This window comes from Apteryx mantelli, chromosome 2, assembly GCF_036417845.1.
Source record: "Apteryx mantelli isolate bAptMan1 chromosome 2, bAptMan1.hap1, whole genome shotgun sequence".
NCBI lineage: Eukaryota > Metazoa > Chordata > Aves > Apterygiformes > Apterygidae > Apteryx > Apteryx mantelli.
Genome location: NC_089979.1, coordinates 155,614,018 through 155,686,106, shown reverse-complemented (window position 1 = coordinate 155,686,106; position 72,089 = coordinate 155,614,018). Strand labels below are relative to the sequence as shown.

General features: G+C 38.5%; 1 long non-coding RNA gene across 1 annotated transcript; it reads left to right on the top strand.

Moving 5' to 3' along the window:
• The first annotated feature begins 12,767 nt into the window (after positions 1 to 12,767).
• LOC106489968 (uncharacterized) lies at positions 12,768 to 40,570 on the top strand. The gene is made up of 3 exons (XR_001293502.1): positions 12,768 to 12,787; positions 38,038 to 38,078; positions 40,536 to 40,570. It is a non-coding gene; the product is annotated as an uncharacterized lncRNA (long non-coding RNA).
• Positions 40,571 to 72,089: the final 31,519 nt, after the last annotated feature.

The following is a 72,089-nucleotide window of genomic DNA, read 5'->3' as shown; positions in this document are numbered from 1 at the left end:
CATTGCAAGATTCTCTCTCATGTCATGAACTAGAACAGCTCCTATTTTCATGAAGTAAGAAATCATGCACAGATGTAAATTATCAGTTTACTTATACTGTTTTCCAACTCTGAAGAAATTCATATCATTCTGTCAAGATTCTATTCAATTTTTTCTTCTCTCTGCTAACTGTAGGAGCCATCCAGTAAGAAGGGCTGTCGATACTACTATAATATCTGAAAAGATAAACACTTGACAACTTGGCAACACTTAAACATTCTTCATCCTTATTCTTTAATGTATCATAAGGATCTGCTTAGAACACCCACAGACATGCACAAACATTGTGTCACTCACACATAATACACTCCTTTTTCCAACCACAATTTTTCCTTTCCCAACAGTTCCAACCATAATTCACTGGCAGAGTGGAGTCTTGGAATGAGCATCTCATTTATCACTGGACAAAGCCAGGCCTTCTCCTCAACTCTAAAGGCCAAGGTGGAACTGGTTGTATCTCATTTGTCATAAACTTTCAGTAGATGAGTTAGTTTATATCTGGGTTAGTTTATATAAGGGAGGCTGGAGCTTACTGCAGCATTTTTTCTTTTTTTTTTTTTGGGGGGGGGCAGAATTTACAGTTCTGAAGCTTCACTTTCACTGCTGAACAAGTCTGATTGTATCCTGTCTGCAAGAACCAGCACAATGATTCAGATGAGTTCCCTAGGGTGCTCAGGCCAGGTAATTAAAGTAACTTGTATAATACCTCTCATCAAGAAACTGCATTTTTGCATCAAGAAGGGGAGTCTTGATCCATTCACAGCAGAGACTTAGAAGACGAAAAATGTAATTTCCTTGTCCCAAACTGCCTGCAATCCATTTTACCTTACCTACAATGAATAAAGGCAGCAAAACAAGAAGATATAACTGAAAAGTCTTATGTACAGCTTACTGGAGGATAAAAAAGACATTATTCTTTTTGTCTCAGTATGGTAGAACCAAGTCTTCAAGAAGAGTTTACACAAAGATTGGTTAATGGCCCCTGAACAGCAGAGCTCTCTTGCAAGCTATCTCACAGTTCTTCACTTGGGCAAATTCACAGGCTACCACCCAAGGAGGGATTGTGCCTGAGGCTTGCTCTTTTGTTCCACAATTGCTTGGTACATGTAGATACCTGCATACATTACAAAAGCTGTTATGTTTGTTCAGGTTGCTTCCCCTCCCTCTACCCCATCTTAATCCTGATCCCCAGTATGGGGACACATCCAAGACACTCTGGACCTAGGGTAGGATTCTTCAAATGGCACTGAACGAGTCACACACAGCCATAAAGTCCACGAAGGATTGTGGCACTGTTGGTGGACTCCAGGGTATCATGCTTCTTGGGACACCTGGCAAGAGTCAAGAAGGAGGACCCAGTGATTAGAGCAGTTATTTATAAAGGTGGGATAATCCTTGGTAAAACAAATGTCGTATCACATGCAGATGGGGACTGCTTTAACAGGGAATGAAAAAAAACCTTTTTTCCCCAAGATATTTCTTGGAAGGTAGAGATGTGGATTCTCTAATGGCAAGGAGAGCCTTGTCCCCCCACTCCTTAAGTGAGTTCGCTAGCCACTGGATTACTGGCAACGAGACAGACTGTATCACCTGCTGATTTTATGAATGGTGTGCAAGTCTGGCACACCATTTCTCTGGCTTTGCTTTTAATGGAAATATCTAAATGTGAAATAAAAATGCTTTGTTTCATAGAAGGAAGAAATTTTTTTTTTTATTTCAGTTTTTTTGTTTGTTTGGCCCAAAAAATGTTATTGCCAATCAATTTCATTTCTTTCCCAGAAACAAAAACTAGAAAACATTCATTTAGATTCCACTCAAGCCAAGTTCATTTTCATGTTTTAAGAGCATTTGTGTTTAAAAGGGTAAAATATAATGTATTTTGAATTACTCCCTATACCATCCATTGTTGTTTTATGCTACAAGGTTTAATAAATCAGCTAACTGGGGAATTTTATTGGATCCATTTCCAGACAATTTATTCATTCTATATATTTGTTTTCTATACTCCTGATACAACACATTTTTATATTTCCAATTGTTTACAAGTTCTTTTTTTTCTCCACAGAAACTAATTAGGTCTATTCCTCTCACATTTTAACCTTTTAAAGCTCAAGTTTGGAGATGCTGAGGTTCTGCTTAGTACATAAAGCATTTGATATTTTGAAAGTATAAAAAAAAATCCTTTTCTTTTCTTGGTGAAACATACATTTAAGGATGAATAGACCATTTTAAAATTTCAACAACACTTAGCCAAGAATGCAGAGATTGATAGTTTCTCAAAAAATTAAGAATATTTTAGGACATATTTGGTTAACAAAATATCTCAGGTTTCCCACCCAGCCTCAACATTTGGCTTTTGCTGTACTAACCACTGCTGTTAAATTATATAGTGCACACTCCACTTATGATGGACGTGGTTATAATGGACAATTGGTTATAGCGGACAAAAACAGATCTCCCAAACCAAACATACTAAGTTCAAGACATTCCTCTCTGGTTATAACAGACAAACCTTTGCCACAATGCCAATTTCTGGGCTTTTTCTGAACCCTTTAAGTGGACTGAATAGAAATGGGAGCTGGTGAGGAAAGTTACAGGAATATTATGTTTTTAAAATAGATTATGCCTTAACCCAGAAACTGGCTGGGATGGTAAAAGAGGTTATGCCAGACTGGCACTTTTTACCAGCCTGATTGACCGCTGCATACCAGATGAGCACAGAATTTTCTGTAATCTGTTCACTTTTGCTCTAAGAAAGAGTGGATGCAGTACTGTGGAGAGTGTAAAAGTCTGTGAGTCACCACTCCTTCACAGGGCTCTTTCTGAGATGACACAGCCTACCCTTCCTATGTGCAAGGCCAGAAACTTCAGGACGCTCCAAATGACATAATCATTTTAAAGGTGGTCTTCTACATCCTGTTTCTATTGATATTTGGCAAAGGCAGAGAGGGAACAGCGGTGGAGTTAAAATGTACCCATTTCAGATAGAAAGATGAGCCTCCAGCTGTCAAGAAATGTGAAATATTTATGATCCACAGCTCATGAAAAAACTGCATGGGGGCTAATTCAAAACTCTTGTGAGATTTTCATGGCACTCAGCTAACTCTGACAGCAATTACAGATAACAAACATTTAAGCGACCATTCAGGTCCACTGCTTACATAACATCTTTCCTGACTGAATTTCAAAACTAAAATATCAGTGGTGGATGTTCATGTGAGAGTTATTTTTCAGGTCTGCTTTCAAAGCAAACCTGTTTTTCACTTGTATTAAAAGTAAACAGTTTGAATTAAACCTTTTGTTCTGAAGAAGAGTAACATAACTAAAGCATGCTTGTCTCAGCTGAGGGCAAAGCCTATTCACCTTAATCCCTCTTTGGGGATCTACACATTAAAAATTGTGGCTCTTTCGGAAAGACTTCGTCACATGTTCTTCCTTCGTAGTCACATACATGTTATTTAGCGCATTGTGGCAGACTTTTTCTGGCCAGCATCTACATCGCTGACAGTTCTGCAGAGTCCCTCCCTGCCTGGAGCTCATGAACAGTTACTACGTTTACCTCTTGAAAAAGATTAGCAAAGTAGGACGTATTTCACGCTTGCAGATCCACAAGCATCCATCCGCACCTTCAAAATAGCTCTAGTATGAACAGAGGCTCTGTACTCATGTGACTAAGGATCTGCAAGAGAGCACCCCATCAGCTGATGTTGATCAAGCAGAAGGAGCTGACCCCAGCTGCAGTCTGCATTTGGACAAGAGGTTACATTTTATTCTATATGCTGTTTGGGGTCCAAAGCCTTCAAGGCCTAATCTTGACTTCCTGATGTCTATAAGTATAAATGAGCACCTACTACATTTGGTAATGCAAACAACTAAAATGCACAGGTGACGTTATGTCCTATGTGACCTTCCTTCAAAATAGAGACACGAGCATCCCAAATCAACACAAAATACCTTGGAAGCTCTTTTACCTAATACCTACAAACAACAAGTGCCCTCACAAATTAAAAGGAAAAAAAAAAAAAAAGGAAAGATGATGAAGTTCTCAGAAATAAGGTGTAAAAAATCTGTGATCCTCAGCAGAGCCTTCCGTGGCACAATCATACCTATAGGTGTGAAAAGACTCAGGAGATCATATACTGTTTTTCCAGGCAGAAGAGGTCTGTTTCCATCCACATGTCTCTTCCCTTCTTATCATACAATAAAGACATCATGTTGCTTTGTGATCTTCTAAAGATTGTTTCCAACAGCAAGATAGATGCTGCCAGTGCATCCATTTTTGGAGAAAGTTTACCAATAAGGTGTGATCATTGTATGATCTGTAGGGCAAGCCCTGAGACTAGAAAGTGGATATGGAATAAAGGCTGGCAAAAGCACCTGTCATTTAGAATTATAACTAGAAGTGTTTGTCAGGCACGTTCAAATGTATTGTTTTTACTAAAACAAATGTAAAAAAATTAGTCAAGCCTTTTTTTTTTTAATTGAATTCCTGTGTTTTTCATGTTTCCAAAGACCTAAACAGTTCATTCATTTGCAGGGTTTGGGATTTTGGTTTCTTCATTTCTTTTTTTATTGAGTTTCAGTATTCTAAGACCAATTTTCCAAATATTTAATTAGATTCTATCTGTACTCAGACAGTGTTAATGCCCAGAACTTGATGAACAATATGAAGTATCAACGATAGATGTAGCTGCCATACAGCTTTTTGTGTATTATTTCTATCATCTTTGCACATGGCTTCATGTAATTACTGGACTTTCTCTTCATTGGCTAAATAATAATACAAAAATTAAATATAGGTTTGTGGAAAACATTATTTCCCTAGGGTGTGTCTTAAGTAATTTGGAGTGCATGTTCATCTCTTTCTCTCATCTATCTTCTTTTCATTTCCATTGTTAAAGATATTATACTCAATAGAAAAAAGGAAAAGTGCGTTAAGATTACATTTGGCTTTTTGAATGCAACAAAAGGTACCTATAGAGCTGCTTTATGTACAGTCAAATAAACTCCAGCTGTCAGCTCTCTGATCAGTTCTTCAATAGGCAAAAAGGACTCAGCTCTAACCTGGCCACATGCTGGTTCCCACCAGTATAATTACTGATATTTTCTTCTTTATGAATTGCATTTACAATTATTCCTTCACTTTCAAGGAAAATCTTCAAAGAAAAATGTGAGTAGACACATTTTGTGTGTGTGTGGGGGGGGGGGTTTGTTTTAGAAAAAAAGCTGCATATCTATTTTGATTAGAGTTGAAGTAAAACCTTTTGCCTGATATGAAAAATCCTGCAGGATGACTTGCAAAATATTCTGCTTCTATTGGCATTCTCCTATTATGCTCACATTAAACAGCCCAAAATATGCTAAATATGACCCTCTTCCTGGAGAGAGGGCAACTACTGCATATACGGAATCAGATAAAATTCATTTTTGAAGCTTTGATCACTTTACTAAACATATCAGTAAGGGGAGAAATCCTGGCCTTGCTGAAGTGAATGGGAGTTTTGTCACTGAGTTCAACTGCACCAAGGTTTCCCTAGCTGTGTCCTGATACGAATTGCTGGATGGATTGTGTACCTGTGTTTGAGATCCACCCTTCACAGGAAGAGCAAGTGTAACTGAGCACTAGAATTGATTTAAAACTTTCGCTGATATTTTCCTGAAGAATCTTCCTTTACAGAATGTTTTCTTTTAAATTTTCTGAAATAGGAAAATTATGAAATGGAAAAACCTCATTTTGAAAATTTGTTTCACCCTTACTTGAAGTTTGCTGTAGTGTGGTGTTTTTCCTTTTCCTTCTTCCTTTTTCTTCATTATTTTCTGCCTTTGCTTTCTTTTCTTTTGGAAATCCAAAGAATGAGAAAAGAAAAAGATAAAGAGAGGAAGGGGGTGGCGTGAGGAAGGAGTGAAAAGTATGTGGGAAGAGAGCAGACTCATCTGATATTCCTTTTCTTGTATTCAAAGTCAAAGGCAAGACAGAGATGTGGGACAGAGCTTCAAAACTACAAAATTTGATTTTTCCCAGAATGTTTTGCCACACTGACTTCAAAAGAAACTGCTGTATTTTGAAAGCTAATTGTTTCTTGTTTCTTTTATGAAATTATCTTTTTCATTTCTAAGACCATTTAATTAAGCAATTTGTCAGAAACTTACAAAAAATGCCATTCTAGAATACCCTGTCATTTTCATTGGTAAAACACTGAAGATGACCATGACAATGGCAGCTCTGTGTGAAGCTAAATAGCACAGGGCTTTTAAATTAACTGAGCAAAAATGGTCCCTAAATAAGTTTAAAAAAAAAAGTTAGCTTCTGTGGAATTATGTATTTAAAAAATTGTATTGCAGCAAACCAAAATATCAGCAACTATTCAGTGAACAATTTCCTCTCAGCAAAATGCTTATCCAGGTGGCTGACTGCTTTGTTGGCAGCACTGACCTCAGTTAGCTAACCAGCCTGCTCTTTCAGCCTCGCCCGAGTTGTAAAGGGTTCATCACCCTTAAGACAGTATAAAATTGATTCAATATGTTTTGCTATAATTTCATTATCAATGGATAGTCTACAAGCCGAGATGAAAATACTTTTTTCAAATGTCTGCAATTTTACCCACATCTCCTGGGTAAATGATTAACTATTTAATTGACAAGCTTAAATCACTGAAAGTGCAGGTGTTCACACATTTTTTAAAAGAATGACTTTTATTATCACATTAATGTGAATCTCTCAAACACCACAATATGATCCTACACTGAACTGCTGGAAAGTACGTGAGTTGAGCTTTTTAAGCTATGCTTTTTTGGCTGCAACAGTAGCATTCTGCTCTCCTTATAATATTGTTGAACCATTTTAATGTAAAAATGAAAGTACCAGTGGTGAACTGAAATATGAGTGGCAGTGTTACACAATTATGATGATTTTCTCTCCAGAATCTTCTATGCAATATAAAAAGATCCAACTGAAACCTATAAAATTGTATATTAAGTATATGAATTTACTTATTTCCCATCCTCAGTGGCTGGTTGCCAAAAGAAAATTGTAAAAAACATATGTGTATGAAAGTTTATTTAAGAGAAAAATTGTTGCAATTTTATCTAAAACTAATTCAATTCTGTTGGTTATATACTCGCTCCCTGTACACATTCAAGGAATGAGCAGAGAATGCTTCAAGTTTTCACACTTCATTATTCATGTCAAACATTATCTGTATGACACAGAATGAGATACTGTTTGATATAGTGGGACAGAAAGTTTACCACGGACCCTATCAGAGTCCTGGTACAAAGTACTTTAATAAGTTAACAAAGTTTCCGACAATGCCATCAATAAGAATGGCACAGGAAAACATGAAGAATAAGAGTTTATAATATCTGCACCCAAGGATATCATGTGTTACTCAAAGGTAAAGGTTTACTTTTGAAAATCCTTTCATCTGGCATATCTGTTAAGCACCTGTAAACATCTGTAAACACCTGCATATTTCCATGGGACGCAATACCTCATGAGTCTTCACCCTTCCTTCCTAAGCTTCACCTATCATGGAACTGCAGCTATATTTGGCTTTCAAGACCACTTACAATTACTAGGTATATCTGTGACAAAACTCCACACGTGACCTCTTTCAGATTGAGTAAAAGAGCCCAAAAGTTCCAGGTAAAACAGAGAGGATTCCTGTGACATAGGTAGTTTGTAAGGTGGTAACTAAAAGCTCTTCAGAAGGGATTACAAACTCCAGTAGATGGTTTATGCCACATTAAGGACAGGCTGAGCTATTTCAAGCCCTGATGCAAATGTTTCCTTCCCTATCATTTCTCACAACAGCATTCCCTCCTGCATTCTTTACCCTTATTGAGAGGTAACTCCCCATGAAAAATATGCATTCTTTTTTAAATTTTCTAGGCCTATCTATCTCTTTTTATTGCCAAGTCCCCCAAAAGTGTTGTTCCAATTACTCACCCACTCATCTTCCTGTTTGTGATATTGAGAACAACACTGCAGCACGTACTGAATGGTGCTTTTACCCATTGGGATTTCTGTTACACCACAGACCCTTAGGACCCTCCAAATTGCTCCAAGGACCACAACAATCTAGTACTTTAAAGCAAATTGGATTCAACACCTATATCCATCCCTCTCCAGAACTGAAATCCTTTCTTTGGGTTTGTATTATAAATACTCATTCAAAAGTCCTTCCAGCAATTTGTAGGCTGAAGTTTGAAACAGTGAGTGAAATGAAAGCCATCATAATCTGTTGTGGTAATTCCAAAAAAAAAAAAAAAAAGAGTTTATAAATTACTGTAAATGAACCATGCTATACTGGTAATGAAGAACATATCAGAATGGAAGAGAGAATGTTACATGTGGGCAGCTGTGCATGCAGATGTATTACACTGTTCCAAAAGGCTGGAAGACATTCCAGAACAATAGCATCCGTAGGGTTTAAAACCACGTCTGCTACACTTAGCAAGCTGAATATTTTGCTTTATGTTTTTCATCATTTCATATCAATTTGAATATTTAACAATAATTACAATACTTGACATGAATTTGAGTAACCGGCTAGAAAGAAGCATACATTTTGCCTAGGCACATTAAAAAAAGTCTCTTCAGGCAATCTAAATCTTTAAGCACCAAAACAGTTATGATAAAATATTATCCTAAATAAAGCCTTTAATATCAATAAGAAGTACTATAGTAAAATTCATTAGACAGATTAGCCAATGAAAGATGACTAGCCAGATACCCTCCCTTACTAAGCTTACCAAGAACAAGAGTGTACTTTGTAGCACTCTGCTAGGCAGAGTTCTGTTATCTTTAATGCAGCAGAAAAGATTTAACAATACAGTTGATCTTTGATAAAGAAAGATCATGTGTTAGATCACTTTTTGGTTGTACTCCGATACAGAAATAAGAACAGCTTGTCTTTCAATAATACACAGGATTTATGACCTTTTTGTGGACAGACAGCAACAAGAGCCAGTCAAAACTGGCAAAACTTAAAAAATATATATATCAAAAATTACCTTTTTCATTTTGGCTCAATACAGACTGTTCAGATATCAGGACTATTCCCCACTCTCGATATATGCTTGCTTCCCTAGAGGTGGAAAGAGAAAGCAATCTTCCTGCAAAAAGAGTACAAAACTTCACGTTTATGTCCCGTGTGTTCCAAGTCAGTGCAGGAAACCAGAATCCATTTAGCAGGGAGCTACCATCTTACCAGCTGGAGTAACATCTACTTCTGGACTTCCGGGAATCACATGCTGATATCTGAACAAAATGGCTTCTGCACAGGTGTACTTTTCAGCAAAAATTAATGTCTCATGAAAGATGCGTTATGTATCAGACATGTCCTGAGGAGCAATATCCAGAGAAGAATTTCTTTCCCTCTACCCTTTGCTTAGACCAATATTTAGAGCAAAGCACTCATTTCAGAAAAGGATTTGTTCAATGCCACCAGTGTTCAGTTATGCTGAGGAGCCTTTATAAACCTAACCTATAAATTTATGAAATTTAATTTTTCTAAAACCATCCAATCACAATACCTGGGGTCTAGGCATAGTAAATTAAACAATAAACTGTCCAATATCCAACTTTCAGAAGCAAACAGTGAGCATTTAGCTTCACAGCCACAACTACGCAATCCATGATGCTGCTTTGGATAATAGAAAGTAGTTAGCGAATAGGGTGGGGGGTTTTGTTTGTTTGGGGTTGGGGGGGTGTTTTGTTTTGTTTTTTTTTTCACTCTTAGCTGTGAAATATGTAGTTACAAAGCAGGAAAACTCAGTCATTCTAGTAGAACAGTCTTGGCTAATATGACTGACCACTTATAGAGCTTGTGTAGTCACTCCATGTGAGGTATGAAACTGGGGGAAACATCTCGAAAATAAGCCACCAAAAAATTGTTTTTGCTTTAAAAATCACTGAAAGACTCATTCAGTTAAGTAGAATCAAACTCTTCTCTTCATTATAATATCTACCAAATAAAACTAAAATATTTTAGCATACTGCTTCTTTCATTGTAACTATTGATGCCTGTTTTAGAGGTTGTTTGGATTGTACTTTATCTTCTGCTGTCTTGTCAATGGTTGATCCACCAGTTCCTCTGCTGTTCTTGCAGCAATGCCCATGCGCTGATATATACCAAGTAATCAAGATTTTTCCATAGATCCAAAACAAATACAAGAAATATAGTGAAGGCTTCTTCATTTCTTTACAGGATTACAGTATCCTGCAATTTTAAAGACAGACACATTATATTTTTAGTGAATAGATATATTATTTTTAATTAAAGGCTTGCAGAACTGATTTATATCATTTCTAATTCCAGAGTAGTTTCACTTCAGCATGATCAGGGCTAGTTTTGAATATGCTCTTGTGTATTGCTGTGTTCAAGTTATTGAGAGGGAAGTGAGAAAGACAAATCATTGAGGATACATCAGAATACTGACTGCTTCATCAGACTGTTTAAGGCAGCTGTAAGAGCCCTATCAGCCCATGAAGGATAGCCAAGGGAAAAACAGAGGATAAAGACTTACTTGCTGGAACACAAATTCAAAAACAAATATATAGACTTACCCATTTCTATCACCTTTCATGTGTTATTCATCTCAAGTTATCTCTCTTTCTCTTCTCAAAAATAGTCTTTTTAGGGCAAAGGAGATAGTTTTTGTTATTTGCATAACTGATCCCTGTCCCCATCAAGAAATCTGAGTGTTACGAATATACGTAATAGTAGGAAAACAGATAATGGAGGTACTTTATGTTATCCAGTGACATCCATTATGTTATCACAGTGAGAGCAGGCTAACCAACCACTGATTCATTTTATACTGTCATCTGGTACTAGTAATGGCATGGAAATGGCTTTCTTTAATTTGTCATTTTGCCCTTGATTATCAGATATGATAATATATGGCAAGCTCTCAGCTGCTATAGTCAGTGACAGCCTTTCCGCTAAGCTCACATCTTTCATGGATTGGAAAAATGAACAAGTGTTTTAAGGGACATTTTAGGAAAACACCATTTCCCTTAGTATGTCATGTATTTTTTCCTCACATCCACACATTTTAATTGAAAAATATACCCATTTTGATTGAAACATATAAATTTATTATATTAAGTGGTACTTATTATCATTATAATATACTCAAATGCCTCCTAAGTTCCTTTCAAACAATTCATAAAACCCTTAATAAGTAAAATTGAGATTATTTTTAATTTGAACCTCAGCCACATCAGAATCAATATTTAGGTTACTACAGTCTGCACAAGTCTGATTATAGAAGAAATCACTTTCACTATTCATTTGAGGTAGAAATGGATATAAGACCTCTTCCACATCTTAATAAATTGAAAGAACTAAGATAATGCTGAAACATTACATGATTTCCTAATTCAAGATGCTGAAGCATTCACAGCTAACAGAATGAAAACTTTGATACATAGTATTCCTCAAACAGTGCACGCTCAGCTTTCAGCAGTACTTACAGCTTTCTACAAAGTCACTATTTCTTTTTACAGAAATGGTCTGAATCAGATTAAGACATTTCTGTGTGCTAAAATCAAAATGTGAAAGCAGATACTTAAGAATAAATATGTAACACTGAATGGAATCACTTCATTTTTCCTACTTTGCTATAATGTGTATTTTGTTGAGTTACATTCAGGAGCAAACAGTATCTTCAGCTATTCATTAAAACATTCCTCACTGAACACATTATGTCATAAAACATCAGTACAAATAAGATCATATTTTTCTAATTGTACAATAACAACTTTGTGAGAAAAATTGTCAAAGAAATGCAAGTGCTAGGTAGTTGTTGAATCATCCGTAATACTTTTGTTACTAAAGATCTTTGAAAGCTTTAACTGATTGGTATTCGCCTAATGTCCACAGTCATTTCTAATAGTTGGCAAATTTTTCAAGATACTTCCAACTTCCGTCAAAAAAAAAATTAAAATTGTGAGAATAGCTATTCCTCAGTATAACTAAAAATTCCAGGCTGAAAAATATAATCTCTTCTGAAATTCTGACACTATTTTACCAAACAAGAAAAAAGTAATTGTAAACTTATGTTACACAATCTGTTAGGGATCAAACCATGATTTACATATATCATATCTTCTCATATACTAACTAGGTACTTAGTCATGATCACTAATGTCAAATATTCATTTTCATTTTCCTTTCATCTCCAGAAACAAAGGTGCTTCTCTTGAGATTAACATTTACATTATCAGTAGTACATTGTGTCATATCAAACGATGTAAAAATTATTTATTTCAAGCATTCTTTACACATTTTTACTGATATCTTGAAAATCCAATACATAATAGCTCACTCCCCTTTTGTCTGTGTAATCAGAAACACAAATCTTCCCATCATTTGAGGCATCAATGGTGACAAAAAAAAAAAAAAAACCTCCTTTGTTAAGTCTTTGATCATTTCCTCAGTTAAAAAAGGAGCCAATACATTGTTGGTAATGCATGAAGCTCTGGTCCCAAAATTATAACTGTAGTTCTTTTGCATTTTAGGGGTGAATGATTTTTTTTTTAAGTTTGCAAAGAAATGTCTTCATTATTTTAAAAATGATCCTTGAGTGTAAGCAATCATTTTCTGGTCTTACTTTGGCCAGTTAAACCGTCTTTAAACTCCGTCTTTAAACATCTGGCTCGTTTCAGGATATGAGTGACTGCCTTCACCATCACCACTTACAGTCTCATCTGAAACCTCCATCCAGTTCTTGCTCTAAGGTAAGAAGAAACTGATTTCTCTTTCTTATGTCACCATAACTCTGAAGTCCTTCTATGACCTCAACACCTTAAGACCACAACAGTAGTGCACAAGACTGAAATCTTGTGCAGACAGGTGTCCTGCTCTATTTATAGGCTTTTGCACCTGGAGAAATATTTGCAGAGAATTCTGGGAAGGCCTTTGTCTAATAACTGACAGGAGGAATTTGCTTGCTAATACATTTCAAAACCTTGCCCAGAACCTTTGCAGTAAAATATACCAGCACTCAGACACAGCCAGCACTTTCAGAATGATGAATGAAGAGTTCCAAATATGTTCATTTTTTCATGGCATTACTCAACCTGGGTTACAGAGTCCTGGGATAATATCTGGTTTGAAAGGAGAAAGCATAAAGCACAGGGACTCACCACTCTGACATTTATACCAGAAGAGCATCACCAAGAAGAGCATCAAAGAAATTTTTTCTTTAACTGAGCTCTGTAATTAATATGTTTTAAAAACTGATTTGTACTCTGAAAACAGATTTAAATAAAACAGACATCACTAAATGTTGCTCTACAAAGCTCTGACTGCTTGGTTCAGTTTTCTGTAACTTAGGCAGGATTTGCACAAACTAAGGAACATCCCTAAGATGAGGGAAGAGAGGCATTAAAAGAGAAAAATCTAAAAATGAAGCACATCACATACTCTCCTCTCAGAAGCCGTATCATTATTGTGGTTTTCCAATTTATTTTCTTATTCTTTTGCCTAAATCTTTTTCTATGTCATTCACTTTAGCAATTTTCTGGATGTTATCTCCATCTCAATAAAAGGCAGAGGAAATAAATTAGACACCCCAGATTCACAGACTCCAGTCTTATTATTCAACCTTCTTTGGCTTTGCCCTGAAAACTATGCACACACATGCACACAACCCTTAAAGAAATACAATTTTCAGTTCACTTCCTAAGTATGGCTCCTTCTCCGTATCAGTAGTTGCTTCCCATCTCCTCCATACTGCCCTTTTGTCCAGCTTCTTGCATCCCTGTTATAGATCTGTGCTTTCCTCTACCCATCAATAGTTACCACAGTTTGGTGCTTTCTGCTTCCGATAGGAAGTTTCCTCACTTTCTTCCTCATTAAACGATGAAGAGAAGTGTGAGAAACCTAGTATAGTAATGATTCCAACATAGAGTTATTCTGTAGCTGTATTCCAGACTGAGGACTAAGGCCCCCAAAAAGATTGAGATCAGCAGGATTTAGGAAATTAAAGTCAAATTTGCAGCCCTCCAAATTTGTAAGCAGCTCTTCATCAATGGTCAATGCTTCGACCTGTCTAAAGCTCCTTTGGCACCTAAGGAAATGTCTAGAAAGGCCTCTGTCTTGACCAGACTGAACAGTATGGCCCCTAGGGCTGTGCTTCGAAGAAAAGGAATGATCACACCACCACTTATTTTTAAATAAGTCAGCTGTCCTCAGGAAAGCATCAGAAGCCAAGAAACTTGCATGAGAGAGACCCCTCATCAGACCTCAGGTGAGACAACTAAATCCCAGAAGGGCAAGGCTAAAACAGTCCTTTGCCTGCAGAATATACCACTGACAGCTGAAGCAGCTCCCAACTCAGTGCATTGATTGTCTTGTACCCCATGGTGACTTTTTTCCATGAATATACACAGTGACTTTAAGCATTCATAGGGAGCTTTGGATATGGAGCAAGGCCAAAGGCTACAGTTTCAGCACTGTGGCACTGCACTGCCTTCATCAGTGGCTCCAGCAGCGATTCTTGTTAGAATCATACAGCTATAAATTAAAGTTACAAATATATGTCTCTGTAAAACATAGCCTGGTTATCTATAAAGTATCCTTTCAGTGCTGTCCTGACTTAGGAAACCAGGAGTTAAATCCTAGGATTTATCCAGACAGTCTGTCCCTGACCTAAAACATCTTTGTAGCTGTTTTCTAAGCTTCTAGAGGAGAAGAGGTTAGAAATGGCATCAGCGGCATTTCTTACAGACTTCATCTGGCACGTAGATCATCAGGCAGCCCAATTCACTGTGTGATGCTTTTGTTTCTCCACTCCCTATCACAAATTATGGTATTATTTTTGTATTTTGATGCTGCCAACACTTCAAGACTGTATTGTATTGTAATCCCAAGGGCTCCAGGCAAAACAAATGGAGTATTTCAAACTTCTCAGGGTTTCTACAACATCAGGCTGCAATAACAGTGTCAGTTTATCCTTATTTTAAAAACTGTCTTCAGTCATCAGGACAGAGATTATGGGGTACAGTTCTGCTGCACAAAATTTATGCAGTGGCAAATTCTCCATAGCTGCAAATTACCTAAGCCCCTGATGAAAACACAATTACTTATTATCATCTGTGTACATCAAAACTTCTGCTTCAAGACATGTGACTTAGTCTGTGTCTTCTAATTGAAGAGATTATTTATCTTGTGAAAGTAACAGCATAAGGGATCTTGGTAGTGGAGGCAGAGCTTCCAGACAAGGTAGACAAGGAATCCACTTGTAAAAGGGAGATAGGGGTATTAGTATTAATACTAGCATTAGCAGTGCTATCAGTGTGAGTGCTAGTATTAACATTAAACAGAACAATCATCTTCAGAAACTTTTAATTATCTCTGTCTTCAGCTTCATCACCTGTTTTCTTTGTTGTATCCTTTTGTAGTCTCCACTGTGTGTCTATCTGTGTCTTCTTAAGCTCCAATTCTTGGGTGCAAGGATTGTTTTTACTCTTGTATTTGGAAAGTGCCCAGGCCATTTTAGACATAGTCACAACATAAATAATCCTTATCCAGACTGCTGGAATGTCCAGTCACTGCGTTAGCTGCATGGCCGCACGTTCAATGACCTCTTGCTCTCTTCCAAGGATTGTCCCATGTTTCCTGCAGTTTGCTGCCAGCAGCAGGGGAACATCTACACAATCAAATGTTCAGTTTCAGAAAAGCAGCTTTCCCCTCCCTTCCCCCGCCCCCAACTCTTCTAGGAAAATTAGATAATGACAGTTTTAATGAACTCACTTAAAGGGGTGATCTACACAGACTCTGCCAACAGTGAGACTGTGTGCATTACTCAGCAAGATATGCTGCAAACACAAGTATAATAAGCACTGCTGGAGAGGGCTGCCTGGTGAACGCTTGGTGCGGCTGCTGAGTGTTGCATTGCTAGCCAAGTGACCCTAATCTGAGAGCAGTCACAGAGTACAGAAAGCTGAGTTCATAACAGTTATGTGTTCAGAATCGAGAGAGAGAGAGTCAGGAAAACAAGTATTTCTTGTTGTTTTAACATGTGGGATCTGAAGTACAAGATCTGTCTTTAAATTAGTGGCCACGTTCTCCAACTCTCCAATGCAACAACTTCTTCATGTTGGCATAACTGTTGTTCTGCTGAGGTCAATGGGAGATCCAGCTGACCTCCACAAAAGATCTATTGGACAAAGTATATCAAAGAATTATATTCCCTGATCAATCTCTTGCTTAAGTTTCCCTGCTGTAAAGGAATGGAGAATGTTACTTACTCAATTGCATAAAGTTCTTACTTTAAACAGTAAGACAAGAAATTCAGTGATGGATTTTTGTATCACTGGAGAATACCTCTAATTAAAACAGAATTACTCCATTTGTACTAAAGTATATACCACTAAGTTATATGTCTTACCACCTAAAAAGTATGGAAGTAGCAAAAGTTAATTCACAATCATAAAAAGATTGTATTTTCAGGGAGAGGTATGTAGAAAATCTCATGGAAAGAGAGACAAACATTTTCCATAATATTAGGTCCCTCACAAAATCTGTGTATTGGTAAATTTTGCACACACAGACTGGAAAAATCATATCAATCCCCTTGTTAAATGAAGTTAATTAAATTCATTTTTGTTACAAATGAAATCTATAACATTATACAATTTTAAAATGTTAATAATGATACTCTGAAAATGTAAGAAATAATTATTAAGTAATTTGCAATTATCTCATTGTCCAGAGGTATAATGATAACCAAGAATCCATTGCCATCTGTAGTGGTAAAGCTGTACTTTTAAAATAATCTCTGCTAATGTGACTACATGAACAGATTGTCCAGTGTTTTACTATGTTAGTGATTTTGGATTTAAAGATAACTTCCTATATATTGTGGAGGTTACACAGTGCCAACATATACAGTATGTAAAGATAATGAGCCATCCAGCCATTCAACAGCCATGCTAAAATTATAATTTTAAAGACACAAAGCAAAAAAATCAACTTTCATTCTTTGTGGGTGCCCTGGTGATGAAGGACGCAGAGAAGGCAGAGTTACTGAATGCCTTCTTTGCTTCAGTCTTTACTGCTCAGGCCAGCCCTCAGGAATCCCAGAGCCTGGAGACAAGAGAGAAAGTCTGGAGAAAGGAAGACTTTCCCTTGGTGGAGGAGGAGTGGGTTAGAGATCATTTAAGCAAACTTGACACCCACAAATCCATGGGCCCCGATGGGATGCACCCACGAGTGCTGAGGGAGCTGGCGGATGTCATTGCTAAGCCACTCTCCATCATCTTTGAAAGGTCATGGAGGACAGGAGAGGTGCCTGAGGACTGGAAGAAAGCCAATGTCACCCCAGTCTTCAAAAAGGGCAAGAAGGAGGACCCAGGGAACTACAGGCCAGTCAGTCTCACCTCCATCCCTGGAAAGGTGATGGAGCAGCTCATCCTGGAGGCCATCTCCAAGCATGTGGAGGAAAAGAAGGTGATCAGGAGTAGTCAGCATGGCTTCACCAAGGGGAAATCATGCCTAACCAGTCTGATAGCCTTCTATGATGGAAAGACTGGCTGGGTAGATGAGGGGAGAGCAGTGGATGTTGTCTACCTAGACTTCAGCAAGGCTTTCGACACTGTCTCCCATAATATCCTCATAGACAAGCTCAGGAAGTGTGGGTTAGATGAGTGGACAGTGAGGTGGATTGAGAACTGGCTGAATGGCAGAGCTCAGAGAGTTGTGATCAGTGGCACAGAGTCTAGTTGGAGGCCTGTAGCTAGCGGTGTCCCCCAGGGGTCAGTCCTGGGTCCAGTCTTGTTCAACTTCTTCATCAATGACCTGGATGAAGGGACAGAGTGCACCCTCAGCAAGTTTGCTGACGATACAAAACTGGGAGGAGTGGCTGATACGCCAGAGGGCTGTGCTGCCATTCAGAGAGACTTGGACAGGCTGGAGAGGTGGGCAGAGAGGAACCTCATGAAGTTCAACAAAGGCAAGTGCAGGGTCCTGCACCTGGGGAAGAATAGCCCCATGCACCAGGACAGGTTGGGGGTTGACCTGCTGGAAAGCAGCTCTGCGGAGAAGGACCTGGGAGTGCTGGTGGACACCAAGTTAAGCATGAGGCAGCAATGTGCCCTTGTGGCCAAGAAGGCCAATGGGATCCTGGGGGGCATCAGGAAGAGTGTTGCCAGCAGGTCGAGGGAGGTGATTCTCCCCCTCTACTCAGCCCTGCTGAGGCCACATCTAGAGTACTGCGTCCAGTTCTGGGCTCCCCAGTACAGGAGGGATGTGGCACTACTGGAGCAAGTGCAGCGAAGGGCTACAAAGATGATTAGGGGACTGGAGCATCTCTCTTATGAGGAAAGGCTGAGAGAGCTGGGCCTGTTTAGCCTGGAGAAGAGAAGGCTGAGAGGGGATCTTATCAACGTGTACAAGTATCTGAAGGGAGGGTGTCGAGAGGATGGGACCAGACTCTTTTCAGTGGTGCCCAGCGACAGGACGCGAGGCAACGGGCACAAACTGAAACACAGATGCTTCCATCTGAACATGAGGAAAAACTTTTTCACTGTGAGGGTGACAGAGCACTGGAACAGGTTGCCCAGAGAGGTGGTGGAGTCTCCTTCTCTGGAGATATTCAAAATGCGCCTGGATGCAATCCTGTGCAATGTGCTCTAGGTGACGCTGCTTGAGCAGGGGGGTTGGACTTGATGATCTCCAGAGGTCCCTTCCAACCTCAGCGATTCTGTGATTCTGTGATTCTGTGATTCTATGAGTTACATTTTTAGGTAACACTGCCCTTTAGGAAGCGTGGTACCATCTTTATATATAATAAAGAGAAACATAAAAATCATACAGTGCATGAACTAGAATTGTAGGTATTGATTTATTATAATTCTAGATTGCATAGACAAATGCCATTTAAAAATCCTTTCTCTGACTATGATATTATTAGGAATTGAGTGCAGGTAGACATATCAAGTAGTAAAGCAAATGAAATTACTGTGTATGTATGTAATGGCCAATAAGAACAATAAATAAACACACACCAATATAAATTTTGTTTTGTTCAGTGTGATTAATGAACATCAGAAACTTTTTTTCTGATAAGTGGAAAAGATGAGGTTCCTACCAAATGTAGAACAGATGCCGCTGAAAAAGCAATAGCCCAGAAGTTTCCTTGCTCACAGTTTGCAAGCCTCTCCTATGCCACAAAGAGCTGCTCTTCTTGTTCCCTCATGACTGCTGCTTTGTATATGACTTTCTGCAGAGTGTCAACCTTTTGCTCGCACACAGTCCTTGCTATAGAGCCTCCCAGGGCTGCATTTACAACCAGCCACAAGGCAAATTCCCAGCCTCTGAAGCCTTGCTTTGCTCAGGCTTTACCTTTGGGAGAACTGGGTTGGGAAACAGATTCTGTTTTTCCTGTTACTGGATTCCATATACGGGTTGAATTATTATTTTCTTTCAGTTAGCCTGAAAAAGGATGGGAAGGACATATCCATTTCAGCCAGGTCTGGAATTAATAGCAGTCACTGATGCCTTTAAACATAACAGTATAACAGGTGGAGCAGAAAAGATCTCCCTGTTATTAAAGTTGCCTGACACATCTCACAATAAGATCCCATTTTCAATTGCTAATAAATTTGTCACACTTCAACTATTTGGACTGAAATTTTACATACTGCCTGCCTGCCTCAGGCTGAATTCTTTAGGAAAATTTGGAAAAAAAAGTCATTTCTCTGAAGAAACTTTCTCTCAACTAGCTGTGCTTGGACTCTTTCCAGCTACAAGAAATAACCCAATCGTCTTCCATTCCTGCAATGAAAGATTCCTTCAATAATATACTTTCCATTGGAAATGTTGGGCAAGCTCCTTACTTGCTGAAAATAAACATAACACTATTGACTGTAAGAGCGAGAGCTTGTTTTACATCACCTGAGACTTTGACCTACTGTGTAGATCTGCAAGTATTTGTAAGAAATTGGTGCCATTAGTTTTTTGGAACTGGAGAGAATAAAATTCTTGATTATTTTTGTTTTATTTTGTTTTCAAAGTGAAGTCATAGGCATTGATATATAGATATGATTGTATTATGCCTGGCCACAAGGAAAAACTGTTTGATTTCAATCTGACATGGACTGATGTACATCTTTGATGTATTTGCTATTGAGATATTTCTAAGAGAAATACATATTTAAAAAATAGTTAATTTTTATTTCTGTGTTAATTGATCTCTGCAACCTGATTAATGAAGATATAAGATCAGTAAATGTGGCTTTGTTCTATTTTATCTAGCACCTCTAATAAAAAATTTAAAATCTCTCTGACATTATCTTGCTAGAAGAAGAAATGAAAGCACAAATCTTCCGAACTACTAAAATGGGTCTTCTTTCATGTACATCTTCTACAAACATTCACAGCTCCTGTGATGGCAGTACCACTTAACCCTATTTTGAAACCTCATTAACCTCTTTCTTGATGTTTCTAAAATGAGATTTGTTAGATACTCAGCTCTTTAAATATTTCTCTTCTGTTAAGCTAAGAGCAAAACAAAATAAAAGCAGAATATAAAGACCCAGGAAACATCTCATCAGTGGTGTGCTATTTGTCCTTCAATGGAGTAAGCATGGAAGACATGTGGACCTCCACATTTTTTTGCTCGTTCGAGATCTAGTGATACATCTTCTGTATGAATTCTTGTACTCGTTTCCTTCAGAGTAACGCAATTTCGTAGACTTCTATGTGTAATGGTAAGCTGCAGCTTACCATCAAAGATAAACATGAAAAGAGGTTACAAGAAATAAGAAAGAACTACTATAATAATCCAATCCACTAATACTAATGGATAATTTGCTCATGTTTCTGACTAGGCAGTTGCCCCCTGAAAGGGGCCATCCCTGACACTTCTCTTATTTGTCAGCCTCCTTACACTTCTCACTGTATGTTTAGAGTCCTACATTGAAGAGTCCATATACAGTACACTTCTTTCCTATGGGTCTCCCATGAATAGGAAATTTGAAATGTTATTCTGGGCAAGTGAATTTTGGAGTATCAGTAGAATTCTAGCCTCTCTTTACAGAAAAGAATTTCCCCCTTCATGATTTTATCTACATAATATAAAGTAGCCCCAGAGATGCATGGCTAGCTGTGGATTCTCCTCATCTATCTATTCAGATATTTTGGCTACCAAGCTCTATCTGTATCATGATGAAGAGAAAAGTCCTATTGCTACGGTGAGCTGAAAATGTTTAAATTCTAAATCAGACTTTCTGAAGATATGTGAGTATTTTTTACAAAAATATGTGAATATTTTAAAATATTTTTGAAATTCCTAGCTAGCTCCTCAATGAGCTCTGTGCATTTCCATGAGCAGCTTGCCCTGGTTAAGTGATTAGGCAGGTCTCCTGCTCTCCTTGTGAGAACAGGCTTTTATGAACTGGTTCCAAAGACAACTGAATGCTAGATATGCAGCTGCTAGATTTATGACAGGTGCTGGATCAGGAATACTAATTTTTCCTAGTGTTAGTATATTTGGATGATATTATACTTCTGCAACATAGCTGAAGTCTGTACACTGTACCTCCTGTACCTCTATGGGAAATGATCATGATGAATGTACAGTCAAATGTGCTTAACGTTTTGCAGATGCTGTGAACACCAATTACAGAACACTGACTGCAGTGAAGGGGTTAATGATTAATTAACTATGATGATATGAATTAAGTGTCAGCAGGGTCTAGGGTAATTGATGTCAGGTGAGTAGGAAACTCCCCAGGATAATGTCAGTGCCAGAGGGAGTGGTGATTAGTGAGGATAAATGTTGGTGTGATATGCATCTGATGAAGGCAAACAGAGTTGAATTTTTTGTGGGACTGGGCCCAGCTGAGAATAATAAAGGCTTTTCTGTTACTAACTGAGAATAAAGGAGATTTTGAATGAAAATATGTAAATATGGGCAGAACTCTTTCCATCTTTAAAGAGTGCAAGAAGACATATGCTTTTAATACACTTGTGTGTGAAGCTTTAGAAAGAGATTCCAAAGTTCATTGTGAACCATCTAAACCCTAATTTTAAATAGTTTTGAGAAAAGGAAGAAAATTGAGGTCCATTAATTTTTTCTGTTCATTACAAAGAGCAATGCAGAATAGTCTTCAAAATCCAGATGAAGATTTCCCTGTGCTTCCATTTACCTCATTTGCAAACTAGATTATAAAGATTTTTTGACATCTTTGGAAATCTCCTTGAGCACTTCAGGCAGAAAACATTGGTAAGTACTGTTGTCATTTAGTTTGATAGCTACAGTTTTAACTCCCTGTTTCTATGGTATGTGTATGTATTAAAGGGGGCTTTTCAGATACCCTAGACAATCCTGATTCTTTTTCAGAAGAAAAATCTGTCCTGTGTGTTGTAAAATGCAGTACAGAATTTGTAGTGCACAATCATTTAAGTAAAGATTGTTTCATAATGCATGTATGCTACTGAGATGAATTAATGCTGTGCAAACAAACTCAGTTACTCCATTACCTGACTTAGATTTTGTTAAAAATGTTTTAAACAAAGATCATTGAATAACCTTACACACTAACCTGCCTGAACCATTGCATGTTTTTGTGTGTGTGTATGTAAATATATGTGTGTGTATGTAAATATATATGTGTGTGTGTGTTTATATATATTTATATATATATATATATATAAAAGAATATAGCACCATTTCACTTTAAAATCTCTTCCACTCCACAAGGCAAACATGGGTCATAATAGTGGTATTTACTTATTTATTGTAGGTGAATCCTATCAACTTTTGAATGCGCACATTTTGAACTCTAATGTGAATCTGGGCCGTATCAGTTTAGCTGACACACCAAACAGGAAAAATGGAGAAATTAAGAGTTTCCTAGGGTATTGAACAATGCTCCCATTTGCAGAAATGAAGTGTGACCGCAGTCTGTGGATAATGGAGCATGAACACACGTCACAGAATCACAGAATGGTTGAGGTCGGAAGGGACCTCAGGAGATTGTCTAGTCCAACCCCCCTTCTCAAGCAGGGTCACTTAGAACATGTTGCACAGGATCGTGTCCAGGCGCGTTTTGAATATCTCCAGAGAAGGAGACTCCACCACCTCTCTGGGCAACCTGTTCCAGTGCTCTGTCACCCTCACAGTGAAGAAGTTTTTTTCTCATATTCAGATGGAACTTCCTGTGTTTCAGTTTGTGCCCGTTGCCTCGTGTCCTGTCGCTGGGCACCACTGAAAAGAGTCTGGTCCCATCCTCTTGACATCCTCCCTTAAGATGTTTGTGCACATTGATAAGATTTCCTTACTCAGCCTTCTCTTCTCCAGGCTAAACAGGCCCAGCTCTCTCAGCCTTTCCTCATAAGAGAGATGCTCCAGTCCCCTAATCATCTTTGTAGCCCTTCGCTGCACTTGCTCCAGTAGTGCCACATCCCTCCTGTACTGGGGAGCCCAGAACTGGACGCAGTACTCTAGATGTGGCCTCAGCAGGGCTGAGTAGAGGGGGAGAATCACCTCCCTCGACCTGCTGGCAACACTCTTCCCGATGCCCCCCAGGATCCCATTGGCCTTCTTGGCCACAAGGGCACATTGCTGCCTCATGCTTAACTTGGTGTCCACCAGCACTCCCAGGTCCTTCTCCGCAGAGCTGCTTTCCAGCAGGTCAACCCCCAACCTGTCCTGGTGCATGGGGTTATTCTTCCCCAGGTGCAGGACCCTGCACTTGCCTTTGTTGAACTTCATGAGGTTCCTCTCTGCCCACCTCTCCAGCCTGTCCAAGTCTCTCTGAATGGCAGCACAGCCCTCTGGCGTATCAGCCACTCCTCCCAGTTTTGTATCGTCAGCAAACTTGCTGAGGGTGCACTCTGTCCCTTCATCCAGGTCATTGATGAAGAAGTTGAACAAGACTGGACCCAGGACTGACCCCTGGGGGACACCGCTAGCTACAGGCCTCCAACTAGACTCTGTGCCACTGATCACAACTCTCTGAGCTCTGCCATTCAGCCAGTTCTCAATCCACCTCACTGTCCACTCATCTAACCCACACTTCCTGAGCTTGTCTATGAGGATATTATGGGAGACAGTGTCGAAAGCCTTGCTGAAGTCTAGGTAGACAACATCCACTGCTCTCCCCTCATCTACCCAGCCAGTCTTTCCATCATAGAAGGCTATCAGACTGGTTAGGCATGATTTCCCCTTGGTGAAGCCATGCTGACTACTCCTGATCACCTTCTTTTCCTCCACATGCTTGGAGATGGCCTCCAGGATGAGCTGCTCCATCACCTTTCCAGGGATGGAGGTGAGACTGACTGGCCTGTAGTTCCCTGGGTCCTCCTTCTTGCCCTTTTTGAAGACTGGGGTGACATTGGCTTTCTTCCAGTCCTCAGGCACCTCTCCTGTCCTCCATGACCTTTCAAAGATGATGGAGAGTGGCTTAGCAATAATGTCCGCCAGCTCCCTCAGCACTCGTGGGTGCATCCCATCAGGGCCCATGGATTTGTGGGTGTCAAGTTTGCTTAAATGATCTCTAACCCACTCCTCCTCCACCAAGGGAAAGTCTTCCTTTCTCCAGACTTTCTCTCTTGCCTCCAGGCTCTGGGGTTCCTGAGGGCTGGCCTGAGCAGTAAAGACTGAAGCAAAGAAGGCATTCAGTAACTCTGCCTTCTCCGCATCCTTCGTCACCAGGGCACCCACCCCATTCAGCAAAGGGCCCACGTTTTCCCTAGTCTTCCTCTTGCTACTGATGGATTTGAAGAAGCCCTTCTTGCTGTCCTTGACATCTCTCGCCAGATTTAATTCCAAACGGGCCTTAGCCTTCCTCGTCACATCCCTGCATACTCTGACAACGTTCCTATATTCCTCCCAAGTGGCCTGTCCCCCTTTCCACTTTCTGTATACTTCCTTCTTCTGGTTGAGTTTTGCCAGGAGCTCCTTGCTCATCCATGCAGGTCTCCTGCCTCCTTTGCTTGACTTCCTACTCATAGGGATGCACCGCTCTTGAGCCTGGAGGAAGTGATGTTTGAATATTAACCAGCTCTCTTGAACGCCCCTTCCTTCTAGGGCCCTCACCCATGGGATTCCTCCAAGTAGGTCCCTGAAGAGGCCAAAGTTTGCTCTCCTGAAGTCCAGGGTTGCGATCCTACTTGGTGCCCTGCTGCCTCCTCGCAGGATACTGAACTCCACCATCTCATGGTCACTGCAGCCAAGGCAGCCCCCGACCTTCACATCTTCCACCAGTCCTTCTTTGTTTGTTAGTACGAGGTCCAGCAGCACACCTCTCCTCCTTGGCTCCTCCACCACCTGTGTCAAGAAGTTGTCACCAATGCTCTGCAGGAACCTCCAGGACTGTTTGTGCCTAGCTGTGTTGTCTTTCCAGCAGATATCGGGGTGGTTGAAGTCCCCCATGAGAACCAGGGCCTGGGATTGTGAGGCTACTTCCAGCTGTCTGTAGAAGGCCTCATCGACTTCCTCATCCTGATCAGGTGGCCTGTAGTAAACACCCACAACAGTGTCACCCATGCTAGCCTGCCCTTTGATCCTTACCCATAAGCTCTCGACTCGCTCTTCATCCACCCCTAGGCACAGCTCAATACATTCCAGTTGCTCTCTCACATAAAGAGCAACTCCGCCACCTCGCTTGCCTGGCCTGTCTTTCCTAAAAAGCACATAGCCATCCATGACAGCACTCCAGTCATGCGAGCTATCCCACCATGTCTCTGTAATGGCAATGAGACCATGGCCCTGCGACCGCACACAGATCTCTAGTTCTTCCTGTTTGTTCCCCATGCTGCGTGCATTGGTGTACAGGCATTTCAGGGAGGTGATCGAGCATGCAGGTTTCCCAGGAGGGATACCAGAGGATCCTCCATAGCCACATCCCATGCACACTTCCCTGGCTGCATTCACCTGCTGGAGGCATCCTGACTTGAGCAGTCTTTTGCCAACTACCCTGGCACTATAACTCTCCCCTTCCCCCATCTTTCCTAGTTTAAAGCCCTCCTTACCAGGTTGGCCAACCTGTTGGCAAAGACCCGCGTGCCCCGTCTCGTGAGGTGGATCCCATCTCTCCCCAACATTTGTCAATCTTCAAACAGGGTCCCATGGTCGTAGAAACCAAAACCCTGTTGCCAACACCAGCGGCGCAGCCAGTCATTAACCTGGAAAGTCCGTCTCCTCCTCCTCTCATCCATCCCCCTCACTGGCAGGATTGAGGAGAAGATGACCTGGGCTCCCAGACCCTTGACCACCATCCCCAGAGCTCTGAAATCCTGCTTGATGGTCTCCAGTTTGCCCTTGGTGTCATTGGCACCCACATGGAAGAGCAGCAGTGGGTAATAGTCCGAAGAATGGATGAGCCTAGGCAGTCTTTGCATGACATCTCTCACACGAGCCCCTGGCAGGCCACAAACCTCTCCAGACAAGAGGTCTGGTCAGCAGATAGATGCCTCCGTCCCCTGCAGCAGGGAGTCCCCCACAACAATCACTCGCCGCTTTTTCCGGGCGTTCCGGCAGGGCACAGGGTCTGTTGTCCCAGGTACTTCCCTGGCAGCCATGCCCATCTCCTCCTCATCCTGGAGGGCACTAAACCTGTTCTTCAGCTTCAGGTCTTCGGGAGGAGTAGGAGCCTTTCTCCTCCCACGAGCAGTGACCAGTTTCCAGTCTTCTTCTACGATGTTATGATGTACCGTTTCACACGGCACAGAGCCCTCCGGCAACTCCACTGCTGCAGGGGGTTGGGACTCCTGAAGCTGCACAGTCTCCGAGAATACCCTGTCTATCTCTTGCTCTGCTTCTCGGATGCTGCGCAGCCTACTGACCTCCTCCCGTAACTCCCTTACCTGACAACACAGCTCGCCAACAGCAGCACACCTCCTGCAGGAGAGCTGACTGCCAGCCCAGGCCTCCCGGAGAGGCCCCAAGCACTCCCTGCAGCCTGAGACCTGTAGAGCCGCATCTACTGTCAGAGAGTCGGTCTGAGTCCCAGCCTCTGACACAGCAACTCCAACAGCCACTGGGGAACGCGCTGTGCGGCGTGTCACGACCATACTTGAGGAAACCTACACCACAGGGAACAGAAACGAAGGGCCCTTCGCGCGTCCCTTCGCGCGCCCTTCTGCGCAAACTGCTGCGCAAACTGCTGCGTCTGTTCGCTGCCTCTGTTAGCTGCACTCATGGTGAGTCCTCATGTACTTGTTATCAAAAGTAAGCATTATACAAGTAATAATTTGTTGGATTAAAGTGCACTGATAATTTCTGAATTAGCACATTATTGTTTACTACTTGCAGAGAGAGAAACTATTTTTACTATTGAGAAAGTCAATGAAAAAAAAGCTAAACAATTTGGTGTCTGAGGACTCTCTAACTCCTCCTCTCTTTAGCACTGTCTAGTACACAGCACAGTACTACACAGCAATGGCATCCATCCCTGATTATGATATAGACATAAGCCTGCGCTTTCCTCCTTCAAAAATAGGTGCCTACACTGGCTAACACCAGTTCTCCCTGGCTAAAATGCTCGTCAACAGCCTAACATACTCATTTCATCCATTAGCAACCCAGCTAGCCTATTCTTCTTCTGCAAAGTCCTCTAAAGCTTCTTGACTCCCTTGCTCAGCAGTGATCGGATTCTTTGTGGCCAGGCCAAAGACACAGAACCGGCTGATGAGACAGCAAATGGTTAAGAGAGAGGCTTGACAGAGTTGGAAATTGTTTTGAACTAAGTGAAAGCAAAATAGGGAAGAGGGCATGGAGCTCTAGAGTCAAAAGCCAGCACGACAAGCTGTGGAATAGTAGCATCTTTCTATACAAATAAAATACTTTCTTGAAGGAAGAAAAGGTTGTTGCCAACTTTGTACCATTTGCAGAACCATAGTGATAAGGGACATCTCCACATCAGAAAATGTAAAGTCTGCTGATTCTCGTTTAGAAAAATCATTTTTACATCAGTTAGAATACTTCTGAGAACCACTGCAAATTCTATTGTCCCTTTTTCAGAATCTAAAATACTCTTTTAATACAATCTTAGCATATGAGAGGATTAACTTTAAAACTGAAATAAAATCATAGCCTCCTTGCCTCTCTACTCTTTCTAGTGCAGCTGAGCTTAAAATCATGAACATTTTTTCTATAAATAGTAATATTTTCTTGTTAAATTAGTGTGAGTGTGACATTCTAAAGTGCAAGCATTTTACAAAAATATTAGGAGAATTTAAATGCCATCTTTGCTATTCCTATGGCCTACTTAGAAACACTCTTTCTGGATAGGCCTTTGAAAAAGAATGGGGGAGCAGGGGGAAGTCCATCCAGATAAAGAAAGCCTCTCCTAGAGGGATTGCCTGAAAGGCAGATGGACTAGCTCACTTTTTTGACTGTTATTGTTGTCTGACAGTTGATGATAAGTACAGACTGAAAAATAAACTGTAAAGCAACTTCTGCTTACCAGTTGAGCAGAAAATAGTAAGCTGGTATGGAATAGAAACAGTAAATGGGAGGCATACGTGGGTTTGGAACTGTGAAGATCCCCTGATAGGACTGGGCAAGCAGCTTCATTCCAAGTCCAAACAACCTGAACTCCAGCTATATAATTATGTTTGGATTTGTTTTTTTTTTTCTGCCCATAATATTTTGTTTGGCTTCTGGACTGTTTGGAAGTTAGAATTTCTCCTGCTGCTTATTTACTTATGACATTCAGTGCTGGCCAGGCTATTGCATTTCTGAACTGCAGAACTCTCTAAATTCCCAAGGATACTTGAAAATCATCATTATCAGTAATAAAGTTTAGATATTGTGGGTAATAAGAGCAATTTCAGTAATGAGACACAATATATCAGTCTTGTGTCTTTTTCCTTTGTTTTCTTGAGAGCTAATTGTTGGGTCAGCAAGTATGGGCTGTGAAGTAGCAAGTAGTCATCCTAATTATTATGGAAGTACATTATGGAAGTACATAGTTGTATCACTAATAAAAATGAATCAGGGCTGTGCTACTTGGATGTGGTCTAAAAGCAAGGTTTCTCATTTGCAGGAAATGCTAGTTTGTGAGGTATTTGGTTGCAAAGTGAAATCTACCCCAAAATTTTAAAAAATTCTTGATAAACTCAGGTACCTGGAGCTGCTCAGTGTTCTTGTCAGACAAGTCACTGTCTTCACCACCAAAATTATCTGCTATAAAGCAAAGATGCTACTTTTATACGGTCTGATATGCACTGCATTTTCAGAATACTAATCACAGCTGATGAATCCAGCGGAAAATAAGATCATACTTTCACACTTAATGCATACAAAATGAGCCTTGCCTCCTGTAATGGTAGGTGAGAGGGCTGCCTAAGTGCTTCTGCAAAGCACACTGTAGGTTATTGCAACCGCCTGAGTTCACCTGATCCCACTTCTACTAATTTATTGCAGTGCACTTACTAATTAGTTGGTCTTTGTCTGGTAACAACAGTTATCTCTCATACCTTAATATATACTAGATGACACCACCTTTGCTGACCCAGAATCCTTGCTCTTGTTTTAGCACCTTGTGCTCTGTACTTGCAATGAAATTCTTTCAAGCTGAGCTTCTTCATGAGATGTTGATACTTTCAGCTTTTGCTCGAGACTGAAGTAGCACCAGAACAGCCCCTGTATGAGTGACTCAACCTTTTCCTTATTAACTATTAAAACATCAATCTAAGTTTTCAAACATTATAGTAAGATCAGTCCACTGGTATCACATAATCTGACCTGCTCTGTACACAGGCTTATCTCCCCAAAAACCTTGATAAGAGCACACCTTTTGGAAAGATTACAGAAATTGGTCTACCACCTCCTTTGGTAGTTGGCCTGATAGTTTCTACCCCTAGGAAATTGCATCTTAGTTTAAGTCCACTTCCGGATGTTTTAACCCCATTTTAACTACAGAAAGCTGGATGTCTTAATCAGATATATCCTGTCAGTTTACATCAGACTAGACACCCCACAAAAAATTCAGGTGGTTCTTGGATAAAACTGAGATGGATTCTATGGGGACCTATTTTATTTTATCTAAAGCTCTGGTTAGGAAGATGGAGGGAACTTTTCCAGGACATTATGCAATGATCCTTCATTAGAAAACTGTAAAAGTTTTCTGAGTAAAATGTGAGAGGAAAAAAAAAATGCTTCTGGCTTCCATGCTGTGTAACCCCATGCAATGCCATAAAAAACCCTCCAAAACTGGCTTGCACAGAGGCCAGACGTCTTACTTTGGCCATTCCTTATTAGCCACTAATACAATTAAAGTTGCCTCAAAGTTTCCACAAATATACCCCATCTTTGAGAGGTTATGATTCAGCAGTAAATTTTTACTCTAGGGTGAAACTTAACAAACAAAGGCCTATCCCAAGAGCAAGCTTTTAACAATATTAAATGTATGTAATTATTTTTTACATTTTTTAAACTATTCAGCTTTTTACAATCCCAATATCCTATGTGCCTTGGATAAGTCAAAACAGGAAGTTAGACCTAAAGCATGCCTAACTGGTGGTACCAAAACCAGTTCTTGCCTAAGCATCACCAGTGATGCCTGATGCACCACGTGCCAGAACACTTCTGACCCCACACCCAGAGAGCCTCGGTGGATATTCAGTGCAAATATTCAAGTGGATACCCAGTTCCAAGATCACTGACTGAGACAGCAGGCATTAAGTTCAAGTCTCCTTTTTAGTTGTCCAAGCTCAGCAGTAGCTCAGAGCTCTTCAGCTCAGCCTTGTACAAAGGCAAGAGCTGGCACCAGTGCAAGGCAGCTCATCCTCACTGCTGCTGAGAGTGGAGCAGTGCTCAGCTGTAGTACTCCTCCCCCCCCCCAGTGTGGTAGCAAACTTAAGAGGATCTCAGCATGCACTCACAGGTAAGAGCTTCCTGATCACAGTCAGCTGTACTCTGATTCAGGCAGCTGCTCCCCTCCCCTTAGCAGGGTCCTACTGAGTTTCATCCACAGCAAAAATTGGAAGCCACAGCTTTGCCCAAAGGTAATTCTTAAATGTGCTAAGTAGCTGCTTTCTCACTTGCATGTACTCTGTGGAAGTTGAGAGCCACTTCCCAGCATAGATACAAGTTACTTCTGATCAGCAATCAGCTAACACAGTTTAAAAACATTTTGTTTGACATCAACCCTTATTTGCATCTGCTGATGATGGTTCTCTAAGAATGTTTATTTTTTACTGTTTTTTTAATATGTTTCTTATAGGACCATATTTTTTTTTCAGTGTGATTGGTCTATTAAATAGAGCTCTTCTGAATATCTATTGATAGTCACCATTCACATTCATTGTTAAAATCAAAGATGAGGAAAAATCTTTTTGGTTTTACTCTTGCTTTGTAACTTTTATGAGTATTTTTGTTTCACAGGAATAAATGGCTACACAAAAAACAGGATCCATACTGAGCACAAGAATTAGATCCACCAGTTCCTCTCCACACCCACATACACAGGTACAAATCCACATAAAACTTCAAAAACTTACACAATATTAAATTACATAATTTTGAAAACATTGACAAGAACTTCTGGACTTTTTTAAAAAAAAAAGATGTTTCCACCAGCACAATATATCAAATCTGACAAATTTGCAAAGGTTTTTGGATAAGCAGCATGTGTCTTTTTAAGATAATAATTCTGATCCTCCCAAAAAAATCTCTGCTTTCTTTACTGTTACTTAGTAAATAAAAAAAAGAATCTCTAGAAACCAAAATTCAGTTATGCTGAGTGCCCTTAAAAGAACTTCCTCACTCATGCATATTGTGAGATGGTGAGTGAAAAGGAAAGACAGCAGCAGAGGGACAAAAAATTAATCATCAAGCTGAGGAAAAATAGAAAAGAAAAATTAATAAATCTTCTTTCTTCAACTGCAGAAGCACAGCCCCAGATGGTTCAGACGTGGCCAGCCACGGGTGGGAACAGTGAACGCCACCTTAACCGGGTCCCTGGCAGAGGACAGGCTAGGGGGTTAAAGCCCAGGGTTGTGGCGTCATTATGCTATCCCTTACATGGACACATAATCATAAATCTTAAGCCGTAGCTGGCTGTTTCAGGGTATGTAGAGGTTTGCACTAGTGTGTGGGAAAGAAAAGTTTGTCATCAGATCATGGTAACCAAATAAAGAAGGAAACAATTTTCTTATTCATCTGAGCTTGAAATCTTTATTTGTGTACTATATTACTTGCTGTCTGTAAAGTGAAATACTTTTCAAATTGTGGACCAACCGCTCAGATCCTTAAAATAAGTGTTTTACCTTTTTGGTCATTTTGCAGCGATCCACTTATTATTCACCTTTCTAACAGTAGGTTCCTACCTTGGCATGTCTGAACTATCCTCTGTATATAGGCTGTAAAGATCTTCACATCGCAACAGGATGTGCTCTGAATTGCACCTCATGTTACCCATAATACAGGACATGTCTACTTCCCCCAGGGCCGATCCACACAGAGATATTTTGGCTCTTACCTCCCACTGCATTAAATGGAACCAGGTCTCAATACCTTTGTGGATCTGACCTTTGCACTTAGTATTTGTTATATGTTTAATAAATCCCAGAACCCTATAACTCTTCTTGACTGTCAGGAGCATAAATCTTCCCATGCACTGCTAAATATTGACCTTAAGCATGTGTATATATTGCTTATGGCAAAACATTTTTTAGTTTTGTTTTTAATCCAGCCACTTGCCTTTGTTCACTTTTTGAGGACTGTGTCTTTTTTGAAAATAGAGAGTTGCTGTCTAATTCTCAGTTTGAAGGACTGGGTGTTAGCAAGGTATCATTATCAGCATTAAGTAAATCCTTAGCTTAAAATGCAGCTCCGCTGAGGACTCCTTACATACCACACCTTTAAAAAGCTGCAGTAACGTTTCAAGCATGTTCAGGCTTGCCAGTACCCAAATCCACATTTTGTGAAGTTGCCTAATGTCTGGGAACAAGGTTTAAATATACCAAGAAAATGTTATAGGCAGACCTTTAGCAATATTTTTATGTATCCATTTTCCAAGGAAAAACTGATTGAACTGTATAAGCTGCCCCTCTTCCAATTTATTGTAAGAATTCCCTGGTGCTGTTAGTTCATCCATCGCCAAAAGTATCACTTTACACAGTTTTTCATTGTACTCAGGGGAAGTATATGGAAATTTTACAGCAATAAGCTACAAATGGGGAGCTGGACTATAGCCAGTTTACATCCTTCTCATGCCCTTGCAGCATTTTCTTCAGAGTTTAGTGTTCTCCACAGTGTAGAGAATATTTATTCTAAGAGGCTATTATATTTGTTTTGGAGATGCAAAATGTTGTAAGTAGGCCTTTAACAACGATGTCTAAGTGGCAAAGTTGGCATTTTCTTTTCTTTTTGTTTCAAGAAAAGCTCATTAGTGGTGTTTTAAAAACCTCAAAATCAGACTTTTCCACAATGTGCAGCTCTTGCATTTCAGTTTATTCTTTTGCAAATGGTCAACAATTACTGTTCCAGTATTATATAACTTGATTATCACTGTATCTTTTGTACAAATTGTTAGCATATGCAACATAAAGGTGCTGGCTGGGCTGACCCAAGACCTCATAAGTTTTGTCTTTGTAATATTTTTTGTAAGTGAAAAGAGGGGATAGGAAGATTAGATACAACATTATAAGTGTACTTAAGGAGTGAAGTATTTAAACCCATAATAAAGTTGCTAACTCAGACTTTTCACAATATGATGAGGCATCCATCAACAACATAGAGCTGACATGTTTTAATAGCAGGCCAACATAATTCATTGTTTGCATACTGAATGTGTACACGAACATAGGCATTTCAGACATCAGATTCAGCCCTCAGAGAGTGATTGCTCTACAGAAGATAGAATTTTACAGTTGAATGGATCATATATTCCCTAAAAAGAAGAGACTGATGATTTCTTCCCAGTGTGTGAAATTGTCTCCAGAGCAGAAGCCTATAGTGATTGTCTTCATAATTAAGACCTTACTTTTGTAGGTTTCATAGGTCTTAGGTGGCAACTATCTCATTCACTTACATTTTAGACATCTACATCTGAGCCAGACTCTGTAGCTTCCCTTCTTAATCAATGGAAATAAATTTGTACTCTAAAGGCAAGATTTATCTGTCCAACTTTGCAATCTACTTTAAGGTAAAATGACCTTCAAGGTAAAAAATGCCCAAGACTCCATAAACCAGTCCTTCTTTGATCATGAAGGGGGACTAAAGTGATGAGTTCTCATGTACCTTTCTACATTGTAGATTTTAACATTTAGACAGATGACTCCAGCCCACTGTACCCCACACTTGCCAACAGTGAAAAAGACCTCACAGCTGTGTAAGAGCCCCACACAGATGAGTGTGGTTGTTGGAAACTAGTATGAATAACCAAGCCTGTGGAGGAATGGCCAGGAGGCCTGCTACAGGTCATGCGAAGAAGTGGTACCTACCTGAAATCCAAAGGGTTTCACATCGTAAGACCTTACCATAATGTCAAGCCTCCTTCAAGCTTCTCATACATCAGCCTATGGATTTGCTCAGAACAGACGTGAAAGCCACTGAAATGAACGGCAAAACTTGTTGACTTTAATATGGGCAGAATCCCATTTTGAATTAAATCAGTTCCTAGAGATCCAGTTCCCAGGGAGTTACTAACACTTTTATGATCTAATAGGATAACAGCAACAAGATCACATTGCTGCTGTCTTAAGAACTAATGAACTAAAAAAATACCATGGTAATTAATTCGAAAAACAGTGAGAAGCTCTTACATATCCAACACTAGCATAAAATTCACCTAATCTTTTTTTGTAATGAATTCTAGGAAAAATCTTTCTATGCCTCAGCTCCCTATCAGTAACAGTAAAGAAGCAGTATTCTATTTCTCCCAGTTTTTGTAAGTCTAGAGTAATAGTCCTCATCAAGAAGACTTTATAATGACTTACTGTGTATCTTTGCAGTATTTAGCACAGAGACAGCTCAGATGGGATCTTTGGGTGCAGCTGGAATATAAATACCAGTATGTAAAAAAGATACTTTAATGGATGTAAGTTCCTCACTGCTTTGAGTCAATTGTTAACATGCATGCAGATATATGATCAAGATATTAGAAATACTGTATTTTATATTCAGTTATTTCTAAAACACTACTGCTGCTACATATTCACTACTATTGCAGTGTCTGCAGATGATTTCTTAATTTAGAGGCTAACAGCAAGCATATTTAACAGAGAATTTTTGCTCATGGCTCTGTGTTTCTTTTACAACAGTTGATTAGTAACACCAAAAGTTACACTGGGAGCTATATTTCCTGCATCTTTATACAGCCTTAGAGCTATCATCACCACCAGAGCAGACACAGAGAATTTTGTATAACTACGGGATTAACAGATAGGGAAAGGGGGAAGTGATTTCCAATTATATATGTAAAATAATGTATTGTACATTGCATTTTTATTTTTAGGATGACGCAGACATTCTGTAACTGACGCAAGATTTTTGGCAGGTTACTTTCTAATACTGCTTTACAATGCATAAAGTATTTTACCACACCAGTCTGTACACATTCATTTTTCATGATCATTCTGCAGGAAGATGTGAACTTTTGACCTCCCACCTTCCCAACATAGGTTCCATTCATTAAAAAGAAAAAGAAGAAGAAGAACAAATAGCTTACACACATGTACATGTTAATACACATCTTGGTTGTAAAGAGCACTCTCAGTGTACTTCTTGCCCAGGAAGGCAACTCCAGCAATAAGAAACCTTCTTTCAGGTAATTAATGTGGTCTTTTGTTTAGGTTCTTCTTTAAAAAAAATCAGTCTTATATTATAGATCTAAAATAAAACATTAAATATTCACTCAGAGTATTAAGTTATTTGCATTACAGGCTCATGCAAAAATGTAAATGGACAAGTTATTTATCCCATGAAGTATGATGATCTCTTATTTGTTGGAAAGTTTTGCTTTTTGCTTCACTGGGAACAGAACCGTTACTCTGTATATGGATATGACCATCAGGTAGTTCTGAAAAAAAAAAAGAAAAGAGTTGGGTTCCTCATATTTTCCATCACAAATCTCTTACAAGAAAATGGGCCTTTGACTTCCATTGACTTTAATAAATTGATCACTAAATTGATTCAAAACAAGTTGAGATTGTGGACTACAGGACCAGAAGGACCTATGGTTTGTTAGAGCAGGGCATTAATATCTCTAGCCAACAAAGACAGAAGCAGATGCCGAACTTTACACATACGAATTCCTTTTCCAGCAATGAAAAGACTATAGGCTTCCATACAATAACTTCTTTAAGATGACATACTCTGTCTCTTAAGAGGGAAGATACTACAGTTGTTCCATAATGGCTGCTCTGCCTATTAATTCTTGGATTGTTTTCATACTGAGAAATGTACTGTCTTTTCAATAGATATCTGATATTTCAATCCATCCCTAAATTCCAGGCTCAGTGCAGTGTTATAATCCAGATAATCCTAAATATGAAGTACATTTAACCGAAGCTAGTTAAAAAAGGGAAACAAAATACAGTATTTTTCTCTAGGTTATTTTAGTCAACTTTAGTATGGCTTGAAATATCTTGGGGGTAAATTAGAAAATGTGAATAATTTGTTTTTCAATTTTAATCAAATCCATAGAATCTGTTGCCTCTTCATTGCTAATGGGAAAGCCAAAATCTGCTGGTTTAGGCAGCATGAGCAAAAAGCTAAAGCCACATTTACATTTCATAAATCAGGTAACAGTTCTGTAGATGCCAAACTGCAGAAATCTGCAGACTCTCTGCAGCTAGTAGTCACTGAGCTGGAGTTTTTAAATAACTCACATCTTAAAAATAAATAAAACTATGTTTATTGCAATAATTAATATCAAATTATTTTTCACTTTTAAATAGGCTTTTTCTTGGAGATTGTAAAAATACCCACAGGCAACCAGTTTTCTTCTTTACTTTGCGTTCTACTCTGTTAAAAAAGGGTGCTCAGTCTGGGAATCCCACATTATGGGTGATTGCTCTAACCATTGACATTTTTACCTCCTTGTCTTCTGTCAGTGTGCTAGTGAGCCAAAATATGCAACTGCCTCCAAGACAGAGTTAAAACTTGTAAAGCCCAATCAGACATAGATATACCTCTTGAACATAGAGTTGAATACTAAAGTTATAGCCATGTAGTCAATGCGTCTTGTTGATTAGTTTAAGATAGTCTAGGCTCAGTGTCCTGGTCGGTGTTAGCAAAGCAGAGAAGTTAGCACAAAATTAGCTAAGGAATTTAAATCCCACTAACTAGTCCATGATGATGCCCCACCTACCAGTCTTCCTGTGAGCAGCCCAAGACTTACCCAGTGTGACCGTAGTAAATCTATGTAGCAAAATAGTGTAGATTACCAATGTACTTAGTTTCATCTAGTTCTTTGGTTTGTTGAAAGGAGGATCCTAAGGCTGACAACCTTTAACTTTCCCTAGATGCAAAAAATTGGGATCATCCACATCTAGGAGCTGATCTACCAAGGTATATCCAAAACATTTCCTGCCACTCCCTTGCACGTGATCTGGGCCACACAAATTGGTGGGACGTCCATGAGTGACCTCTCCTCCTTCCCTCCTTAGCTTTCAGAAACTCCTACCCATAAGCCTGTCCTAGCTAGCAAAGTATTCAGTTCACATATAGGCAACTAACTGCCTATGCATCTTAAGTATTAGCTTAGTCACTGTCTGCCTCAGGGTGAAAACTCCCACTGAACAACTACAAACTAAAATTCAGATTCCAAAACATCTCAGACTTGAATTTCCCAAGTCATTATGCAGAGTTGGGCAGAAAACTTTATCCATCACCAACCTCCTTTTTTTTTTATTTTTGTAAATGTTATAAATCACTGAAAATTTTCTAATTGTTATTTTATGGAATACAGCACTGCAAGCCTGCAAGTGAAAAAACAGACGAATATTACTATCAGAAACAAGTCGTAGAAGATTAACCATGGACTCGTAAACCACTATATAATTTTTTGGTCTTTTATAACAGATCTGAGGACTTATTAGCCAGCAGTTGGACCTACTGAATAGGTAGGTACTCAAAGGTAAGCATAGATAGCTTTTTAAGCATGGTCTCTGGTATCAGAGACACTTAAGGTCAATTAGCAATATGACTGCCCAGCTGAGATAGCGATGATGTGAAGAGAAGTTATTGCCTTCTTAGGACATAAGGGAGCCCTTCCTGCTAAAGCACAGTAATCTATATAGACAGGATGGTCTACATCTGAACAAAGGGGAAGTACTGCCTTGAAGCCTCAGGACATCATTTCCCTTGTTCTCAAACTCACTACTAAGCACTTGAGGCAAGGTTGAAATGTTAATGCAGGGGGTAAAGAGGGTCTCCCTCTTTCTCTAGCTTGTCTTTCAAGGGATCTTCTCCCAGATTTCCATTTGAATTCTGGGGAGGAGATACATCAATACAGTCTTTCAAAAATAAATGAGGCCACAGGCACCCACTGACTGCACTCTATTTAAAACTCTCTTCTAATACCTTGGCTCAGCCAGTCTATAGGTTCTTACACTGTGCTAAATCCCTACTGAGTAACAGAGAGTGCTGCTTGGAGAGGTGCCAAATCAGCACTGCAGGGATCCTGCAAGTCGTTACAGGCCAGCAGGTGACTAAAAACTACCAGTAATGATCCAGCAGATATAGATAGAGATATATAAATATAGCAAGAGAGAAATTAATGGTGATTCTCACAGTAGACTAAGGAGATTCATAAAAATCAGAGCAAATTTTAAATAAATATGCCTGAAATATTCATTTAGCCCAAAAGAGCAAGAAGTTAGTGGCTCAAACACTTACTGGTTTACGGGAACCCTGAAACTAAGGTCATGTAGAAGTAAGCAAATGGGTAGTGAAAGCAAATGGGACAGATCAAGACCCTTCTCAGGACTAGAGGATTTCAGAGTCCTAGGTTCAAATCTTTTCTCCAAATTAGTCAGAAAATTACTCTGAACCCAAGCTTCCTGTATGAGTCCCTAGTGACAAGAAACACATAGCGCATCCCCTGGCCATTTTAGGTAAAGTTCAGGTTTATACCCACACTGTTTGATTCAGCTATTGACAAATGTCTAGCTTACGAATGCCTTCCAGCAGCTTTGCCTTAAGCTGACTCATTCTCTGTAAGGAAATGTCAACTCTTAGACCACTTTTCCCAGGGACTAACAGCAATTTAAGTCCTGAAGATCCCTTGTGGGTTTGAGCAACAGAGAAGAAACACTTATGAGAATGACACTGTTGCCTATCATATAGACTTGCCTACCTAAAAGTGCAGATTGCTGCCTAAATATCCTTAAGGCTTTGTACTGAATTAGTAGTTGCTGGGTTCCAAACTCCGACTGATCAAAAATAATCTTGCTATAAATATTTCAGATAATGTTGAATACTATGGTTAGACATTACTGAAAGCATCACTCTGGTGCATGTAGCTTTGCATTCATGCCACTGTGAACTAAAGTAGCATTGGAAATACTTTCAGAATGGTTAAAATATTTTTCAGCTCAGAACAAAAATTCTTGCCATTTTCCAAGAAAGGATTTTTTTGCATCATATTAATAGACAGTGTGATTGATGGAGACAAGTCATCAAGAAATATATGAACCAGGTGTCCGTGATTTAGCAGAGTACTTTCTTCCTTCATACATATTTCACAACTCTAACTTGCATCCAATGACTCCGCATCTCCTCTGTAAATGTATCTGATGATGTGAATGAGGTCTTAGATTTTGGAAGAAAGATAGTGTTTATTTTCGGAGCTTAGACACAGTCTGAGATTGGCCAAACTGTCTGTGAATTTTCTTACTCTGCAAGGATGAGGGGAGACTTTCTTACAAGCATGCATGCATAGTGAAAAACTGCTAACTGCAAGCTTTATGTGTTATAAACCAAAGTGTCTGCATAGGACAATACCCCTTCAGTTTCAACTTTCTTTTAAATATGTGATTGGACTGGTAGTGAAATTATGAAAATCTCTGGGATATTAAACTACATTTATCCTAAGGAAAGAGGTCTACTCCAAGGTACAAATATGAAAGAATATGCTTACAGGTTAAATCCACAACAACCATTTTCAAACATTAAGGATTCAAATTCAGAGAAGTTATAAAGGAGCATTCTAAAAATCCAGATCAACAAAAGGGCCTGAGAACAACAGGATTTAGTCTTCATGCATGAGATTCTCAGATTCTGAAGTGGGAAGTTCTAGAAGTGGAGCATGTTCACCACCAACAGCTAAATCATGTCATTAAAAGGAGAAAAAGAGACATTTCTGTTGGCAACAACAAAAAAAATAATGGTATTATTATAAGCTAAACCTTTTCTAAAACTCAGTAGCTGGAATAGGTTCTATTAATGTGTTCAAAAGGAACCTGGCTAATATCATCTTCTAGGTCACAGATGCCTGGATCATTCCAATGTAAAAGTGATATATATTATTTAGTCTGCAACTGCAAATGATTATAGTCTCACTCCCTTTTTTCTAGCAGCTAACATGCAAGGCCATCTCAAAGTTCAGTGTCAAGCTAAAACCTGTAATCCGTACTCAATGGTGAAAGATGGACACTAGAAAGAATGATTTATGCCACCTATCACAGGGTGATCCTCTGGATGTCCCCATATCTCCAGAGTATATCTCTAGACCAAGAAAAGGTAAGTGATTTTTAGACAGTTAAAGTTAAATGTGAGATATCCTACAAAGTCCTCTACCTGTGTGACCCTGAAAAATTGCTTAGTTTAGCAGTACAGGAATAAAATCCTATTCCTAACAGAAAGGGGTTAACATTATTTTTTGTTGCTTTTTTTTAATTAGAGGAAGACATTTTCTTTAAAAAGGCAAAACAGAATGAAGACTAAAACACAGAGGAGCCTGACTCATTTACATTTTTCCAGCTCCAACCAAAACCTATTCACATCCTAGGATGAGTTCCTCCCTAGCAACAAGGAATGAGTTCTGCATGTAGGGGCAGGGGTGCTGGAAAAGGAATCCTGTTTTTCTGCCAAGGGTGACCCAGAGCGATGCCCTGTGGGAATTGTTTTATTGCTTCTCTAAGCAACATCAGTGCACATACCTACTATTGTCCAGTGAGAGTTTTGGCCTATGGAAGCAGCTGGATAGATGGTTGGATGACTAACCACAGCCTTCACCCTGCAGACTACACGCTTATGGGGATATGGTGTGCAGGACACAACATGACTCCTCTTGGCCCATCTCTAGTGTTCTCCTTTATGAGCTTTGGAGAGATCCTCTCTTAGAGATGTCACACAGTGTTCCTTGCTGGCTCAGATGCCTGCCTGTATTCTTGGTTCATCTCTCTCTATCACAACAGTCTGGGAGAGAACATAATACCCTATGAACATACAAACCAGCTGTTGCTAAGTTCACAGTCCTGTTGTCACTAAGGCTGTATCTCCTAAAATAAAACTTTTTCTTCGCTTTCCTGCCTCCTCATGCCATTATGAGCTGAATCACAAACAGCTTGTCAGGCATTTAAGCACTCCAGCTCCTCAAATGTTTTGCCTGAATATACTTATGAGTCTTTTTCATCACACTCCAAATACAAGCAGTCTACTAAATATTGATTGTAGAATCCGTTGGCAAATGTGCTATAAAAATACCTAGAAAGTATCTACTGCCAATTTTATTTATAGAAGTGAAAAGTATCGAGAGATTATTATTTCTGTTCAATAAATTCTGTATGTGCCTGGCACACAGCATTCCGAGTGTGTGTTCGGGATGGTTTCTCAGATACGTCCTATTTCTGAAGAGGTTGCCTGTTCTCACGGGATTGTGTGTTACTGATATTTGTCAGTCTCATCGATTTAGAAGGGCTTATCACTTGTCTCTTTCAAAGTGATGACAAATACTTCTTAGCAATATATAGTGTCCCTGTGACTATTCTCCTACTGCTTAATTTAATTTTAATAATATATTTTTCCACTAGAACAAAGTCATACAGCTAAATTCTACACTCAGATGAAAGTCACAATGATCTCATTTTGAGATTCAGTTTCAGTATCTCCTGTCTCACCATATGTATGCATCTCCAGACTTAATTTACCTCCATGGGCACTGAGTTTGTGTAAATGAAGGTACTCAGTGGTTTGCAGATTAATATAATAGTGTTTTTGAAGTGTTTCAGCCAACACACAGTATACAGATTTGCTGAAAACTATTTTCCAAAACCAACTTTTTGGACTGAGGAAATGCATTGGGACCTGGTTGCTTTTTAGTGGGGAGGGGGTGTAATAAGGATTTTATATTCATTTTTGGAGACAACATGAAAAGATTAACTCTTTCCATTCCCAGACTTTGGCTTCTACCATACCCTGCATTTGGCTTATTAACTTTTACTCCCCCAGCTTGTCAATTCCTTTGCTTTTTGCGAGCCACCCCTTTTTCCATAATATTTAGAGGGCAAATTATTGTTGTCATTATCATATCCCTACAACTTTATTTTGTTTCTCCTTGAAGAAGAAGGCTAGTGATAGAAGTTTTGCAAAAAATGGAACCAGAAACACCAGCACAGATCTAGTAATATGACTTGAAATGAACTTTCCCATTTGTTAAGACTAGAATCTTTTTTATTTTTTTTCTATGGATATCGTAATTCTGTAATTTTTTCAAGTGCTTTCATTGAAGCAGCCCACTCTAAATCTGTGATCATTCAAGTAGCTTGGATTTTGTTGTTGCTGTTGTTAAACTAAACCTTGGCTATAAAGGGTTTATTTTTCTTCCCCTTGAATTCTGTGATATTTTCCAAGAAAGCTTTCTAAAAAGATTTTTGCCAGAAGGTTGTATAATTCCCCTATGATTCAATATGCATTCCTTTCTCTTTCCAGCCTACCTTTTAAGCTGTTTTTTTGAGTTCTCTAGATACTCCAAAGAGTCCATTATTTATCTACAAGTCCTTTTGAAGCATTCTCAATATTGTTCATCCTCAACTACTCACTGCTTGAAATTTTTCAGGTAACTTAAAATTTGTTGGGTTTGGATATCTCTATCAAGAGCCATCCCTCCTCTCCTGCTCCAAGTTCCTAAAGTCTACAACATAATGGATCAACTTACAAACCCTTGCTACATGCTTTAGAGTAAGGAGACATTGACCTCACTCAATTTTAAATACTAACATAAATTTCCATAGAGATCTGGATGGCTGTTGCAACAACTTTGATGAGTGCTTCTGTTGAACAACTACATTTTTTCTAGCACTCTGAGAAATCTAGCCCTTCATTTTTTTTACCAAAATGGATGTTATCTCAGACAAACTGTTGCAGCACACTGGAGATGAAAACAAAGAGAAAGTATAAGCTAATAATCAGAGGGAAAATAGCCTCCTTAGACATCCAATCAGATTGTATTTGTTCTTGTAGACAGTAAAGAGAGAATGTCTTGCTTCACATCAGTTGCTGTTTTGGAGATTAAAAAATGGGGGCAGGGAAGAGATATCAACCATATCAATTTTCTTTCCTTAATGGATTTTTCTGCTTGTTAGCCAAAGTGAAAGTCAGTTACCCACACAGCCCTAATTTTAACTTCACTTCTGCATTCTTGCAGAAAGGCCCCAAGAAGCACAAACCTGAGCAAATCAAGTCATGCTTCATAACTGGTTACCATACAATATAACCATTGGCAGCTTCACTTACTCCTCCACTGTTTGCTTCACAGCAAATGAAGCTTCACCTCAAAATGAAGACACAGAGTGGAAGATTTGCAAAGTAGGAGCATGGTCTGGGAGATGGGTGACACAAGCCTAGAGGATTAGACTTATCTTAGTGGTCTTAGACCAAAGCGTGGTAGTGAATAGTTCTTATTAATAGACTCTTTTCATTCTCTCCATTTTACTACTTCCAGATCTCAAGTAAAGCAGTTTTCTTTAAAAACATCTTCATGACCTTGCATACATCTCATTTCATATGCTGAAACTTTAATGTAACATTTTTTTAAAAAATTCTAGAAGTAATGTTCAAAACATATATAGGCATGGATCTACCCAGGAGTAAATGGATGTGATTCCTTATGTGGTTCTTATTCAGGAATAAGACTCTACTAAACAACTGAAGAAAAGTTTAAAGAAAGGAAAATGTACAGTCCTAGTTATCTGTCTAGGAGCCTTTACTCGTTTAAGTTGTCCCATCAGATTCAAGGAATGAGTAAAGAATTTATGGTTCAACCCCATGTCTGAGTTTCAGTTCCAGTTCCACCACAGAGCATTTTTTTCCCCTTGCTGCTACCTAACTTTTCCTGGCAGGTATTTCTCATGGCCTCAGTTTTCTCAGCAATCATCCTGGTTTTTCACTGCTTGGAGAAAAGACTACAGGAGGAAACTCTTAATTGTTCTTTTAACAGCACCAGCTTGTTCTGGTAAAAGCTGATGCTTTTGGTCTTTAAATCCTTCTGAAAATTATGACTGTTTTTTAAGGAGTATACAAGAATGGACCAGACTGAGAATGGGCCCATAACACTATTATAGAGAGAAAAAAGAGAGAGGATACTTCATCTGACTTCTCAGAGTTCTGTGGGGTTCTAAATTAAGAATAAAAGAAACCCACAGTTGTAGAGAGCTGACTCTGTGGGAGGTCTGAGTGAAATAGCCCATAGAAGAAGGCAGAAGCTTTTCAGGAAATGTGCCATTCCATCTGCATTAACTCTTGCCTCTCTTGAATTATTGCTATTAAGCTCTCCAGATCTGGTCACTGATAAAATGTGCTTCTAAAAGATTGTCTTGTCCAGGACCATTTCAGGAATCATAGTACAAGCTGTTAAATGCCTTTGTGCATACAATGGTGCTTCTGTGAGAAACGTATGGTATAACACTGAAGGCATTTTAAAGCGCCATTTAGCATCAGAGTAAAGGTTTACACAGCATGCATAATATATGGCTCTGGTTGCTAAATGTCTGCTGCCAATACTTCCTGATGTCAACAATGCCTGCCATTGTTTAGTCAACTTAAAATCTTTAGAAATATGGCTGTGAAATTCTTTCCTCAAATGCAAATTGAGCAGCCCTAATAAATACACTGAGCTTTAACTGACATATGAAATTCCCCTTAGGATTAGAGGAAGCTGAAGAGGTTTGTTAACATAGCACTCAGTACTGTTCAGAGGTGGTGAGGTAGGTGGACGTTTAAAAGTACTCAGCCTGACTGATTCTGCTCCTGCTAAAGTCAAGGAGTCACTTAATGTCCAGAACAGAAATTAGCTCAAAACAAAGCTGTGAATCAGTTGGAGAAATTCCTTGAGAGCTGCTCTGTAAAATAAGCCAAATTACTTGCTCATAGTTGTCCCTTTGGCTTTAAAACATGAGTTTTTGTTTTTGATATCTCTTGCTTTCCGGTACCTTTTTGGACAATCCTTTCAGACAGAAAGACCAATTTTAGCTGTTTTTATGCTGTAAGAGCACATGATAGCAATGCCTTAAACTTTCTATTTAAAAGGATTCCTCTGACTTGTTCTTTCAAAGCTCTCCCACATTCATTGCTTGCTGCAGGCTTTTGATACTCAGCAAGGAAAATTCCCTTGGGTAACAAAACTTTTTTCTTTTTTTTATCCTCCAAAATTCCTTTCAATTTTGGCCAAGAGATAAAAGTGAATAAATGTGGTTTGGGATCCCAGTGATGATTGGATATGGAATGGGGGATAGAGGGAGGAAGGGAGAAAAGACAGAAGAGATTGTCCCATTTGCAAGAACAAGTGTTTTAACTTTTTGCTTTACAACACAAAACAAAGCAATAAATTATACATGAATGAAGATAGGAAAAGAACAGCACTATAGTCTGCAAAGCCAGGCTGAGGTTTACTGGTGGTTTTATACCTCTTTTTCTTTCCTCTTGTACAAACACATTAGGCACAGTCTTAACTGATGGTTTTGCTGGAAATTACTGTAAATCTGGGGACAGAAGAGGGGTTGCGTGCTAAAACTTGAATCTGCCCCTTCTTAGCTTTTATGGGCTTGGCTTTTATAACTAAATAAAACTTTTAAAATCTAGATTTTGAAATATTACATTTATACAGATTAATAGTATTACTCAGTAATGAATTTGTCATAATATTTCTTCCCCTAGAATAGCTATTGAGTTTTATCACTCTCAGTCAAGACTTAATCCACTGTCATCACAAAATCACATAATGGCTGAGGTTGGCAGGGACCTCTGGAGATTATCTGGTCCAACTCCCCTGCTTAAGCAGGGTCACCTAGAGTAGACTGCCCAGGACCATGTCCAGTTGCATTGATCATAATGATGTAGAGCATTACACTGCAAGCCAGAGTGTGGACACTCAGAACTGGAGTATTTTAATCCTAAATCTTAATTCCTTGGGTTTTGTGCAAGTTTTTTGTACCCTGTTTCTTAATCACACAATATACAATCTTTCTTTTTGCAGAAGGTAATACTATAATAGCACATTTGTCTCCAAACAAGACAAGAAGTAAAAAAGTGTGCCAGAATTGACCTTAAGAAGGACATACAAACATCTCAGAAATGAGGCTTGTCTCTTCACTGGTCTTTATCACCACATGCAAGAGTCACATGTTCACTTCCCACTGCTGCAACTGCGCTGCTACTAACTGAAGTAGCAATTCAATTTCAGCCAACAATTTCAGTGTTACACCAGGCTACACTGATGTACAAAATCACACAGCTGTTATCTGTACTCTGGTGATGTGTGTGATATGACAAACAAAATGGAAGAGCACAGAAAAGGGTGTCTGAGGTTCAGCTTCTCATTGTTCACATTTAACAAATCTGCCTGAGGACGTTGGGCTATGTCTGTACAAAAGCACCATCTGTAGCTATCACACATGGAGCTATGCCAGTCATAGCACAATAAAAGAAAATCTTTAAGAAACGGCTCAGTGTTGGCAAGGTCCATGAAGCCAGTGAGCCTCAAAGCTGTTGTTGTGCACACACATCCATGCTTCTGGCAGCATTTTGCAATGTTGGAGTAATACTGTTATAGTCTCACATCACTGAAAGCATAATTTATCTCATCATATTTCCACAGATCTGGGCAATAACATGTTTTAAATAGCATACTACATCATCCACAATTATTTCTAGTCAGATTCATACAGCTCATTTCAAATGAGCCCCAAAATACTAAACTGTCTTAAAGCAGGCTTTGCCCAGCTGTGATTTTGGTTTGGGTGGGTAGGGGGGGGAACTTTTACCCAGGGTTTACCCTTTCTATCTTTCATTATATTTCTTTAAAACAGAATAATTCTATATATCCAAAATTGGATGTATTTGCTACTGATGGAAGTAACAATAACAACACTAAGCAATAACATATGTTTTCTTTCAAGTTCAATCAAATCTAAGTCATAAAATTCATCATTCATAGTCAATATTGGACTCATTTTCACATATTTGGGACTTAGAATATTTGTGAGTTCATATTAACTGAAGCCCTGTTGGAAGCTGTTTATGAGTAACTTTGAAAAACTTAGTTTATTTTTAGAGTGCTTAGAGGCTGAACGTCAATAACTCTTTGTTCAGACCACTCTGAGCATTGTGACTGTGTGTTTGAATCACTATAGCTTTTGTTGGTATTAGCATTTTAATCTTCCTTTTTGAACAGGAGGGTTATAACAAAGTGGAAAGATGTATTCCAGAATGAAAGTTAGCAAACAAGTTCTTGTCTCACCAGGAACATATTTTGTTTGTATATTTAAATGGATACTGTCAAATTTGTTGGCTAGAGAACTGTTATACCTTGAATAGTTTCCTAAGCCTGTAACTAGAATTAATTTCCAAATGTGAGGGCTCTGATGGAGAACTTGCTTTGGAATTTTACAGTAGAGAATGAGCTTCTTTCTAGAGCAGTTCCTTAATAAACATACGAATTTCTATAACAGGAATATACATTTTTTTAATTTCCAATGGAAAGTATTGTGTTCTCAGTAGTCAAGGAAATAGACGGTCAGTAAAAGAAAGAAAATCGGGGTTTTTTTGTTTGGTTGGTTTTTTGTACATACCAGCAGGGCAACCTATAGCTTTTCTGATAATGTAAGAACAATTTCTTAAGAACTGAAACGAGAAAGAGAAGTCAGTGTCGGAGCTGCTGTGATTTTGAAAAGGAAACAGTTGGTTAGTGTTAGAAAACACCATCTTTTCTAAAACACCTAAAAAGTGTTAGCCTTCCAGGAATTCTACCCATCAGTAAAAAATGGAAAGGCAAACAAATAGAACCAGCATCCTATAGAAGAGCTTATAAGAAGTCTGTAACTTTTCACATGAAGACCATTTGTTTGAATCAATTGGTCAATACTAATGATTTCAGTCTACAACCATCTGATAGTTGTTTATGGGTTTATATGTAATTAATAGTTCATCTGATAGAAGAGTTCATACAAGGCAGACATCCATCACCCGAAACGACAACAGTATAATCTGGATTCCCAGCTGGTGAGAAGCATTTCATGGACATGAGATAAAATCCATTCTTTTTAGCCAGCTTCATTTGTGCTCCCTGTTTGAAAGACAGGTAGTATAGGCAAGTGTTACTTTTCTGAATCCAGAGACATGTCAACCTGTTACATAGTCTGCACAGCAAACTGAAGAGGAACCACCCATTTTATGGAGGCAAGGGAGGTTACTCAACTACTAATTCAACACTAGAATGCAACATCTATTTTTTACTTTATTTCTCTTAAAACCTTTTTTTTATAAGTATTTCTTTCTTAGGAAGAGTACTGCTGCTGACATTTCCCTCTTTTTTAACATTTTGGGGGTCTTTGAGAATTTTTGAACATAATGCCAAAAAATTCTATGTTGTTTGTTTTTATTGCTCATCCAGAATTAGCCTAACAAAATAGAAATAGACTTCTATCTGCCTTGATAGTTTTGCTAAGTTAAGAACTCAAGAAATTTGTGGTTAGCTGGACTTCTGCATGTTTTGGTTTAGGAACAAAACCAGTCCTTCATAAAACATTGGGTTTTTTGCTGATGGGGACCACTATCCTTTATAGGCTCATATATTAAGCCTCCTACCTTTCAAACTAGCTTTGTTTTTCTTCCTGTGGTTCATGTGGTTGTCAACTCAGTATATGTCTAGATGTTATCTTGCCTAGGTGAAGGAAGTAACACCACTGAGAAAGGAAGCCTGAGTGATGGACACCAGAAATTGGTCATTAGCCAAACCAGTTCACAAATGTTTGTGTAGCTCTTTCTGAATTGCCTTGGCCATTAGGTGTGCAGTTTTATTAGGCTGCCATTTTGGCAGCCCTATGGGCTGCTTTCTTCTGTTACCAACAGTGAAAAAATAAAAAAACTGTCATTAAGGATCTCCCGTATACCTGAAGGGCCTAACACCTTGATGGTTTAGGATATTTTCAATTTAATGAACTATCTAGAAAGATGCTTTGTGACTGAAGAAAAGATAGAATTGCAGAGAAAGACCATATCTCCTTCAAAATCTGTCTCAGGAAAGTCTTTAATTTCTCCTTAGGTGTTTTATTACCTCCAGGTTGTTGTTAGCTAGTGGTGCAGGCTACACTACTGGCATAACGAGAGAGCAGTGGACATGGCTCTTGTAGCATTCAGGCTGGGACATAGCCATTCAGTCTAAAAAAACCTTCATACTTTGAAACTAGGAACTTAAAGAGAATACACAACCCTTCTACTAAATATTTCTAATAGCTGCTTGCAATTGCCTTCTTGGCTGAATAAAATGTGATAAGTCCTATAAAACTTAATCATTTTTTATATTTAAAAAAACAAGTAATATAGACAATGAGAGACACAATAGGAATAACCCATGGGGGGCACATCATGACAAGATACTGGCATTTTTAAAGCTAATGGGAACAGGAAAACACTGAAGTAACCTTTTCATTACATCCCCAGGTTCCCATATGCAGTTCTAAAGGTCCTTGAACCCCGACCAACTTCCGATAGTCCTCCCCTACAGTAAGGCTGCAAGGGTAATATCCTATGGAAATCTAACCAACAGAAGTTGTAGGATACACTAATGAAGTAGACACCAAGTCTTACTGGTCTTGACAATGTCATAAAACACCAGCCTCCAAAAACAGCAGACAAACTATTCAGTACCAATGAGCGGACCTAATTAAGCAGGAGAAGACAGTGGTAGGAGAGAAAGGATACCCGCCGTGGGGAAACTGCTCTGTCTGTCCTGGCACTGAATTAGTGCCAAAGCTCTGCTGCCTGTCTCTGCAATTGCACAAGGTCTATCCACAATCTGACTGCTGCGTCTAGCTACCACACACCCATATGCCAGCTGTGCGCATCCTGCAGGCTAACGCTGTCGAAGGGCTGGCCAGGTTTCCAGCTGCAGCACGCTCCCGAGGCACAGCCGGCAGCGGGGCAGCTTGGAGCTGACAAAGCACTTTACCAGCAGCCCCTTTCGCTATTCTGAGACACGCTAGGAGACAATAAGGTGGTTTCTCCACTTCATCCACTCCCTCTTTCCTCTGGGAAGTCAAATTTCCACAGGAAACTCCGCTCTTGGAAATTGATTCTTCCAGAGGTCTAACACCAGCCCCTCTCAGGCAGCAAAGCTGCTTAATGGGTCCAGTGGGGAGAAGCAGACGGATAGAAAAATGACCAGCTTTCCAGAACTATTTAAATATAAAACCTCTTTTGCTCTGGCTGTTTTAGAGTCATATAAAATCAAGCAATATTTAATAGAAAGGGGGGATTGTGCCAGAGGAGTTTGAGCAAAAAATGCTGCCAAAGTGAAAAAGGTCCTTTGTAAATGTACATACAAATCTGATGAAGACTGAAGTAAATCTGCAACTCCCCCTTGAAAACTATAAAGCAACAGACACTCAGCATTGCTGAGAACGAGAGTCCCAAGGAACATCTAGAGGAGTTAAAAGTACTCTTTCTGGTACTGATCTTCACTCCTGGGTTCGAAATTTAGCTTTTACCTCTCTTACCATGGCAGCAGGACAGAATTCTAGTCGAATTGTCCTCGATCCAACTGAGAACTATTACTGGATGAGGGAGGAGAAGAGCAGTGCTTTGTGGTAATACCTACCCATCATGTAATTTATTAGTTTTCAGGTAATCTGAAGCAGATAACCTGTTTGCACAGAGTACTCTGGTGATTTCCCTGATTACCTGTTCTTGTGTCTGATGACTTTGAGAAATCTCCACACTACTACCAGTCATTAAGCAGTTCTCTGAGTACAAATGTGCTTCTAACTTCCAAAACACTTGCACTGGGTCTGGAGATAGATTCAAGACAGGAAAAGCATAGCCCTGGCCTGTCACAGTAACAGTGTAAGTAATCGTTCTCATCTTTGCAAACTGATATACAAATGAGATAGGGAAAGTGCTAGGAATAATAATCTGCCTACAGACAAATTTCTCCAGGAAGGAAATATACTTTAAATATTGTCAATGCGCACACACAGTATCTGAGGTTATATGCTCAGTGGGAAAGGAGGATGAAAAACACCTATTGTTTCAGACATGCTTAATTAAAAAACAGTGAAATATATAGTAGAAACATAAGGAACTAAGATTTTAGACACCTTTTTGTGTTAGAATAAGTGTCAGTGTTTATCTGTTGTGTAAGCAAAAGGTTATAGATTCCTGAAAACAATTTGTTTTTCACAGGACGAAAATAAGGCAGGCTGACCAAGGCAAAGGGGAGAAGTAAGAATTCAGAGCATTCTATCAGCATTCATTTAAAAATAAAAAATAAACCTGAATATTTTCCAAAGTGCAGGTGCAAATTAAACTTTAGGCAGAAGGATTGAATACTGCAGTAACTTTTGGTCCTTTTTATGAAGAGTAAATAAATATCTACAATGTCCAGAGATGAATGTATTTAGAGCATGAATAAGTGCATGAGTGAGAAAATTTTACATTGGATAACAACTCAGATGCTCAGAGAAATCAGAAGAGGCAAAGAAACATCACAGAAGGAAGTTATAAGTATCCCAGTGTAGCTTAGAGATGTCTATGAGCTACTCTAAGTTTGTGGTTACAGCACGAAGGATAAAATAGCAATGTAGAATTAATATGATTTAAGAAAACCTTATATGTGCCTTGACCTGCAGCTGACACTAGCTTTAAGTTATGCCACAGAATCAACTCTGACTCCTTTATGTTACCAAAATACTTTCTCCTCCAAACAATGGAATTATCCCCTCCCACGCATCGCAAAATCTGGTGGAAGTTCAATGCAGCTCAGGGCATACAAGGATTTGGGCAACATTCATTTCATATTTGTAAGTTGAAGTAATAACATGGGAAAGAGTTCTTTTGGGGGAAAGATGTGACATGTTCTGTGTTTGTAGGAAAAAGATAGAAAGAACTTGAAAACGGTAAAGAAAACAATGCAAAATGTGTTGAAGGTCCTAAAGGAAAATTACACCCTGAAAAACCTTCTCTTCAGCCCTGTGTCTCTAGCCTGTGTTCACACAGCAACCTTACTCACTAGAGAGGATTACTCACTGGTTTTAAGTGCAGGCCTCCTTGGCTTGTGGGTTTCTACACTGGCTTTAGTCCTATGCAGTTCTTAATTTAAATCCTGAGATCATAAATGGCACTGGAAGGTTTGTTCCTAGACTGCATGTCTGCCTCTCAGGTCTCGCTGAAGCCTGAACATGCCAAGCAAGAGGATGCCCTGGAGTTAGAAGGTGGGAGATTGAGGATCCAAAGTGGTGCTTCCTAGAGGCGAGGTAGTGCTTGTAATTCCCAAGCTGTACTATTTCTCTTGACATTAAGGCACCACATCTTTCTAAAAGATACACTGTGGCTGTCATTTTGACCAAACACTAACTGGGAAGAGCCTATGTGCTATGTTATACAAAGGAATAGATTGGATGATCCCAAGTTTTATTTTTGACTTCAGAACATGTGAACTTACGACTATTGTAACAAGGAACACGCACATGCCAAAACTGAACTTCTGTATGGATTTTATAGAATATTCACAGAAGGAGATGTGTCTGTATAATTACTAGCATTATCAGAGTAACTCTAATTTTAATAATAGTGCATAAGTCATCATTGAAAACTAGTATATGCCATGCTGTGACCTTGATGCCTAAGTTACATATTTGAATTTTGAATGTCATATGCTTTCTAATGGTTTCATAGGAGCACAAATCTTTTTACCAGTTGCTTTGGAACTTGAAAACAAAAAAATCCTATTATAAATTAATTAAGGAAAAAAGTGAATGTTCACCCAGAATATTGTGTTAAGCATATAGATGAGTCATTGAAAGAAAAAAGGAAAAAAATAATTAAGGAGTGCTTTTTTTTTTTTTTTTTTAAATGAATCACTCACCCATGGATGTAGACATGTCTAGCAGGCATAGCAGGCAGCAGAATGTATGGTGTTAATGTGATCACGAGTGGTCATTTAAAGCACAATAACTATTTTTATTCTGCCCTCTGCATTCCCTAACTGTGTATCAGTCTCTCTCACTAAGCATCAGCAGTAAGAACTGACAGATTACATCTTCCCTGGACTTCAGAAACACTACAATATCATATATTTGTTTGAAATGTGCAAAGCTCAGTTCATTCCCAGTCTAACTGGTTTTCTGCAAAACAGTACCTCTCACCATATTTCTAATCTACTGCTGCAGTCTGGTACATCTGCAGAGCTGCACACTGGGGGAGGCACTCTGAGCTCAACCCCTTTCAACTCCAAGATGCTATTTATCGGTCACTGTGTTTTTCTGCTAAAAACAACAAAAAAAGAGACTCTCAGTTTAGTCATCTATATGCCAGCCTAGAAATAGCAAAAACTTTTTTCCCCTCTCACCCACATTTGATAAATTTAAAACTGACTATTCTGTTGACAAAAGCAGCGGGAAGGGGGAAGGGCCTTGCTCCAGCTGTTAGCAGCAGTCTTGGCTCCGAGAGAGGCTCCACTCCAACTGCTGCAGACTGCAAAAGTCTGACTGGGGGCAATGAAGCAATCCCACAGCAGGTCTAGCTCCCAACCGTCCCTGATTTTTTTCATCAACAATCTTCATTGTTTGTCCTCCATTTGGGGGTTTCCCTTCAGTAAGAATGTGGATTTGGAAACCTTAAAAAATGCTCAGTTTTGTAAGCAATAGCTGAATTCTCCTTTTGCACATCTTTCAACCCCTCCTTCCTTCTTTCTCACCCACAGTCCCCTGCTCTTATTTTCTCTTTAAAACTTTTACCTGTATTACTGCTTTTTGCCCCAGTTTAATTTTTGTCCTGTCGCTTCTGCGTAAATCCTTTTCATTTCACATCCCAAATTTCTATTGTGATATACATTTGAGAAGGTCTGGAGGTGATCAAGCTTTAAAAAAATGAGCAGTAAGTAGCAGAGCGTATTGACTTCTCTAGATTGACATTTCCTTCAGCATTCACAGGAGTCTAATTAATTTGTGCACCTTGTGAGCCTTCTCCCTCCAAAAAAATAATTGTGTATGCAGTCCAATTATATCCAGGGCAGTTAAGAATCACAATTTGAGTTAGAAATAATAACAGAATTCAAGACAGAAAACAATCACCTTTTTTGGTCTGTTTCTTTTCTAAAAGAGGTCAGAGCCAATACTTCCACTGAGTTCAAGAGGAAGACTTTTCAGCTTTTATTGTCGAGTAAACACAGCTAAAATACATAAGCCAGGCATATACAGACAAAATACATGGCATATTTCTAAGGCCAAACTTGGTAACCAATCACAACGAATTAATTGGTTCTCAGTGAGGGCAGAAGTTGTTCCTACAAGACATTTTCCTTTGTTTGGGATTTCAGTAAACTCTGTTTTTTGTTTTGCATAGATGTAGTGCCTCATATGGTGGACTATTCATCCATGTCTGAGACTACAAGACAGTTCTGCAGCACAAAAAAAAAAAGTATGTTATTTCATAGTCATATTGTACATATTTCATTCTTTTAGCCTTTCATTTCTAGTCTTTCTCCAGAAAACTCCAATTGCTTATGTAAAACTTGCCATTTTGAGACCAAAATAAGGCTTTTTATTCATTCATCTCTCCCTAACACTTAATATTTAAATATTTTATAACACCTGCACACAGGTGGTGACATAGTCCTGAAATTTAGGGGATCTTCATAAGGAAAAAAGAAAGAAAGAAAGAAAGAAAAGAAACAGGACAAAAGTGAGCTGGATTTCAGTTTACCTGAAAAATTATTCCAGCTTTAGACATATCCTTTGCAGAGATGTGCAGATGAACCTAAAGTCTGAATATTTTTCCAAGCAAAAAGAAAGAACCAGCTGTTGCTAGCACAGCACTGGCTGAAGGTTGCTTAGGGACAGGAGCAAAGTTCGCTCGCTTGGGTGCAGCAGCACGAGAGCGGCCACGCTAGAGCCAACGGCACCGTCACCCTCCGCTGCAGCTGACAAACGGGCCGGGGGGGAAGATAGCTGAGGGACCAGACCCAGATCTAGTTGTAGCTGTTGGAAACATTATGTTCCAAAACAAAACTCAGCTGGAGAAGGGGGCTGACTACACCCAGAATGATTAATATTTTTACGTGTCAGGAGCTGAAGGAAAGGTCCCAGACTCCTCTAGCACAGACCACTGCTTATGACCGGTCGTATTAAGGTGAGAAAGTGCAGGAAAGCAGTCAAGACATTATTCCTATAAGGCCAAATCCACACACGTTTGCCATCCTCATCTGAGTGATACTTGTTAAGGAGTTGTTGCTTTGAAGGTAAAAGTTCTCTGAAAAAGTCTCTCCCATTTACTTTGTGGATTCTATAAAATCATAGGCTTTACGTTCTCTTTAGGGGAGAATTTCAGAGGTACAAATGAGAGTTACATGCCCAATTCCTGTTATCTCCCAAAGACAATTACATGCTTAACTGCCCTCTGTGCCTTTTATAATCTTCCCTTTTAGAATCAGATGTTCATGATTACATAGATTATCTACAATAGGTTTCACAACAGCAGCACTTTGAGGTACTTTTTTAAAATGCTATTGAAAGGTTTGACAACATACACAAAATATAGAGTAATGATCATGCAGTCTATGGATTGTTTGTTTTAAGAAGCTGAGATTTTCATGCTAAAATAGGATACATTTTTAAGGAAACATAACCTCAGTCTAAAATATATATAATTATGGTTTAGTCTGCTGCTCCAGTGGATTAAAACATTCATTATATAAGCCACAGATAAGATATAATCTGGACAGCTGATGATTTTTTGCAACATCACAGAAGATTAAAGAAGAGATTTTGTTGTAAACTAGTTGAGTTTGCAGTACAAAATTATGTCCACTATGTGGTAAAAAGGTTTGCTGTCACGTTCAGCTCTGGCTTTGCTTTATTTTATTTTTCCTAGTCTAGCTGGCTGTAAATCTTTGAAACTGCCTAATGCCAATTAAGAAAAATAAAGAGCAAATTGAGATACCAGTATTCATAGAGGAATGCTGTTGGCTGAGGCCCCAGATATTTTTTGTGTCTCCAGTGATTTGCCTGTAACTGTTCCAGGAAGTTTGGGAAAAGCTTTGCATTGACATCATGCTGCAAGTGCTGGAAAAGCTTTACCCTGGGAAAGATTTGAGGCCTAGTTCAATGTCCTGGGTAACCTATCCTATGACTTCCATGGACATTCTCAAGGTTAATGTATTTAGCAGAAATCTAACCCATGTCTCCCCCTTTTCAGAGCTGTTTTATTTAAAGAAAAGGTAACAGTTTGAGGGTATTTTTTTTATTATTTTTCTCCTGATTTCTCTCTTCTCAGAGTCTTTTTTCTTTTTTTTTAATGCATCTGTTCCTATGAACCACATAATGGGAAAGTACTTTATATTACCTTGATTTTTAAAAAATATTTTTAACACTCACAGTAGTACTAAACTCCTAATCTACACTACCAAAATGAGCAGATGAAGGGTGGCTCTCCTCTTCCTAATACATCGGCTTGAGGGTTGGGTTTTTGTTTTTTGGTTTTGGGGTGTTTTTTTTACGAGCAAAAAACAATGGGTAAAGTTTTAGGAAACTCCTGGAAAAAAGTTAGCGGAGCCATTTAGATACAGTTCAGGAAGGCAGCCACTTTGGTAGGTGAAATCACATAAGATCTAGCTTCTGAGCAAGAGAGAAAGCATCCAGCGCCAAGTAGGATCAGGGCTTAATTCCTCAGTAGAATTACTATTTTAAGTGGGTTTTTGCCTTCTAGGAACTGTTGTTTTTACCTGCACTGCTTGTCAGCAACTGGTTGGGTTTGTATGACCTAAACTGAACAACTCGGAAGCTGTGTGATCACATCTCTGCAGAAGTACCAAGGACCAGGAAGCTGCACTGCTCTTCTAGAGGTGCCTGTCTCCTTTCACTGATTACAAAGAAAACCTAGCTGACTAGTTTAGACTAGAAGCCTTATTTTTAGAGGACCAAAGTTAGACAAGAAAAAGGGCAACTAAATTAGTAATGATATTGCTCTTCATTTCCAAGTTAAATCTAGCATTATGAAAGATATGTAAAAGCTGTAAAATAATTTTGGGAGAAGCAATGACTATTTTTTCTGATAAAGGTTGGGAAAAAACAGGAAATAGAATGACCTTGAATGTTAATAAAAAATGTTACTTCTACTGCTGTTGTTTCTAAATGTGCCAGTTTTTCTGACTTCTTATTCTTGAAGGACATTTTCTTCATAAATAGGAAAAATTATTTTTATAACCTCTCACATTTAGCAAATTGAAACCCCAGTGTCTCATTTCTCTTTGCTGATATTTTACAGTCAAGGGTTAGTAACATCTTAGAAACAATGCTAAGACTGTGTGTACTTGTTGTTTTTAATAAAACTGTCAAGTGCTAATACCCTGTGAGTGCATAGGTATATTTATAGATTGTTTCTCTGCAAATGGATAGGAAGAATTCTTTTTGAAAACACATTCCCAAATGTAAAGCTAGTGAAACAAAAATTAACTCATTACAAAAAAATTGCAAAGAAGTGGATTCAGGTCTTGGACACAGAGAGAAAAACATGTAAAAACTATTTAGTAGATTCAATAAACAATATTCATTTAAATTTTTTTTTAAAGATAATCTTTAAAATGTATTCTTAAAATTAATTGATTCTAAGCAAGAAAAATAAAAAATTAACTATTAGAAACTATTTTGTTTCCTTTTAGTATTGGTGTGGCTTTTTCTGGTGTACACATTCTTCACGACAGATTACTGACTCATTATCTAATATTAGCATTTCAGAGTATACCATCAATCATTACTGGACTTCAAAAATGCAGCATTATTTTTCTCCTTCTACAGGTAAGTAAACTCAGATATAGACAGATTATGCCCAGTACATTATGCTCAGGTACATACATTTAGGCAAATCAACTATATCTAGTTTTCAAGCAAATAAAATCACTTTCAAAGATACCAATTACAAAAATCCCAGTGAATTTAGGCAAGAGAAAGGTCCAGGGATCATATCTGCAAAGGTACTTAGGCCTCTAAATCACATTAGGAATTTCAGTGAAATTGGATGCTTAAATACTTTTAAGGATATGGCTATAAAACTGGAAAATGAACTTAAGTATTCTACTTCTTAAACCTCCAGATAATGTAAAACCTCCAGCTTGTAAAAATAGCTGGTACTAATTACATATTCAGCCTTACTCTATAAGCCTGCAGTAGTATCAGTACCTATAGGCACTTTTAAATAGATATTCAGAAACTGTCATAAACCTTCAGATAACTTGTAAAAATAGCTGGTCCTAATTAGGTATTCAGTCTTACTCTATAAGCCTGAAGTAGTATCAGTACCTATCAGCACTTTTAAATAGATGTGCAGAAACCATCAAGCTGATCAAGCATTACCTAAAGTTGGAAGTATCAAAGAAAGGGCATCTCAGTCCTCGAAACCTAATTTGGCTCATATTCTCATATAGGATTCTTAGATATGGGGTATTTCTTGGAATCAGACACCGAAGTCAAGTCAACCCCTTCCCTTCACAAAATCATGTTATCTTCTGCATTTACCAGGCGCAAGAGTCAGGAAGCCACATCTTTACTGCTATCCCTGCAGACAGCCAGAAGAGACATCCATCTTTTGAATAGGCATCAGAATCCTGAGTCATATTTTTCTGCCTGATGTCAACATCACAAATGTTAAGAGATGGGGCCTAAATCTTATGGTCTACTGTCGTTCTTCTGAAAGGATCAACTACTTCCTCTACGTGTCCTTCCTTTAGATATCAGTGGCATTGAGAAGCTGAAATGCTTAGCTCCAGGCTGCAGATTCTTGTAGACTAGAAGGGCACTTCAGCTTTAAGAGTAGAAATAATCTGGCTGAGTGTAGATGTCAACACAATTAATCATCCTGGTTCCCTTGACAGTCAATGGAGATCTATTCAGTGTAGACAGTGCAGTTCAGGTTGTGATTCATGTCATCTTAAAGTACACACTTAAAACAGGTCAGAGAAACCATGCCCTAATATGGCCTGTTTCTCTTCATAGACTACAGATGGAGCCTAAGATGATGAACTCAACTGAAGATAGCTGAAGTTAAAATGAATCTACGCCTGCATTATGCAACACAACATTTGTGGATGTAGTCTGCTGTCTATAGTGTCCTGTTATCCAAAGAGGAGGATTAAAAAAATGAATGTTCAAGTATAAACATTTTTAAGTATAGCCTCTTGCAGGCTTACCTGCAAAATATATCTATCCCTAAACATTAGTATATGTATTTTTAAGGTTACAGTGAAAATTAGTGTAAAGAGACTCTGAAGGATCAAGGTCTTTAAAGAGAAAATAAAGTAAAAAAATAGATGTGGGATTTCAAAAGTAAAGAGATTTGAATCTCTAATGTAAATTGAGCAAGCATATCCCTTGGGCTTCTTTGAAAGCCTAAATATTAGTAAAGGGAAAATTAGATCAAGAAAATGTTGGCACTTCTTGCCATTTTGTTATTGCAATGGGAATGCAGCAAAAATAGCTAATTCTCTTATAGAAAATGTGTTAATGTAAAGTCTTCCTTTCATTCATTCCATCATATTTTGTGCTGGCAGAAAGAATAACATTCCAGTAGTCACATTTTATTCACTTCAAGTTTTTTTCAGCACAGAAGAATCCACATTTATGCAAACTCTGACCACTGATTTTGAAAAATAAAACTCACAGGAATCCTGTGAGCAAAACCCTTTTTCAAAAGCACCATTTAAAAACCTTAAAAATAATTGCTTATGTTTCACTCCAACCACACAATATTAAGCTCTGTCCATTAAGCAGTTTCTAAAGAGATTTTGATAGGAAGACTTATTTTGAATATCTTGACTAATAAAAAAACCTGTATATATTTATCTTTACATTAGTCTGTCTCTTTCAACAGGAAATGTTATAGAACTATGATTACCAGGCACCGAGGTTTTTTAAGTTCTAAAATACAGAAAGGAGGGGACAAGCTGTGGGGAGGAAAATGCAAGCATTGTAGAGCTCAGCAGACCTCCTGTCCCAGAGAGATTTATTTATTGGAAATTACGGTGAGAGGAAAAAGACTAAATAACTTTAAGTCCCTAGTTATTATGTCACATGTACAATATAGCCACAATCTGCTGTTTTGTAAACTGAGCTGTCAAACACTTATTATTTTAAAGCTGCAGCTTTTCAGGGTCCTCTGACAGCCAGTGGTCCCAGCTCTCAGCCTGATTCATGACTGGCTCTGAGACAGAGGAAGTTCGCGTCTGCTATAATCTAAACACTTTGCAAATGGAGCATTGGAACAGTGGTGAAAGAAGAAAATAGCCTAAACCCTATAACCCAGACAAGAATCCTGCAGAGCTTCTGGGGAAAAGAGAAAGGAAGTAAGTACAACAGCAGAGACTGCAACATCAGCAAATGTATTCATTTGATTTTATTTCAAACTATCAGAGTTTCAGGCATGGAAAAGAAGTTGGTTTTAAGCCACTTAGCTGAAAAGCAGTGAAAATTAGTCTTTGTCAAAATATGGAAAAAATGTCCCAGATGTGTACTTCTGCAACATCTGTATTTTCCATTTCAAGTGTAAAGGCAACAAGGTGGGTTCTGGGAGAATTCCTCCTTCTCCCCTTCCTCCTAGCCCTAAGTATTCTGTCGAGTCCTTAAATTCAGATCAGTGGATGATTTTAAAGCATTACTATTGCACTGGGCTCAATATCTGCTGTTTCAGAGGCATCATGCAGGCAGCAAAAGGAAGGTGTATTCCTGGGCTGTGATAATGTACCACTATAGTGAGAAAATGAAATCAAGACATCTACTGCTTATTCTTTCTTAAAGGAGACAGATGTTGAAATCCAGGAGAAAAATGTTAAAAAAAAAAAAAGCCTCTAATTAAATAAACGAGGGTAAGTGTACAATACAGTATTACCTTGGAATTCATTTTCCATTTTGCCCTAATTACAATCCTCCCACAGTCCAAATCTTCCCTGTTCCCAGTACACATGCGTGGTACCTGTTCTCCATTCTCTCTTCTCCCTCCTAAACTATTTGCACAGAGCAGCTCTCATCAAAAGACTCTGCCAGGGTATAAAGGAGGCCTTCAATCCATCCTTTCACCTCCTAGTCTGACCAAGTGTAGAACATGCTTATTTTAATTATTTATATGCACTTTAGGTTAGGATTATATGTAGCCTCAAGATAGCATTCCAGCTACAAGTTTCTCTCAACTGTCAGGAAAAAATACATTTCTGGATAAAAACTTGGTAAATCTGTCCTACCAGTCCTCATGGTAATATAAATCAAATGTATTTTTGTAGTTTGCATTCAGTGAGTTACGCTCACTTCTTCTTTAGCATTCATTATATAGACAGTAACACAATACAACAGGAGTCGTTGTCAAAGGGAAGAATTTATGAGAAGAAATAGTAGTATAATTTGCACACATTCTGTGCAGAAATGCACAATGATGAAGATTTTGGCAACTTATTTCAAATACTTATAGCAGCCATAATATTTGCCTTTCAAAAATGATTTATGGGCAGCTAGAATTAACATGCATTACTTGGAATCTGCAGAAGAATCTATATGGTGGTTCACGGCCTTCAGAAGGCTGGATGCCTTAAAGCAGAGCTAGGGAGAATATGGAGAGCAGGCTCAGAAAGTATCTGCAAACTTGTGCCAGCATTGTTGCCTTTGTCATCAAGCAATGGAAAGGCTTTTCTAGTTGAACTGAAGTAATTAAATCTCCCTGCTCTCATTAAAAAAATACAACTGTCTGCTGTTGGTCTGAAGAATTGCACCAAGTGAATCTAAATTTTAATTTCATGGTGCAAGTGTTAAATTATTGCCATCTAAGCTGTCTGCCAATGTTACATGAAATCCCACCACATTTTAATAATTCTCCTTTTGTTTTGGATGGAAATACCACATGGGTTATGATTTGGATGTTTTTTATGTGCAATTAGAGCCCTGAGAACCACAACAATATAACCACATTCAATTCACCTAATTGGACTGAAACTATCATTTCTGAAATAGTTTGTGTTCCTTTGCGTGCCTATGTGTGTGTACACATGCATATAAAATGAAACTTATTTTCTCCTCCATTCTTTGTTAAAATATAAGAGAAACTCCTGACAATTTCAATTTAACATATAGCTGTGTATTATATATTGATCTCAGAATCAATTGTTGGAATGTGCATAAATAAAAATCAGTCCTTCTAAGCCCCATATTTCCTTCTTTGTAACTTCTTCATTATCTCCTTAGTGCTAAAACTATACTAGCATGGATTTGTTATTCATTCCCTCTCTTTACATCTCATTGGGTGACATTTTTCAGATTGCCAGATTGTACAGTTACACAAGATAGAACCACTCTCTTCCATGTAGATTTCTCTTTCAGGAGTGCAGAATTAAAGACAAACTTGACATTGTTCACAGATCACGTGACTGTAACTTGCATTAACAAAGAGCTGATATATTCACAGAAATAGAGTTAATAGATTTCATTCTAAAATGACCTTTGTGATCAACATTTCTGCATTATTGACATACTTCCCATATTTGTATCATTTCAACTAACAAGTAAGACATGGAGCATCCTAAAGAGCAAACAGAAACCATTTTAGCTGGCTTAGCTCAGCATTTTTAATAGCATTACTATGAATGCTATATATACCAGTTTCTTGTCCTGAGCTGAATGAGCCAGTTCTTGCAGCAAAGAGTTATTTGACTCCCTCTATCTACTCAGTAAGTGGCCTGTGCTAACACTCCAAAGAATGACAATAGCTAATGCTCTGCTTGTGGTTATGTATCGGTACGGAAATTATCTTCTCACAATCGGTAGCCGAAGTCCTTCCACATGAAATCATAGCAATTTTTAGCTAGCAGATTTTTCTAGCATTTTATCAGAAACTCTGTTCATTAAACCGTGACTAGAAGTGGTAGACAGTTTTCAAAGAGGAATTTTTACTCAACAAAACTGTCTTTTTTACTAAACAAGTGTTGTTCTTAAGAGAAACACCAATAAAATCAGATCTCAGCACCTTGTTTTTATTTATAAATCCAGTAAAAACAATTAAAAGTGGTAACCACACTGAGATGTTTTCAAAGTAAATGTTTTTAAGTTACTGATAAATTTATATAAAGAAACAGAACAATCTGGGAAAAATGATTAGGTCCATCTGAAATGCTTATGAAACCAGCAATTTCTGTTTAGTCATTTTCTGCAAAAAGAGGTTTTCATTTCTCTCCTGATCCATGGTGGTTCAGAGGAAGCCCACTAAGATCCATTAGATAATGCAAGACTAACAGTATTCCTACGTGGCCAGGGACATGATCCCTTCTCTGTGGTGGCACTAGCCACTACTGGTCAAGAAGGTACTCGATATATTTGTGTCACACTGTGCCTGAATAAATAGGCCTATTCTCTTAGCTGTGCAGAGATGCTCTGGCCCCACAAAATAAACACTGACCCAAGAGCCACTGAGGTAAAAACTAGAAAAGGCAGAGGAATGTCTTTAACTCTGCTCTTCTTTAAGTTCGTGAATTGTGTTTAGACAGTGAGCTAAGAATTGCAAAGCTAACCAAAATTATGTTCCCAGATCCTGTTTCAGCACCTGAACTTCCATCAGAATCTGTGTATTAGGCACACTGATGAGATTTAGGAGCTCATCTATTCTTATGAATCTGACTTTTCCTTCAAGGAAGCAGAAATGCAGCCACTGAACTTTGCCTTTCCTTTTCCTCACTCTTGGTAATTAGAAAAGTTACCCAGGCTGTAGAAAAGTAAGGTTCAGAGCTCTCTTTTGTCAAAGGGGCTTGGGGTCTCATCCTGTATGCTAACAATATGCTTTAAATCCTCTGGTACTGAAAGATCACCAAGGGCAGTGCACCCTACCAATAGAGCTAACATCCTTGTTTGTTTGCTGAATCTGGGCCAGTGAAGTTTCTTGCGAGCCGTTCAAGGCTCCTTCCTTCCCTTACAGGAGCTACTTTGGGGTTTAGTCACTTCAGAAGGAAGAGGAAAAAATCTCAAGAGAATACCTCTGTGAGCTTATTTCCTACCCAGAATATAAGGACAAACTAATAGATCCTTAGCTTCATGCTACTACATTCTGGTCAGCATGAAACAGTAATTCTTAATAATTTGAATAGTAATTATAATTATTAATAAATCAAATAGTCATTAATTCAAAGAACAACTTAGATATCATTTTTTCCATGTTATCTTTAAATTACCAAAGCATGATCAAAAATTAGCATGTAAAAGAAATGCAGTTTTGATACTCATTGGCAGGGCCTTATTGATACTGCAATAAGGTAAAATCAAGCCCAAGTATCTTCCTATTGTCTTCAGTGGAAAAACAGTGCTAACAGGTATTAATACATACTTCATTCTTTTCCTTCAGTATTTCCCATGTAAACTCAAGCACATTCTACCACCACTATTCATTGTCTTGCTCTTTATTTACAGTGCTTTGTGACAGATTTCCAAATCTTCTGATTCAGCCTTATTGGGAGAGTAGATATTAATGTGCATTGCAATGCCAGCCCACAGTGACCAGAACAATTTCTTTACCAAAGAGATTGAGGGCATTTCTAGGAAATTTTAATCATGCACATTGCAATAACCAAAGGAAACTAGATTCTGCATTTTATTTTTTGCTTCAGTTTGACACAAAATACTATCTATATATCACAGTAAACCAATTGGAATTTGCAAAGGGAAACTATCAACTTTAGGAATACATATTCTGTTTATAGTATATATTTAAAAATACAAAGCCAATTTTTAAGTTTTTACATTAAATAAACTAGCTTCTTAGGTTTAAATGGCTCAGAACCAGCAATAACTGTGAACTCTCATGTATAGCCTGAGAACTTGTGTGATCATAACGCATATTACAAAAAAGTTTACCATTGAAGGCCTAATCTTGTAAACAAGCCTTGTTTACACAAGAAGACAATAGGACTCTTCTTTTGTTTAAGAGTTTACATGGTCAGAGGCTGAGATCATTATTTTTGAAAAGTGATGATGGAAATACACAGTAATTACTCTTGTGAAGTTTTTACAATAAATCCTGTAAATAAAGCCCATGACTGAAATACATAGCGTCTCCAAAGAAACAATTATGATGTATTGTTCTTGAATAACGACGTTGAATGTTTTATCATTATCTGTTTACATAAGTCATAATACTGTATCAAACTATGGTGTACACGTTTTTATGATTGTTTTAAGCGCACAGAGGGGATTTGCCACAGTCTAGCATCATAAACATTGTAAACCTTTCTTGAAGATTACTTTTTTATCCCCATCCTCTTCTGCTCAAACAAAAATGCGAAGGAAACAGAAAACACAAATAAAACTGCATTAAAATGGTCCCACGTGTCCAGCTAAAACAAAAGACAGGAAATTCATAAAAGTGTGGTTATAGAGTGAAAGCCTTTAAATATGGCTTCCTAGTGTCCCAGGTTTATTTGTTCACAATTATTTCCCTATCAATATTTTCTTAGTTTATGCACACAAAAGGCATTGATCTAAGTGCCAAGACACATTCTCAATCTGAGATCTGGAAGACAAGCCATGTCAGCATGGCCTTCTACTTCAACATTAGAGGCAGGAATGGATGCAGTTCCTAGATTTCAGGGCCTGGAAGCTTCATGATTTAACTTCTAATCTTTAGCAATATTCCACTGTGGAGACTGAGGTCCAGATTCAGCTTTCAGGAATTATGAGGGAACTCCAGCAATGCCAGGAGGACTCAGTTCCACTGAGTGTGCTGAGCACTTTCCAACAGGTATCCAGGACTGTGGACCTTGTTACCCATGGCTAGATCCAGCAAGCAGCCAAGGTGCTTACAGACCCAGGCAACGCAACATCAACTAGATTTCAGGCATCTAGCCCACAAAATAGAATCCAAGCCCAAGATTAGATATTTGTTACCTACAGAGAACATATGATAGCTTAAGTACCTCAGAGGACTGACTCAAAGAAAACACAGACATTAACTGTACAGGTATCTAGCTCTAACTCACAATACTGAGGCTGAAACGATGCCACTTTATGGAGTTTAGGCACTCAGTGTCACAGCTGAAAACCATGTCTGCTTCTGCCCATTCAGAATCCACAGACCATTTGGCAGGTTTCTTTCAAAACATGACCACTGATGAAGTTAAGAGGTACTAATGCTACTTTGGATTATTCGTAGTTCTATCAGTTTATGGAAAATAGATATAAAAGCTTTGTGGGGCAAAGGCAACAGCCAGAACACAGCTTGCTCCTTACAGATTCTTTCTTTCATTTTTTTATCCCCATGAATCTTTTATTCACTTTTGTAGCCGGAGTGACACAACTCCAATACAGGTATGTAGGCTAGCCTGGGACCCAGTGGGTGAGAGATGCTTCCTCAGAAATGAGAGGTTTAAAAGCCTGAGGTCAAAGAAGATGTAAAAAGAAGTTTTCTACTTCCTAAATGATTGCGCTAATCATGAGGCCACTACAACATCTTCACCTGACTTTGCCTGTGTTTCAAAAATAAAATATCCATGATTCCATTCTGAGGGGATACCAGTTTTATTGGCAAGTACTATGTGGGTGGAAAGTGTGAAAACACTTTCCAGGTCTGAGCTATAAGGAAGCCATATCACCTACCTTCGGGATCTCCAGGGTGCTTAAGTCAGGCTGAGGTACCTATCTGGTTAGCCTCAGACATTTCTGGGAATGGCCAGACAGAACATCAGGTGACTTCAGAGAAAACAGGGAAGCCAAATACTGTTTAAACGACAGCACATTGGCAGGCAGTCAATGAATACAAGTTTTTGGAGTCACAGTTTCAACACAGGCACTTCCTGTGTCCTGTTTTAGGTAGGTGTTTTCGAGAGGTATTTTTATTCACCCTAATCTGTTGCTGATTTTTAAGATGGAAAAGTGTAAAGATACATCTTCCACTTCTGATGTTGCTTCTGTATTGCTAATGAGGAGGTAAGTAATTACAATTCTGCACTAAATGAACACAGCTACAGCTCAAAATCTGTTACAGTGCCAAAAAGGTACAATTTTTTTACATGGAACACTTCTGATTCCTTGATAATTTTTTCAGAAAGACTTTCTGACATGTATCATTCGCTTTAAAAGTTTATTAATTTATTTCTCATGCAGTTGCATTCTTAAGGCAAAAAGATCAAAAGGATAGATAGGTTCAGAGCACAAGCCATAAACTAGTTAGATTTCAAGATGATTGACAATATTTGAATCCTGTTCTGACAAACTATATAAAAAAGGAGGATTCTTCAGTTGACTCTTTTAAACTAATTTCTACCACAGGACTAGACATATCCTATGGCAAAGGGGAGGGTGTGGGCTCTCCAGAGCTATACAGCTACCATCATGTCTCATAAAGCAGAAGCATGCACCCCACACTGAATATAGCTTCTTTTTCTTCCCTCCACTAAATCCAGGTCCATGGGCCTACAACTACTCTTTTATCCCAGTTCAGTTCCTATCCACTCTACCTCTACCTCCCTTTCCCCAGCCATATAATTTCCTGATAGTTCACCAGAAAGGTTATTGGGCAACAGAAATCCCACTCAAAACAGTGGAGTCTGTATACAGTGTTATAATGCATAATACATATGATTCCTATATGATGGCAACTTTCTTGATCTAGAACTTCCTTCTGCTTAATTATTAAAAGCTGTATGATCTGTCAAGACATGTAGCAGATTATGAGCAAACTGTTTTCCCGTGGCCAGCACTTAGTAGGATGCTTGCAAAGCATGTAATTTCCACATAAAAAAGAACTAGTTTGTCTTCTTAGATGAACCAGTTGATCACTCTGCCTGATGAGGTCTTTCATAATTTTATACTTTATTTTCTTGTGGGAAAAACAAACTTTCATCATAAACTAGAATTCCTCATTAATTTAATGATGAGTACATCACATTGTTCTATAGAATTTTATAGGACGGTTCAAAAGGTTACACAGTTCTTAACATTCTATATCAAAACCTATAGTGTTTTTTAATAATTTCTATAAGACTCTTTGGTGTTATGCCTCTTACAAGATATAAATCTTCCCTTTTGGCTTCACTCCTTTTACAGCATATAAGTCTTTCCTAGCAACACCAAAGCAAGACAATATCAAACTTAATGTCAGAACATTTCCCCCATTGAAATTTACCCAGATATTAATTTCCTATCTATTCTTGATGTTTACATGCACCAAATATTTGAAGACGGTTATCATGTTCCTTCTTACGCATCATGTAGTTAACCTACAGTATACATATTTTACTCCTTTAATCTTTTTTAATAAATCAGTTTCTCTGTCTCCCTTAATTATGCATGTTAGTCCCCTCTGAACTCCCTCCAATACCAAAATTTTCGTTTAGTCTTTCATTTTGAGTATTAAAACTATTTTGCTTTTAAAAGTCTGTAATTTTAAATGTATTTAGGCTCGCAATGACAATGCCAAAAGTAATACAATAAAATGTGATACAATAATAGTAATAATTCCTGAATTCCCATAAGATTAAGGATACCCACTATAGCTAATTTACATTGCAAGTTATTCCCACTGTTCCTTTGCATTTTATGTTGATGTCTACTATTCTTCCTAAGCTCAATGCTTAGAGCACAGTTGGCCTATTTTAGGTTGCTGCTTCAGGATGAGACGAATCACAACACTGACTATACCAACTGACGCTGAAGAGAGTCTAAGATACTCAGAACCTAAGAGCTCAGATGAACCTACACCATTTGATGTCTACGTATGTAGACATTTATATTTAGTCAAATGAATCCCACCCTCATGTCTTCATACATCACACTACTTGAAAAGCCATGGGCGGACCAAAGCAAGCCTACTATTCTGTAGTATAAAATAGTTCTTCCTTCAAACCAGGCTAGCCAGAGTACTGCATTTATCTGGGGGACCTCCATGTAAGGTGTAGCTTTGTGTCTGACTCTGCAGTCTAGGCAATGCAGAGATGTGAAAGTTCTCAGTAATTGGAGATCAAGACTCCCAAGGCATTAGATCATTCTCTCAAGGAACAGAGTACTTGAAAAGTTAGCATCAGAGTCAGAATTTACACAGAGACACATATACACAATATAATTAGAAGATTAAGGTAAAATTAAGACACTGCCTTTGGGAAAGTCTGTCTCTTATTTGGCAGAAAGATGATTAAACCTGCCACGTCAGATACTTTTGCTAAATTGGAGATGTTAAGAAAACAAACTCCTATTTATAATTCTCATCCTCTTAACTCATAAAGAAGAGCCTGTAAGTTGGTGAATATCCTGTCAAAAACATTGTGATCAAAAAGCATGCTGTTTTTAATCAGTCCCTCCAAAAATCTTAAGGTAGGTTTTTCTTCTTAAGAAAACATATTGTTTCTTAGGGAAATATTTACTTCCCAGTAGCTTATGCCAAATATTTTATTCCTAACCAATGAGTATAGGACTTCTAATTGGGAAACTACAAACCACTTACAGATGTGTTGTAATGAGTGAATGTCCATTACTTGTAGTTAGCAGAGCCACCTCATTCTGACCTCAGCTGTTTGAAAGCACTGCTCCTTTTCTGCATTACACTTCCTGGAAGCACAGGGAAACTGTAGAAGTTGCCAAACAACCACAAGACTAGAAGTAATGCTATCACTTTCTTGGAGTTCTGGGTCAATATTGTGCTTTCTTGCTGGAACTTTTGAAATATCACTATGAATTTCGGAGGCAACTTCAGCCACATAGTGGAATATGTGTGAGACGTGCCTGCAAACAGCAGGGAGTCACCCCAGCAAGGGGTGGTGGGCCTTATTTTGCTGGTAAGATATCCTGACATTTGGGTTTCCTTGTTATTTCTTTTGCTGGAATTAAGATTAGTCCACTATTCTAACAGTAGTGATTCAGTCAGCTGTCTGACTGACATGTGAGATACTGCCTTTCTTCTTTCTTTCCATTTTTAACATATGAAGATGTTTATTACCTAAATGACAGCAAGTCAGACCATTGAAATAAAATAAAGTAAAATAAAATAACAGTAACTATATATATTTTCAGTGTTATAAGAACTTTTGTAAATAGAAATGGTTTGAAAAGAATAATATAATATTTTGAAATATCTTGTGCTTCTTTTCCATTTCCCTACTTTAAATCTGAAAAAGAGGGGGGGAAAAAAGGCAGCGGGATTGAAAGAGACAGAAGAAAGTAAAAATCATAACCTTCAAGTATTCACAAGACCCTGAAAGTTTCAAAAAATTTCACGAAAACATTCTAGCATCTATAAAAAGCTTAGCAGAAAAAAATGTTAGAGAACATGATCACTGCTATAGATATTTCTCTCCTTTTCTTATTGTTTTCCATCATAAATTCAGTATCTTACAGTAACTGTAAGTTAGCTTTGCAATATTCTTTCTCCCACGTTTTCAGAACTGAATGATTTTCGATCATATCAGTTGTTTTCAGCTCAGTTCCCAGTTTCAAATACTTTAAAGACACTCGCTTTCTCTCATGCATTCTTTTATCTACAGTCACATTCTTCATTCTAGTGTCACAGTGAGAGTCATGCTCTGCCCCAGTGTCAACACCGTCCTAAAGGATGGGTCTGTGGCCAAATTTGAAGTGTCCCTACTGCCAACACACAAAACATCCTACACTGTATGTTTTGCACCATGCGGGGAATCTGACTATGTAGAGAGAACGTGGAGCCTGCAATCCTTTTTAGCAACCCGACAGAAAACTATTTGGTTTCCTCTGCACTGGCAAGATGTCTGTCACCACTTGAAAAAAAGACCATTCAGGATTCTAGGTATGGTGGGGACAAGCCAATGAATTGTGTCAAATACATTCAGTGAATATTAAAGGACAGTAAACAAAGTGTGGAAAAACTTCTGTAGTTCCCATTATCTGCTGTGACAACACACAGCAATTAAAAAAAAACAGCATGTCTGTATGGCATTCAGGTAGAGGTTTAAAAAGAAATTAAACTGACCCTCAGAGTCAGGCAGTTGTTTTCTTTGCTTACTTTTCTACAAAAGCATAAACAGAGGTATATATGTAAAAAAATGAAGCTTTTAAATAGTTATTAATTATCTTCATAAAATTTGTACTTAGGAGTAAAAAGAGAGTAAAAGTAAAAGCAGGCTTTGGTTTTGAACAGCACAAAGCTAACAGCTTACAGCTGGAGCTTTCTTGTAGTAAGCAATGACGGTGTGTATTAGGGAGAATAAGATGAGGTAAAAATACATGTTGAGCATACATCAAGTACACTCAGGACTACATTCCAAATAATTCTAAGTAAATGGTTTATAGTGATGCAGAAGGAAGTATTAGAAGAATAGCCAAAGAGGACTCTTAAAGGATTAAAAAAACACAAAAAACAGGTAAGGGGGAAGGCTAAAAATCAGATAAGGAGAGAGAAATAGGGAAAGATTTCACAAAAGATTATGACAATTACAAAAATGCTTTCAAAAAAATGTGAGAACAAAGGTCACTGAAGAACACAGTAGGGCCCAAAAAAGATTTTTTTTAAGAAACAAGGCAGAAATTGCTGGAAAATTTAAACAAATTCTTCGCATAGCTATTCAAAAAGAAGAATTATACACAGATAACAGAACTGTATGCACACAGGTATGGCCTTCCTGAGGCAGAGAGAAGAAAGAAACACTGAAGTAAACAGAGATTGTACCT